Source organism: Nicotiana tomentosiformis, chromosome 5, assembly GCF_000390325.3.
Source record: "Nicotiana tomentosiformis chromosome 5, ASM39032v3, whole genome shotgun sequence".
Taxonomy (NCBI): domain Eukaryota; kingdom Viridiplantae; phylum Streptophyta; class Magnoliopsida; order Solanales; family Solanaceae; genus Nicotiana; species Nicotiana tomentosiformis.
This window is the reverse complement of record NC_090816.1, coordinates 92,531,085-92,603,173: the sequence shown is the minus strand read 5'-3', so window position 1 is coordinate 92,603,173 and position 72,089 is coordinate 92,531,085. Positions and strand designations below refer to the sequence as shown.

Here is a 72,089-nt window from a genome sequence, read left to right as displayed (position 1 = left end):
CCACAAGAGGAAGAACTACAAGGAGTCAGAGGAAGAAGAATGAGGCCAAACTAGAAAAGGCCTTAGCTGAGAGTGTAAAGAAAGCTGCTGCTAAAGGAAAGAAAAAGCTGGGTAAAACAAGTGAAACCATTGAGATAGAGGAGATGGACCTAGTCCTTCATGATGAGGAAGAGGTAGAGGAAGTGGAGGTTGTGACTCCCAGTTCCAAGAAAAGAAAGACTTCTAAGAAGAAGTCTCCAGCTTAGAAGTCTCCAAAAAAGTTTGTTGATACAGAGAGCTCTGCCTTGGCTAAAAGAACCAGGTCTACTAGGAAATCAAGAAAAGTGCAAAATTGTAGAAGAAGAGTGTGAATAAGAGGAGACTGGTGAAGAAAAGGTCAAAGTGGTTAAATTCGAGAAGAGAACAATTCTGAAGGGGAGGCTCCTCAGTGATTTGGAAGAGAAAGGTATGGTGTTGTTGCTGGAGAAATTGGAGATTCAAGGCTGGAAGGACATGGTCCTTCAGTTGGAAGGGAGGTTAGCCCGAGCTGAGCTTGTTGAATTCTTTTGAAATTACGAGATTCCCCTCAAGAAATGGGATGTTTGCACGAGTAAAGATTATTGTGGGGCCAACACTTTGACTGACTGTGACTATAAAGTCCTTACTGCTCCCAAAGAACCTGGTTCATCCAAGAGGGTTCCCAAGAACAGCAAAGTGAGAGTATTGGAATAGGAGAATGGGACTAAGGATGCTGAGATTGAACGATTGAGGACTAGGTTGGCTGAAGTAGAGGCTGAGAGAGATTCTCTCAAATCTAAGATTGCAAAGGGAAAAGAGAAGAATAAGGGCATTCTTCAAGATATGCTGAAACTACTTCAGGCCAAGAACCAAGAACCTAGTCCTTCCCAGTCTTAAACCCTTCTCTAGCCTAGTTTGTAACTGGTGAGCCAAGTGGAATGTTTGTGTTTGCTTTTTTGCTCATGATTCGGTACTTTTATTTCTTGTTATGCTTTTTGTAAGAATTTTATCAATAATATTCATTGTGTTTTGTCTAATTGTTTGTTTATATTTCTTAGATGGCTAATATCATTAGATTGATAAGAAAAAATTAAATCCATGATTGCATTTGAAGTAGCCTCAGTGGCCATGAGTAAGATCTGCTAGAATCTGGTTACTTAACTTAATTATGCAACTTTTCGATGATGCTAAAATGGGGAAGATAGGTTGTGCTTTTGCTTTGGAATGTGATGTTTATAACCTAATAAACCTGGTCCTTGATAATTTGTGACTTTAAATAGAAAGTGTTCTAACATTGTGGTTGATGTTGAGCTGAGTTAAAACATGTCCCATACTTCTAAAAAGCATAGAATTTGTCATCATCAAAAAGGGAGAATTTGTTGACCTAAGTGGTTTTGATTTTGATGATTGACAAAGGAACACATGCATGGACCAGGTTCATAGACATTGTACACAGGACACGAGCAGATTCAAGCACAAGGCATGTACATGCAAGGGATAAGTAATAGTAGTTATTTCTAATATTTCCTGAACGAAAAGGTTGCATAACTGATAAGGTGCAGGACTCCTTTCTTAAAGAGAGCTCTATCCTGGATAAGGAAAAAGTTAGGTATTGAAGTTAACTATAACTCTTCCACCAAGAAAGAGTAAAGAATTAGTCTTCTAGTTACTCTTTATTTACTAACTCTATATATATATCAGTCGTGTTCTCTTTTACAGGGGACGCACATACACTAAAGTTAAGCAAAAATTGAGAGCAAAATAGCAAGTCAATTTGAAAATAATTCATGTGTGTTTTAAGAAGTGCGAACCTGAAGCTACATGAACCAAATAGAAGAACCAGTTTTATGTGTCTGTCTTTTATTCTAATTCAATTATAGTAAGCCTTTTGAGATGTACCTTTCAGCTATCTTAGAAGAAAATTGTAATAGATACTTGAGTTGTATTATTCATATTAGAGTTAACTTGAAGCTGTCGCAACAGGTTATGGCTGGTTGCTACAAGGGTTAGAGGTAATCCTTAGGTTTACAAGAGTTTTTAAACATTGTTGTTTTGGCTCAGAGTTGTAGTAATGTTTTGGGAAAAATTCTACTGGAAATTATGTCGTAATTTTTTTTACCTTTTGAGCCGGGTGTTTTCAACGTAAAAATACGTGTGTTCATTTCTGTATTATTCATTCTGCAACAGTAGGCTAAGAAACACATAGAAGAACCAGATCCTTCTATAAACTAGTGCACGCAAAAATTAGACACCACACAAATCACCCCTTCTCCCCTCCCCTCTGTATTGAAGTTATTAAACATTAAAAATGAATATATGCTCATACACCGCAAGGATATAGCGGAAGAAGTATTGACCACCCAACATATATTAGTGGTCTTAAATGCAATTAAGTGTAAATCGAGAGTGACAAAGGAGGCAACTCACAAACTATGAGAATTTGGAAACGGACATTAACGGGCGCTAACCAATTAATGTTTCAAGAAAAATTATGCAAAGGAAGGAGCATGTGAAATAAAGGTAAAATAGAGACATCCTACGGAAGAAAATGTCAGGCCAAAGTATAAGAGCAGCAAGCGAAGTGTTGGGTGGTTCTAAAGGTGTAGAACCTCAACTATAAGAATCTTGGTAATGGAATGAAGAGATGAAAAAAAGTTATTTGAGCTAAAAGGGAGTGTTATGGGAAGTTACCAAAAGTAGAAGGTGAAAAAGCCTTTGAAGAGTAAAAGAGAGCTAAGAAAATACTTAGAATTCTATTAGTGAAGCTCAAGAGAAAGGAGGAAGACCTAGCTCGAGGGTGTTATGTGATAGAAGAATGCTTACAGAAGTGAAAGTTAATTAAGTTTTATAGAATAGTTATAAGACCCGTAATCCTATATTAGAGTGAATGTTGGGATGCCAAAGTTCAATAGATCCACCAAATGAATGTCGTAGAGATGCCGATGCTAAGATGGATGTATGGTCATACATAATTTGACATGATTGAAAACGCTTTCGTTCACGAAAAGGTTCAAGTAGAACATATTAATTATAAAATGAAAGAAGACCGCTTGAGGCAGTTTCATCTTATGCCGACTCCTAGAGGTATTGGTCCATTAATGTCAAAATCACGGTGAGTAAAGGTGCTAAAAATAAGGCAAAATAGACCTAAAATCACATGAAAAGAAGTCTCGAAAAATCTATAATTTCTGGAATCCATGCAAACTTAACAAAAATTAAGGCACAATGAAAGAAATTAATGTATATAGGTGATACATATTAGTTGAGAATATATTTTTGACATTAATAACTTTACTTATGTCCTATATTGTCTAGGAATGGTTTAGCTTTTCAGAATTTTATACGTTTGGTAGATATACATAATTTCATATACTTTTTATTTATATTTGCATAATAATGACATAAGATGATTTTAAATGAAATAATGTAGCCAGCGAGGATTTATAGGAAATTCAGCACTGCATGAAAACCTAATGTAATATATAGCATAAAAAAGTACAACTTACGGTTATTGACACTTTGTAGCCCATATTCATATTTTAATTTAATAAATTAGTATTTTATAGACAAACTAGGTTATCTCATAGTAAAGAGATAGCAACAATATCTCTCTCTTCGAACGCGGTCTATTCTCTCTCTCTCTCTAATTTTTTTATTTCTCCCAATACTTTTAATCTTTCTCCCTAACCTCTCTCATTATACTCATATAATATAATAAACACTCTTTTAGGTTATCATTTTTATTGCTTTTCTGAGATTGTTTTGGAGTTTTTTATGCTGAAATCGTATAACTTGAGATTGGGTAATGTTGGTTCTTCTTGAAAACGTTTTAACGAGTTTGAATAACGATTTTGGATATATTTAGAGATGATTTGAGACAGAATTGTGATGATTTTCAGATTGAAGTATCGAGTATGAAAAACACTCTATCCGTGTATCCCCGATGTATTTCTATATACATCACTTTATGAATCAGCATATATCATCCTATATATTCGCTTATCTCTTATATATCATGCACATGTATATCAGTAAAAATCTTGTGTGATATACATTAATACACCACATCATATACACGTCTATGTATGTTAGTAAAAATCTTGTGTAATATATGTTGATATACAAATGTGACACTGATATACAACAAGCGAAACTCGTATTGAATATTTGGAATTTTTTTACGATTTATTGGAGAAAATTTTGAATTTTAATTGAAAGGGAACACGCGTGAAATTAGGAATTGAATTATCAAATTCTCCTATTTTTTAATGCCAATTTTTTTAGGCTTTAGTTGCTAAGCCTAATTTTTGACTAAAATCTTACCATAATTATTAGGATGGTATGTAGATGTTAATTTTTTGAATTTATATAGTCTAACCCTTACTTGTTTGGGACTGATGCATAATTATTTTTGTAGTAATAGTAATTTATGATAATAGAAGAGGAGTCTTGGCGTAACTGGTAAAGTTGTCTCCATGTGACCAGGAGGTCACGGGTTCGAGCCATGGTAATACATGGTAAAGTTGCGTATAATTGACCATTGTGATCCGGCCCTTCCCTGGATCCCGTGCATAGCGAGAGCTTAGTGCGCCAGACTGTCCTTTTAGTAATTTAAGATACTAGTATATACTGTTGCAAGTCTAAAATGAATAAATCAAAGGTGTCATTATTTAGTTTGGATGATTTGCATAATTCAATATTTATTCTCAAGGCATCACAAGAAATATTTTCAATAGGGATGTTGAGGGATACATATTTATAGTGGCATCGAAATAGTTTATACCCAAATAAACAAAGAATAACTGGTCCAAAATGCATAAACAACCAAATAATTTGTTATGAAGCCTTACTAAGTTTATCAAAGCTTTATACAAGTTAATTTCCCCTATATAAGAAAATATTACAACATGTGACTGGAATCTTTTTCCATAATGCAAAGAAAGAGCATGCTATTCTAAAATCTATATGGTTATAGATACTATCTACCCTTCGAATAATTTCTTTATATACTTTTCTCAAATTTGACAATGAAAACAATTAGTATTGATGAACTTATCAAAATGTGTGTTTTGTGATCTTAGAGCTTCAGCCTCAACTGCAAAATCTACTCAAATCTTCAAAAATTGCCGCTTACCAAATTTGTGAATTAATGATGGTGTTGAAGACACATTTGTTTAATCTAGAATCAAGAAAGACACTGACCATCAATTCCACAAAGTTCCTTTCATGATTTTGTGCTATTATTAAAAATGGAAAGAGTCAAAAATCATGCCAATGGGCAATGGGTAAACTCTGCTTTTCCTAGTTAAAATGATGATTTATTGAAATCAACCACTCCTCCCTTAAGTCATGTCATTTGGATATAGCAAACAAAACATTATCTTTCTTTATATTAAAAAGAGGATCATCTTGTTTCACTGATTATTGAAAGCCTAACTTCATTGCGGAATCTATTTTGCTTTATCTTCAACTAAATAATAAAAAATTAAGTTATCCCTATCAAAATAATAATAATAAAGTTCTATACACTCCAACCACTCAAATCATGCACTCTACAAACACTAAACTTATGTAAAGGATAAGGAAGTTAGAATGGATGGCCATGAAGGAAAGGTAAGGGAGGAATGTACTAGTATTTGATTGAAGTATCTTAAATTATTTTTATGATAACTAAATATGTTGACGACGACCCGTGGAGCACGAAAACTCCCCTATCGTGTGTCTATTATTATATATTATTATTGTTGTTGTTGTTTTTGTTAGTATTGTATATTGTATAATCAGAAAAGCGAAGCGTGACGAACTTGAAAGAGGATCAATACGTGATAGGCAAATAATGGAGAGAAAACAAATATTGATTAGATCAATACAAGAAACCGATACAGACACTGCTTAATAATATGAGTTTTATTTAATTTGATTTATTCTTTTGATAAGTAAAGAGGAAAAGTGCCGTGCTTGAAAAGCCCTATCTAGCTTGCGACCAAGAAAGCCTGCCAATTGGATAATGAAAAAGAAAAGTCAAAAGAAAATATATAGGATTATATGACTAGATCGATCGTTAAGACATTGATTTATCATTTATTTGTCCTATTCCTCCCTAGAAATTTTTTATCCTTAAGAACAAACTACCACGAATGAAATTACTTATCAATAGACATGAAGTCGTGCTATTTGGCAACCTATTCGACCCTAGAGCTATATGTCGGAGTGGGAGTTTGGCAACTAGTAATAGAACTTCAAATTGTTCAGGGTAGAGTATGAAAAGCAAACATTTTGCTCTTGCAAATATATATTTTTAATTGCTCTAAAAAATAATAATCAATAAAATATATATTTCTTGTATACATGTGTATATTATATATATATTTTTTGGCTAACGAATACAATTAATTTCAGTCTACCGATCAGTTTTATATTTTGTCCCTTTTTTTTTCTTCAATCATCCTGTATTTAAAGCCTTGTTCTGACTCGTGAAGATTCACGGGAAATAAGCTGCTGTAACGTGAAACGCTTCCTACCAAAAAGTTCTATATTCTCGATATTCGAAATCAAAATATATGATTAACAATTAAGAGATCTCACAATAACCTAAAATATAAACATCAATTTTGTAGGTAAACCGGCCCTTCGGCACCATACACCAAAGTAGTAAAAATGGTTTTTCTTCTTCTAATTTTCTTTTTGTTTGACCAATTAAATATAGAAATTTTTTATTCTTTATCTCCATTTTAAATTTTTATCAAACGATCAGAGCCTTACTTATTCAGGGGAGAAGCGAATAATAATAGATCACAAAAAGTACTATTAAAGGATTTTGGTTGACTTAAACTCAAATAATCAAGTACTTCATCCGTTTAAAAAAGATTGTCCTAGTTTGATTTGACACAAACTTTAATAAAAAAAGAAAAGACTTTTAAGATATGTGATCTTAAATAAGTCATATCATTTGTGTGGCTATAAATTCTTCCTATTATAGAACTATTAAAAGGTGTCAATCTTTTTTAAACGAACTAATAAGAAATTAATGTCAATCTTTTTGAAACAGAAGGAGTAATTATTAGAGAAAATCTCACATAAAAACAACTGAGCACCCTACTTGCAATTTAATGGCCCATATTCAAGTTTACAAATGTAAAGCCCAAAATGAATAGGCCCATATCCGAAAAGGGGCATTTGTTTCGTGTTTTTGGATTCTGATAAATCTGAAGCGGAATTTTCTCTCTTTCTTTCCATTCTTCTTCTACCAATTTTTATACCAACAAAAACGCTATTTCACACGTAATGCAAGTCCAAAAGCCTAGAAGTTCTTCTTCATCAAGCTCGAAATAACAACAATCAAACACAAAAATTGAAGTTTTTTTGCTGCAATTAGTGCGATTCGTGATTTTCATCCCTTTTTTTGCTGTAATTTGTGATTTCATCTTTTTTTTCAATGAAGTTTTATTCAGTTTACATTCTTCACATTGGTGAATGAGATGACAATAAATTTGTCAATTCCATTGGTGATTGTGTACTTATCTAGTCTACGTTCAACTTCAACAATTTAGTTTAAGTAATTTCAAACCAGATTAGAGTTGATTCTGAGTTAAATACATTAGAAATTACGTTTCTTTCAAAGGATGGTTTGCCACCTATCCTAATTTACGGTGATACTGGTGTTCGGGTGTATATTGAATTAAAGAAGAAAAATTTGGACTTCACCGAGTACCTATTGTATGTGGCTGTAAAAGAGATTCATGATAATTGTTTGGTTGCTACAAGTTCTTGTTTTATAGATAAAGGCAAATGTGTAAATAATATTGAAGATGCATCCACAATTGACATCATTGAGAATATGCCTGATATTGAAGTTACTGAAAACACCGATTATAATATAATAGATAATATGTTAAACGAAGTGGTTGAGGAGGATTAGTTATATATATATATATATATATATAAGGAGACAATTGTTAGTGTGATAAAAAACTTGGATGTGCGCAAGAAGTTCCAATTGAAGGTGAAGAGATCAAGTGCAACAAGGTATGGCAATAATTATATATTCTATTATATATATGTATTAATATGTATAAAGTAGTATATAGATGAAGGTTGCCGACTTTCGATGGACGCGGAGCCAACGAGTTCAGTCGAAGTTTGTATAGAGGTGTATTTAGCACTAGAATGTTATATTATGTTCTATATATGTATAGATGTGTATAAAGTAGCATAAATTTGTATAGAGGTGTTTAAATTAGTATATATCTAGTTATGTATTTGTATATAAGTACATTTTGCACTTGAATGTTCTTTAGTCCTAGATATCACCTTATATGTGTAGATGAAAATTGTGCTTGGAGTTTCAAATCTTCTGTCGTACACAAGGCAAACATATTCAGGTGAGAAGTTACAATAACAATCACACATACGACTATAGTGAAAGATACTTAACACAACGACAAGCTACATCTGGTGTAATTACTAGTATAGTCAAGGACAAGTATATTAATCCAAAAATAGTTACATCCCAAATAATATAATAGATGATACAAAAGCAACACGGGGTTGAATTTAGCTACATGAAAGCATGGAGAGCTAAAGAGATAGAAATGACAATGAATAAAGGGAATTCGAGTGATTCGTATAAGGAGTTACCGAGGTATTTGTATATGTTGGAGCATACAAATCCAGAAAACAATGTTGCACAAATTAGAAGATGGATACTTTCTTTGCGCATTTGTTTTGCTATATGTATCTATCAAGAGTTGGGAGAATTGCAGGCAAATAATGGTAGTTGACGAAAGTTTCTTTAAAGCAGCATATAAGGGTATCATATTGACTGCTTGCACAAAAGATGAAGCTGGTTACTTGACTGCATCTACCTTGTTATTGCAGTTTGTATAATATTATAGTTTCATGTATAAATGTGTATAGGGTTTTCAGAGTCGCTATTTTTATAAGATTTGCAGCATGTATAAAATTGTATATTCTTGTATAACTGTGCATAAGATATGTATAATTGTATGAAATCTATTATCTAGTTTGTATAAACAAGAAAATCCTTTTACCTATATATGAAATTGAAAATTCAGAGAATAATAAATAATGGGAATGGTTTTTCGTCGAGATAAATGGTACTTTTGGTGTTAGGGAAGGGATGTATATAGTTTCAGATATAAATGAAAGCATCTTCAACGCCACAACAATTATATACCCAGAAAATTCACACTGTATTTGCATGTTTCACTTGTGGAAAAATATCAAGTGTACATTCAAGAAACATCATAAACAACTAAAGGATATCTTCTTTGCTTTGGCTAGAGCTTACATGATAGAGAAGTTTGACTACCATATAACAGAGATGTGCAAAATTGATCTGAGGGTGCAACCTTATTTGTTCGAAATTGGCTAGGCAAGATGGTCTAGGGCACACTCAAAAGTGAAAAAGTCTATGGTAATGACTTCTACTACTACATAGTCAATTAACACAGCAAACAAAGATGATAGAGAGCTACCAATAATGCGATTGCTGGAGTACATGACTATAACGATCCGATCAGTTATTTTACTTTCTAGATTCCCATTTCCCTAATTAAAACTCTCCGTATGTGTTTTTACTATTTTATAACTTGCGGAGATAGTTAGTTCAGGTTTAGAAGGGTTCGGGTTGAAATCAGAACATTTAGTTCCTTAATAGTTGCTTAAAATGGTTAAGTTTGACTTGAGTCAATATTTTGAGTAAATGACCTCGGAACCGGGATTTAATGGTTCCAATAGGGTCGTCTAATAATTTTGGACTTGGGCGTATATACGGATCATGTTTCGGATGACCTGGGAACGTTTCAGTGCTTAATATGGAAAGTTGGCGCATTTAAGGTTTTCAAGTTCTTTAAGTTGGGTTTAGAGTAGGTTTTGGTGTTATCGAGATCCGTTTGGGATTCCAAGACTGGGAATAGTTTTTTATGATGAATTATGACTTGTACGCATAATTTGGTGTCATTCCGAGTAGTTTAAGTATGATTCAGCACGTTCAGAGTAAGTTGGAAAAACTTTAAGTTCATAAGTTGATTCGATTTGGTTTTGGGGTGTGATTCTTAGTTTTGATGTTGTTTTACATGTTCTGAGGGTTCGAGCGAGTTCGTTTTATATTTACGAACTTGTTGGTATGTTTGGTCGAGGCCACGGGGCCCCTGTGTAGGATTCAAAGGGTCGACAGAGCTTGATTGCTCTTTGGAGAAGAGATGAAGGGGTTGGCATCTGGTGCGTTCGCACTTGCGATAGGAATGGCCGTAGGATAGGAACTGCAGGTGCGGCGTATTGTTTGCAGAAGAGAAATGGAGGGGAGTCAGCAAGGTCCGTAGAAACAAAATATTTTCCGCAGAAGCGAACTCGCTTCTGCGATGGAGGATCCGCAGATGCAGAGGTTTGCTTCTGCGATGGAGGGTCCGCAGATGCGGAGAAAGGCAGCCTGGCCATGGGCGCAGGTGTGTGAGGCGAGCTGCAGAAGCGGGCTTGTAGATGTGGGACTTGGACACAAGTGCGAACTGTCGTGCGTCGTGCGTGTTCCGTAGATGCGGACAATCGACCTTAGAAACTGTGATTGCTCACAAAAATGGGATTAGACCACGAAATGATTATGGAAATGAGTAGAAATTATATATTTGGGTTCATGAGGTTATGGGTGACGTTTATCTTCAAAATTTTCAGAATCCGAGCACGTGGGCTTGGGGTAAATTTTTAGGAATCTTCCAATTCGGGTTGGATAATCACTATAATAGCTAAGTTATGAACGTTTGAGTATATATTGATTAATTTATGCAATATTTGGCTAGTTTCGTATTGTTCGGCACAGACTCGAGGATTTAGAGCTTGAGAATGAGGTAAGTCTCTTGCCTAACCTTGTAAGAGGGAATTTACCCCAAAGGTGTTTTACATTACTATTTGGTTCTAATTATGGATGTTACATACACACGAAGTGACGATAGTCCGTGCGTAGCTACAAATCATGCTTATGTCTGGGTAGTTTTGGGATCCTATCATGAAATACATGTATTGTTTGCACTCTACTTGTTAATTTAAGTGCGTAAATTATATTGAAACATTATAAAGGATTCGAAAAGACCGAACTTCACTTACTTTGAGTTTTGGCATGTTACTTGACCGTTGATAAAACTTGTGCCTCCTTGTGTATTTGTCTTGTGATAGCCTTTAAATCAGATGTTTGTAGAGTATTCTCTCTTCTTGTGGAGCGGGCCGAACGCCTCGGCAGTATAATAGATGTATTTATAGTTCGTGATGGTCGACCCTCGGCAGTGTACATATTATTCTAGATCGGGCTGTACGACCACGACATAAATCATGCGTGATAATGCTCGGAGTCCGATTACACTTGATATTACTCCCATGACTTGATAAATTATATTTTACTTGATGGCCTGTATTCGTTGAAGCCAATATGTGCTAATTAGAGATTTTAAATTGACTTCTAGTCAAAGAATCACTTAGTTACTGTTTATTATTGTGTTATTATTATTGATGTATTCCATGCCTATTTAGAATTTCCGTACTTTATTTATTGGCACATAGTTAGTGTCGATGTCGACCCTACTACTTCTTCGATATTAGACTAGATACTTACTGGGTACATGTTACTTATGTACTCACGCTACACTTCTGCACTAATCGTGCAGGATCTGAGGCAGGTGCATCTGGCAGTCATTCGGGCGCGCCCCCCGTTACCCCGAGGCATAGTGGTGACCTGCTCTCTGTGTCCGTTCTGCAACACCCACAGTCACTCTTTTGTATTTACTTTCTATCTATCTTATTCCAGATAGTAGCATATGTCGTTTGTATATTCTACTAGTTGCTCATACACTTGTGACACTAGATTTTGGGAGTATTCTAGTAAACACTTTATGGTTGTGAGTATTAATTTCACCGTATTTACTCTCTCATTAGTTTATGCTTTACCTTACTATAATTTTCCATTACTCATTTACTTAATAAATAAAAATCAACTACTTTAAATTATTAAAAAGAACAAATACACGACTAGTTTACCATTGGCTTGCCTAGCGGCTATATTGGGCGCCATCACGGCCTATAGGGGAAATTGGGCAATGACAACTTGGTATCAGAGCACTATGTCCACGTAGGTATCATAAGTCATGAGCATGCCTAATAGAGTCTTGCGGATCGATGCGGACACATCAGTACTTATCTTTGAGAGGCTACAGGGTGGTGTTAGAAAAACATAGATGGTAAGAACGCACGCGACAGATGTACCCGACCATGGAGGAGCTGTTTACCCTGTTGCTAGAGGCCGAGGCCAAAGGAGGGTTCCAGCTCCTACCATAGGACGAGGGTATCCTAGAGTTTCTCCAGTTGTGCCACCAGTGGATCTAGTGGAGGAACCTGTTATTAAGGAGCAAGGTGAGGTACCTGCAGCTGAGTCGGCCCCATCGGATTTCATGTCCGCACCAGGATTCTAGGAGGTCATGGGCTGTATGCTGCGATTCATGGATTCTATGATGCAGGCTGGTTTATTTCCAGCAGACCCAGCCACATCCCAAGAGGGAGGGGGAGCACAGACCCCTACCGCTCAGGCTCCACGACATGCAGCTACTGTATATCAGACCCCAGGTGCACTACTTGTGGGCGGAGCTCAGCCAGTTGCAGTAGCTATACCAGAGCCCAGACCAGCCGCGAACTGCGAGCCGCGGAAGCTATTGGATAGATGGACCAGGCTAGATTCTGCCCTAGGCTTGTCTAGCTTATGTTCGGGATACTGCTGCAGAGACTCCGACGATTGATTCAGTCCCCATGGTGCAGGAGTTCTCTGATGTGTTTCCTTCTGATTTACCAAGCATGCCACCAAATCGTGATATCGATTTCAGTATTGATTTGGCTCCAAGTACCCAGCCTATCTCTATTTCACCGTACCACGTGGCTCCGAAAGAGTTAAGGGAGTTGATGGAACAACTTGAGGAGTTGCTAGCAAAGAGGTTCGTCAGATCGAGTGTATCGCCTTGGGGTGCACCGATGTTGTTCGTGAAGAAGAAGGATCAGACTATGTAGAAGTGCATTGATTACCGCCAGTTAAATAAAGTTACCATTAAGAGCAAGTACCTGTTGCCACGTATTGATGATTTGTTTGACCAGTTGCAGGGTACCAGGATGTTCTCTAAGATCAACTTGAGATCGAGGTATCATCAGCTGAAGATTCGTGATTCGGATGTTCCGAAGATGGCTTTCCGGACTAGAGATGGCCAGTATGAGTTTTTGGTGAAGTTCTTCGGCTTGACCAATGCCCCGACGACGTTTATGGATTTGATGAACCGGGTGTTCAGGCAATATATTTACTCATTTGTCATTATCTTCATTGATGACATATTGATCTACTCACGTAGAATGGAGGAGCATGAGAAGCATTTGAGAGTTGTGCTTCAGACCTTGCGGGAACAATAGCTAAATGCTAACTTCTCCAAATGCGCGTTCTGGTTAGATTTTGTGGCATTCTTGGGGCATGTTGTATCAGGCGAGGGTATTAAGTTAGATCCCAGAAAGATCGAGGTAGTCCAGAGTTGACTTCGTCCTACCATAGCGACCAAGATCAGGATCTTCTTGGGGTTAGTAGGTTATTATCGTCTGTTTGTGGAAGGCTTCTCATCTATTGCAGCACCTTTGAATAGATTGACTTAGAAGGGCGCTCCGTTCCAATGGTCCGATGATTGTGAGGCGAGCTTTGAATACATCACCGGTGTTAGTGTTGCCTTCCGGTTCAGGGATGTATACTGTGTATTGCAACGCTTCACGCGTTTGCCTGGGTTGTGTATTGATACAAGAGGGGCGAGTTACTGCATATGCTTCACGTCAGCTGAAGCCCCACGAGAAGAATTACCCTGTACATGATTTGGAGTTGGCCATGATAGTTCATGCTCTCAAGATCTGGAGGCATTATCTTTATGGGATGTCCTGTGAGGTTGACACCGGTCATCGTAGCTTGCAGCATTTTTTCAAGAAGAGGGATCCCAATTTGAGGCAGCACAAGTGGCTTGAGTTACTAAAAAACTATGATATTACCATCTTTTATCATTCGGTCAAGGCGAATGTGGTTGCGGATGCCTTGACCCGAAAGGCTGAGAGTATGGGTAGTTTGGCATTTATTTCCATAGAGGAGAGGCCATTGGCTTTGGACATTTAGTCCTTGGCTAATAGACATGTGAGGTTGGATATTTCCTAGCCTTGATGAGTTCTTGCATGCGTCGTCGCTCAGTCTTCATTATTCGGGCGGATCAAGGCTCGTCAGTACGACGATCCGCACTTGTTGGTTCTTAGGGGGACAGTACTACAAGGTGGTTCCAAGGAGTTTACTATCGGTGAGGATGGTGTTCTGCGATTCTAGGGTTATCTATGTGTTCCTAATGTTGATGGATTGAGGGAGAAGATTTTAGAGGAGGCATACAGTTCTCGGTATTCTATTCATCTAGGTGCTACAAAGATATATCGCGACCTGAGGCAGCATTATTGATGGTGGCGGATGAAGAATGACATTGTTAAGTATGTAGCGAGGTGCCTAAATTTCCAGCATGTTAAGTATGAGCACCAGAGGTCAGGTGTCCTACTTCAGCAGATGGTTATACCTGAGTGGAAATGGGAGCACCACTATGGACTTCGTAGTTGGCTTTCCGCAGACTTTGAGGATGTTTGACACAGTTTGGGTCATTATCGACAGGCTGACCAAGTCGGCACACATTATTCCGGTTGTGACTACGTATTCTTCCGAGAGATTGGCCCAGATTTACATTTAGGATATTGTTCAGTTGCATGGTGTACCTTTTTCCATCATTTCAGATAGAGGCCGTCAGTTCAGTTCGCACTTCTGGAGAGTAGTTCAGAGCGAGTTGGGTACCCGAGTAGAACTCAGCATAGCCTTTCATCCGCAGACCGACGGACAGTCGGAGTGGACGCTTCAGATCTTGGAGGATATGCTCAGAGCATGCGTGATTGACTTTGAAGGGCAGTGGGATCTATTCTTGCCTTTGGCCGAGTTTGCTTATAACAACGGTTATCAATCTAGCATTGAGATAGCTCCATTTGAGGCTTTGTATGGCCGGTGATGTCGTTCGCCCATCAGATGGTTTGAGACCGGTGAGGCTAGGTTATATGGCACTGATTTATTGAAGGATACCTTGGAGAAGGTGAAGTTTATTCAGGAGCGACTTCGCACAACACAGTCTAGACAGAAGAGTTATGCAGATCAGAAGGCGTGTGATTTATCCTTCATGATGGGCGAGAAGGTTCTCTTGAAAGTCTCGCCGATGAAGGGAATCATGAGGTTCGGGAAGAAGGGCAAGTTAAGACCAAGGTTTATAGGTCCATTTGAGGTGCTGAGGCGAGTTGGGGAGGTTGCATATGAGCTTGGTTTGCCTCCCAGTCTATCGGGAGTTCATCCGATTTTCCATGCGTCTATGCTTCGAAAGTATCATGCCGACAAGTCGCATGTGTTAGACTACAACACGGTTCAGCTAGATGAGAGCCTGGGTTATGAGGAGGAGTCGGTTACCATTGTTGACAGACAGGTTCGCTAGTTGAGGTCTAAGAAGATTTTTGCGGTAAAGGTTCAGTGGAGGGGTCAACCAGTCAAAGAGGCAATTTGGGAGACCGAGGGGGACATGTAGAGTAGATATCCATACCTATTCAGCACTCCAGGTATGATTCTAGACCCATTCGAGGACGAACGTTTGTTTAAGAGGTGGAGAATGTAACGACCCGACCAATTATTTTTCTTTCTAGATCCCCATTCCCCTAATTAAGACTCTCTGTATGTGCTTTTACTGTTTTATGACTTGCAGGAATGGTTAGTTCGGGTTTGGAAGGGTTCGGGTTGAAATCAGAATACTTAGTTTCTTAATAGTGGCTTATAATGGTTAAGTTTGACTTGAGTCAACGTTTTGAGTAAACGACCTCGGAACCGCGATTTAACAGTCTCAATATGTTCGTATGATGATTTTGGACTTGGGCGTATGTTCAGATCGGGTTTCGGATGACCCGGGAGCATTTTAACACTTAATATTGAAAGTTGGCGCATTGAAGGTTTTCAAGTTCTTTAAGTTTGGTTTGGAGTAGGTTTTGGGCTTATCGAGGTCCATTTGGGATTCCGAGCATGGAAATAGTTCCATATGGTGAATTATGACTTGTGCGCAAAATTTTGTGTCATTCCGAGTAGTTTAAGTATGATTCGGCGCGTTCGAAGTAAGTTGGAAAAACTTGAAGTTCATAAGTTCATTCGGTTTGGTTTTGGGGTGCGATTCTTAGTTTTGATGTTATTTTACGTGTTTCAAGGGTTCGAGCGAGTCCGTTTTATGTTTACGAACTTGTTGGTATGTTTGATCGAGGCCCTGGGGAGCCCGTGTAGGATTCAGAGGGTCAACAGAGCTTGATTGCTCTTTGGAGAAGAGCTGAAGGGGCTGGCATCTGGTGCGTTCGCACCTGCGGTGGGAATGGCCGCAGGAGCGACACCACAGGTGCGGCATATTGTTCGTAGAAGAGAAATGGAGGGGATTCAGTGAGGTCCGCAGAAGCGAAACATTTTCCGCATAAGCGAACGCGTTCTGCGTTGGAGGGTCCGCAGATGCGAAGAGAGGCAGTCTTGCCATGGTCGCATGTGTGCGAGGCGAGCCGCAGAAGTGGGCTCGCAGATGCTGGGCTTGGCCGCAGGTACGAACTGTCGTGGGTTGTGCGTGTTCTGCAGATGTGGACAATCGACCGCAGGAGCGGCCCCGCACAAGAGGCGATTCCTCCGCAGGCGCGAAAAATGTTGGGGCAATAAGGGTGCATATATATTGGACTAAGGTTCTTTTTCTCTCATTTTTTACTTGGGGTGGTCCATTGTGGAGCACTTGGAGAGAGAGTTTTCACATATCATCGTGAGATAAGTAATTACTATTTAATTTGATTTTAATACGCGGATTTTGGGTAGATTTATAACATGTAAATTGTAGAAATTATGGGTTTAGTTGAAAATATTAGGTTTTGACAAAAATGGGATTAGGCCATGAAAATGATTATTGAATTGCGTAAAAATTATATATTTGGGTTCGTGAGGTTATGGGTAATATTTATCTTCAAACATTTCCGGAATCCGGGCAGGTGGGCCTGGGGTAAATATTTAGGAATCTTCCAATTCGGGTTGGGTAATCACTATAATAGCTAAGTTATGAACTTTTGAGTATATATTGATTAATTTATGCAATATTTGTCTAGTTTCGGATTGTTCGGCACCGACTTGAGGATTTAGAGCAAATTTGTGGATCGAAAGTGAGCTTGAGAACGAGGTAAGTCTCTTGCCTAACCTTGTAAGAGAAAATTTGCCCCATAGGTATTTTAAATTACATAATCTTGCCAAGGCGAACGACCCGATCCCATAAGAGTGTGGTACATAATCCTGCCAAGGCGAACGACAGGATCCCATAAAAGTGTGGTACATAATCTTGGCGAGGTGAACGGCCCGATCCCATAAGAGTGTGGTACATAATCCTGCCAAGGCGAACGACAGGATCCCATAAAAGTGTGGTACATAATCTTGGCAAGGTGAACGACCCGATCCCATAAGAGTGTGGTACATAATCCTGGCAAGGCGAACGGCCCGATCCCATAAGAATAAGAATCTTTAACGGGTCCTTAACCCCACTCACGAATATATGTGTGAGTTTTGAAATTTAAAGAAACTTTTCGATGAAAACACACAAGGCGAGAGAAATTCGTAAGGGAAGCACAATTATTTCGCGGCTAATCAAGTAGCTCGTCAAATCTCTAACAATAGCGAGTCTATAACTCTACGCAAGCCTAGTCTCAAGTCGTAATGCAAAATAAAGGAATTAAACAGGCAAGGATAACTCAAATAGTACAATTAAAGCATAGCGTAAACCTAAGTCTATCCGGATAAATCATGAATCCTAGCATACGCACGAACACTGGTCACCTCATACGTGCGTAACTCCCACAACATGTAGCACATAAGAATATAACACCCACGGGGTAAATTCCCCCTCACAGGGTTAGATAGGAGACTTACCTCGCTCCGAAGTTCCATAACCGGCTCCAATGCCTCTCTAACACCTCGACTCAAAGCCAAACGATCAGAAACTAGTCAAACAATGTGCAAATCAATCAAAAATACTCCAATGCTTTATATTAATCAATTTATAACAATACCCAACTCCGCTCGAAAAGTCAATAAAGTCAACCCTCGGGCCCACGTGCCCGGATTCCGAAATTGTTTGAAGATAAACTTTACCCATAACATCACGAACTCAAATATATAATTTATTCCAAATTCCATGTCTAATTTTGTGGTCAAAATCCAAAAATACGATTTCAAGGTTTTTCTTCAAAAATCTCACAATTTCCATGTTAAAATCTGTATATAATCCATGTAAAATAGTTGGAAATTGAAAACAATTACTTACCCAAGATTGTAGATGAAAATCCCTCTTCAAAATCGCCTCTTACCGAGCCTAGAGTTCCAAAAATGGGAGAATATCTCCCAAATCCCGTCTCCCAGCCCTTTTACCAGGTACAGATGTCGCATTTGCGACACAAAGTTCGCATTTGTAGACCCTCGCAATTGCGGACAAGTGTTCGCAATTACGAACCAAGGCAAAAATCTACAGACTTCGCAATTGCGAACCAAGGAAAAAATCTACAGGCTTCGCAATTGTGAACCAAGGCAAAAATCTACTGTTACACCCCATATTTTCGTACGTGAAAGTACGCCATAAATAAATTGATGAAAGCTCGTAAATGAGATGTTACATTCCGAATTTTTGTATGTTAAAGTTTCGTCGTAAGTTAGTCGACGTAAGTTCGGGAATGAGATTATTTTGGAATAATAAGTATTACACTATTTCAAACAAGTGATAAATAAATTTGTGAAGGTGAGAGGGTAAGAAAATCGAAGAAGATGAATTTCGTCAAAGTTTGACATTTTGGGATAAAATACGGTCCGAGCTATAATACCCGATATTTTTGGACTAATGCCATTCAAGGTACCACATGACCATGATAGTGACGTGTATAAAGTGTATTAAAAGTAAGTAGTATTTTAAGTAGTTCAAGATAATTCTTAATTATGTGGATAATTGGGTAATTAATAAATTTTGGTGGGTGATTAGCTAATTAATTACAATTTTTTGGATAAGTTTAGCCCCCCAAAATGTGGCAGTCCTAGGAGACCTTGATGATGAGTCTTAAATCACAAGACTAGGTGGCATGTGTTATGGGAGTTTGGTGGCTAGTCATCACAAGTGAGCCCCACTCTCTTTGGTAAAATAAACTATATTCCTACATCATTGAAGAGAAATAACAATGTCCAACATGAAATATTAGAAGGTCGAACATGAAATTCTCTTAAGGAATGATGTTACAAGGTCCAACGTGAATTCTCTAAAATGCTACAAGGTCTAACGTGAAATGCTAATTCAAAGAAAGCCCAGTACAATCCTTTTCAAGAATATCATACGGACTTTTCCCTACTTCGATCCGCCGTTACATGTTTTCAAAAGAGAGAATTGGTTCAGGTATGTTACGTCTATTCCTTCTTTCATTTGGCATGATCTATACGACACAAACAAAACGAGCAAATGCACAATTTCCATAAATGACTCTATTCATAGAAATACTAGAGATACTTATGTTGTTGATTACCCATATGTCATATTATTCTATCGTCTGTTCATGGGTCTCAGAAAATACGTAAGTTGATAAAGTTTATTTCATGATATTAATGAAAGGCATAATGGTCTTATGACACTCCGAAAGATTTTAATGACGTAATTCTCATGCATTGCATTTATTTATACATGTACATTGACCCATGACCAGATGGCGTTATATACGCGTATATATGTATATTATATGTTTATGGTATATGGGAAAAGGTTACGGTATTATATACGCACCACCACCTGATCAACTGGTATACGTTGATGATTTGCCCACAGTGGCCGAGATGATATGATGGGATGCCCTCAGAGGCTTGATGATATTATGAACGCATATACCCATGCATGGTATGACATTTATATGCTTATAATATTAAATGATTCACAGAGTTATTCAGATATACATGTTGAGTCTTTTACTCCATGTTACTCTCATGTCTGTTGTTTACTGATTTTTATTCCTTACATACTCGGTACATTATTTGTACTGACGTCCTTTTTGCGTGGGGACGCTGTGTTTCATGCTCGCGGGTCCCGATAGATAGGTCGAGAGTCCTCCAAGTAATCTATCATCTCATCGAAAGGTGTTGGTGCGCTCCATTTGCTCTGGAGTTGCCTATTTGGTCACTTATGCATTCGACATGTATTGATTGGTATGTCGGGGTCCTGTCCCGGTTTTATGACGGTTATGTACTCTTAGAGGCTTGTAGACATATGTCATATACGTAAAGTATTGTATGGCCTTGTTGGCCTATGTTTAGTATACGAGTGATCATTTTGGTCTTATAGACCCGTATGTGTAATGTATAAGTTGGTATTACATGTTTTATTCTAGTCATCCTACGACAACCTTTCTGTCTCATTTACTTTTGATAGCATGATACGAAAAGATACGTTATGTTGGTATTCGGTTGAGTAAGGTACCGGGTGCCCATCACGGCCCATCGGTTTGGGTCGTGACATCTACAATCTTCGCAATTGCGAACAAATGTTTGCAATTGCGATACCTAAGACCCAACAATATTTCCTAACACGAAAATGGGCATAACTCTCTCACACGACATCAGAATTCGATGAGTCTTGTTGCTATGACTCCGTAATTACGATACAGATCTAATGGTTCAATTAAATCACAAATCAAAGGTCTTTTTCTCAATATGGTATCCTTTATACCCAAGAAAACAACGCCGAAACATCAAATAAGAGCGTGACACAACCCAAACACATCTGAAACACACCCGAGGCCCCCGAGACCCCTTCCAATTACACAAACCAGTCCCAAAACATAACACGAGCCTGCTCGAGGCCTAAAATCACACCAAACAACACCAAAACCATAAATAGACGATCAAATCCTCCTTTTAACTTTCAAACATTCAAACTTCGACGAACGCGTCCGAATTACACTTAAACATTCCGGAATGACGCCTAACTTTACGGACAAGTCATAAATCACGATACGAACCTGTTTCAAGGCTCATAACCCCAAACAGACATCGATAACACCAAAGTCCACTTCAAACCAAACATAGAAAATTCTAAAACCTTCGAATTGCCAACTTTCTACAATAAGCGCTGAAATACTCACGGACCACTCGATACTCAACCCGAACAAACACCCAAGCCTAAAATCATTATATGAATCTAATGGAACCAAATCCTGATTTTGTTGTCGTTTACTCAAAAGTTAAAATTTGGTCAACTCTTCAAACTTAAAACTTTCGAATTAAGAAGTTTCCATCTGAATCAATTTTGAACCTCCTGAAATTCAATTCCGACCACACGTACAAGTCATAAAATATGAAGTGAAGCTACTCAAGGTCTCAAATCGCCGAACGACCTACTAGAGCTTAAAATGACCAATCGGGTCGTTACATTCTTCCCCACTTAATCGGGTCATTTTCTCTCTATAATACTGGCCAAGCATCTGCATCTCAATACCCAACACTCCTACTACAAAAGAGACCTTCCTCAGGCAGCCCGAAAATAGTGCCAGCATATTCCGAACATCTGAAATCTTCTCATGCTCCTCAGAGCTCGTGACATTCTTATTGAAATCGAACTGTAACCTTGATCCCAACTTCTCATTACTCTACCGCTCACCGCACCTATCTTGCCGCTATGCGAGAGTCCAATAATTTCATCATAACCCCTGAACCACCAGTAGAATACATACTTCATCGGCTAGAACCCCTTTCACTTCACTTATTTCTGAAGAACAATTGCAACACACAATCAAATTCCCATAACCGTAGAAAATTAAACCTCAAGTTGTGGTCTTAACCACCATAATTCTTCCGAGATTCATTTACATATAACAAGACCATAAGAATTAACTACTTCCAAATCAATCCAATTATGGTGGTTGTCAAGCCCACACGTACAACCACGAATCACTTGTATATCCTTAACACACCGAAGGAACTGATCATTTCCACAACCATGCTGATTTAAATCATTACTAACAGACCCAACTTCTTCCAATTTACTCTTGACTTGCCTTCAAAGTAATAATAGCTCCATTCAAACACATAACAAGCCTCAAACAACACTCATCCTGAGTGACCCAAATCACGAGACCACATCGTCTTAATACCCATCAACCATCTCATACCCTCCTTATGCACTCAATAGTATTCCCAACTGATACACCCAGTCTGAAAGACCCCTTACGAATCAAAGCTCTTTCTCCCATTTCTCTAACACTGCACCATTGACCCGATGATAACATAGAAATTCCCCAAGTATTCTCCACGCTTTGCTACAAAAACCAGTCCTCAGCCACATAACAAACCCAAAATCTTTAAACACCACACTTTAATTCTTGTACCCACTAGAACCTTTATTGAGAGTCACCCACTCTGACCTGGTCCCGAATATATAACAAAATTCTAGTGCTCTGCTAGAACATGGACACTTTCAAGGAAGCAACCGTATGAATTCTTTTCCTTGCCCATCACCTCCACAGGAAGCATAAATCTTGAGCCATCCCCAGCACTTACACATGAATCAATAAGGCGAATGCAACTCATATACGTTAAATTTCCTTATCCAAAATAACTCTTGGTCATAACTAATCTGCCAATGCACCGATAACCAAAAACTGCACAGGCACACAACCACGTGGCCCAATCGTAGACGGTGGGCTCCCCCACTTAGCTTTACACTAAAATCACTTAAATATATACCCCTCAACGACTTCTTCTTCTTCCCTATTACCATGGTACCACACCGTTGCTCACCCAAATTTCTCATAAGTTCTTGTTGGACTAAACATAACATATCCTGAATTATCAGCCACAATTGCACACTCGACCTCCTAATAGTTGTACCATCTTCTCCAAGAGATCCAAGCTCACATCGTAGTACATATATCCTGTTTTATTCAGAAAGTAGAATTCTTCGTAGGAACCTCATCAAAACTATGCAACCGCTAACCTGCTCACCATAGATAGACCACATGTGTAGCCTTGTATCGACCTCCTCCAACGTCATTGTTATAGTTACATCTATCATGAAATCAATTAATCTCCCCAGGTCCAAACTGATCCGCCAGCCGTAAGAATCTCTTCATTCATTAACATCACTCGAAGGTCCAACAATATGTTATCAAGTCCTTCTCGCCACATTCAAAATTTCCTAACCATAGAAACCACCTCAGAGATAATCTCCCTCGAACCATTAACACTAGGCTAAAATGACAGAATACTCCCCCACAAGGCGACGATAATGGTCTACCCGCATTCGCAGGGAAATGCATCCTTCGCTGCATCTGTAGCATCTTAACAACTCGTCGGTGCCCAATTGATAACAAGCATTCCACATCGTATAAGAATGAGTAGGAAGGAAATGAAGGCATAAGCTTCAATGGAATCAAATCGTACGACTAGGAATCAAGAAGGGAAGTGCTTCTAATAGCCTTATAGCCTCTTGAAGATAAGTACAGACGTCTCTGTACCGATCCGTAAGACTCTACTAGACTTGCTCATGACTCGTGAGACCTAAGTTAACCTAACGCTCTGATACCAATCTGTCATGACCCAAAATCCACTATAGGCCGTGATGGCACCCAACGTCACCGTCAGGAAAGCCAACGGTGAATTATCAACTTAATTACTCAATTCGTTATTTTTAAAATCATAAATCCCATTAAATAAATAGAGTGAAATCTGGTACTCATAGAAACCTGTGATTTTCTTTACCAAATCCCATATAAAATATAAATTACAAGGTGAAATGATAATAATAACATGAACTACAATAATGAACATCCACTAGGAACCCCCAAAACCCGGGGTCACAAGTGCATGAGCATTTACTAGAAGGTACAATAACAATACAATATCTATGTGGAGTACAAAATATACAGGATAATGTAACTAATTAAGATGGAGACTCCATATACTGCGGGTCGTAACATGGAATGTAGCGCGCTGTGAAGTCCACTCAATTGGCGCGCCTTTGCGCCCCAAAGACCACCAGACATACATATACCTGAACAATAAGTGCAACAAGTGTAGCATGAGTACATAAATTAATTCGTACCCAGTAAGTATCTAGCCTAACCCCAGAGAAGTAGTGACTAGGGGTCGATATCGACACTTACTAGTTGTCCAATAAATCAAATACAATAGGAAGTAAACAAATATGAGGCAAGGTAAAAAAATAGTATAAAACAATATAAGTAAGTGGTACAATCCTCCTCTGAACAGTAAACTCAAGCTCTCAATTATCGGTCACCTCCTCAACCGGAGTATATATGTGAAATGGTTCCCACCAGATAGGTCGTCACAACTCAAATCAGGAAAACTCATGGATACAATGGCTTCTTGTCAAATATTACGCATGACGCTGCCGAGGCGAATGGTCTGATCCCATAAAAGTGTTTCATGAAGCTGTCGAGGCGAACAAACCGATCCCATAAGAGTATTTATATAAATTCCAAGGCGAACGACCTGATCCCATTAGAATATGATGTTGATGAGGCAAACGGACCGATCCCATAAAATATGATACTGCCGAGGCGAACGGCCCGATCCCATAAGAGTGTGGTACATAATCCTACCGATTTGAATGACCCAATCCCATAAGAGTGTGGTACATAATCCTACCGAGGCGAATGACATGATCCCATAAGAATAATAAGCTTTAACGGGTCTTTGACCCCACTTACGAATATACGTGTGAGTTATGAAATTTAAAGAAGCTTTTCGATGAAAACGCATAACGCGAGAGAAATTCATAAGGGAAGCACAATTATTCCACGACTAATCAAGTAGCTCGTCAAATCTCTTACAATAGCAAGTCTATCACTCTACGAAAGCCTAGAAAATATAGGAATTAAACAGGCAAGGATAGCTCAAATAGTATAATTAAAGCGTGGCGTAAACCGAAGTCTATCCGGACAAATCGAGAATCATAGCATACGCACAGAAACTCGTCACCTCATACGTGCGTAGCTCCCACAACATGTAGCACATAAGAATATAACACCTACGGGGTAAATTCCCCCTCAAAGGGTTAGACAGGAGACTTACCTCGCTCCGAAGTTCCATAACCGGCTCCAATGCCTCTCTAACACCTCGACTCAAAGAAAAACGATCCGAAACTAGTCAAACATTGTGCAAATTAATCAAAATATACTCCAATGATTATAATTAATCAATTTATAACAATTCCCAACTCAGCTCGAAAAGTCAATAAAGTCAACCACTGGGCCCACGTGCCCGAATTCTGAAGGTTTTCGAAGATAAACTTTACCCATAATATCACGAACTCAATTATATAATTTATTCCAAATTCCATGTCCAATTTCATGGTTAAAATAAAAAAAAATGATTTTTAGGTTTTTGGTTTTTCAAAAATCCCACAATTTTCACCAATTCCATGTTAAAATCAGTATATAATCCATGTAAATAGTTGGAAATTGAACAAAATTACTTACCCAAAGATTTTAGTTAAAACTCTCTCTTCCAAATTGCCTCCTATTGAGCCTAGGATTCCAAAAATGAGAGACTGTCTCCAAAATCCCGTCTTTGAGCCCTTTTACCAGGTGCAGATATCGCATTTGCGACACAGGGTTCGCAATTACGGACAAGTGTTCGCAATTGCGAACCAAGGCAAAAATCTACATACTTTGCAATTGCAAACAAATGTTCACAATTTTAAACCAAGGAAAAAATCTACAATCTTCGCAATTGCGAACAAATATTCGCAATTGCGATACCTGAACACTAGCAACACCAACAATCTTTCCCGACATGGAAATGGGCATAACTCTCTCATACGACATCAGGATTCGATGATTCTTATTGCTATGACATCGTAATTACGATATGGAATTAATGGTTTAATAAAATCACAAATCAAAGGTCATTTTCTCAATATGTATCCTTTAGACCCAAGAAAACAACGCTGAAACATAAAATAAGAGCGCGACACAACCCATACACATCCGAAACACACCCGAGGCCCCCAGGACCACGTCCAATTACACAAACCAGTCCCAAAATATAACACGAACCTGATCGAGGCGTCAAATCACACCAATCAACACCAAAACCATGAATCTACGATCAAATCCTTCTTTTAACTTTCAAACATTCAAACTTTGACGAACGCATACGAATTACACTTAAACATTCCGGAATGACGTCAAACTTTATGTACAAGTCATAAATCATGATATGAACCTATTTCAAGGCTCAGAACCTGAAACGGACATCGATAACACCAATGTACACTTCAAACCAAACTTAGAAAATTCTAAAACCTTCTAATTGCCAACTTTCGACAATAAGCGCTGAAATGCTGCCGGACCACCCGAACATACGCCCAAGTCCGAAATCATCATACGAACCTATTGAAACCTTCAAATATAGATTCTGAGGCCGTTTACTCAAAAGTCAAACTTTGGTAAACTCTTCCAACTTAAAGCTTCTGAATTTAGAATTTTCTATCCGAATCAACTCCGAACCTCCCGAAATTCAATTCCGACCACACGTACAAGTCATAAAACATGAAGTAAAGCTACGCAAGGTCTCAAACTACCGAACGATATTCTAGAGCTTAAAATGACCAATCGGTGTCGTTACAGCCTTGATATCTCTTCATTAGTTGGGGAAATGTTCTTATACTTTAACTATAATAAGACAAATTGGATCATATTAGTAGAAGTAATGAAATTGTAACATATTCATAATTATACATAGTTATACAAAAACTGAAATTATATATGAAGAAGTATTTTGGTACAAAACGTTTACCTGGTCGTTAGTAGACATGATCATACCGCTAGTCAAATCCGCATATGTAGGAGTTTTAGTGACTTGCCAATTAAGATTGCGTGGAATATTTTTGCCAATGCGAACGACTAGATGTCTGTCCACCATAGAGAAACACTCAAAAAACCATATTTGTAAAGTAAATGGCAAACCTCAGAACCTATACATCGCCAAAACGTCACACTGTTTGTCCCTTATTGTCTTCAGAATATCTTCCAATGACTATTTTCCCCAAGAATATGTCTGATATTGACCACTTTTAATGATATCAAAATCATCTTTATTGATACCATGATTATTGGCAGTCGAGAATATGAAGTAATGGACAAACACCATCAATGCCATCTTGAACGCATGTTCATCCAACTTCTAGTCCTTTTTCTTGAAGCGGTCAAGAAGCTTCCCCCTCGTTATAAACCTTTTTCATCACCTGGAAAATACTATTTTAGAAACCTATTGATATATGGTTTGTCATAGACAGTGGCATCCTCTTCTACATGCTTTAAACTGACGATAATAGCAAAATATCCACTGTCAAAATGCAGTAAGCAACCATTGAATTTAGCCCACAACTCTCTCTTATGCTCTGGGATGACTTCCCTTAATAATATATAATGTATGAGTTAATAGGAAGGTCCAATATAACGACTCAGCCGATCGTTTTGAGTATTTTAACCCAGTTCCCCCTATTTGATGCTGTACATATGTGTATTTGTGGTTACATGACTTGCCACGGTAGTTGGTTTGGTTTCAGGGAGGTTGTGGAGTGAATTGAGATAGTTAGTTTCAAGGTTGGAAGCTTTAGTTGTGAGAGTGAACCGAAGTTTGACTTTTATGTAGACAACTCCGAAATGGAGTTTTGATGGTCCCAATAGTTTCGTATGTTGATTTGGACTTAGGCGTATATTTGGATGTGGATTTGGAGGTCCGTAGGTTGGTTTGGTGCTTTTTGACGAAAGTTAAAAGTTAAAGGTTTGGAAGGTGGATAAGTTTGATCGAGTGTTGACTTTGTCAATATCGGGTTTGGATTTTGGTTCCGGAAGTTGGAATAGGTCCGTAGTGTCATTTGGGACTTGCACGCACAATTTGAGGTCATTCAGAGTTAATTTGATATAGTTCAGCATGTGTTTTGGAAATTGAAAGTTCATTAGTTCATTAGGCTTGAATTATGGTGCGATTCATTGTTTTGACATTGTTCAGTAGGTCTAAATTATGTTTCGGGATTGGTTGGTATGTTTGAACGTGGTCCCGGGGGCCTCGGGTGTGTTTCGGATTGATGACGGATCATTTGTGGTTTTAGAAGTAATTGCTGAAGTTTATGAGTTCTGATGCTTTCGCACATGCGATTGGTTGGCCATAGGTGTGAGGCCACAAAAGCGGCTAGTTGCCCGCAAATGTGGAGTTGGGATAGCTGAGGCTGGGTCTGCAGATGCGAATGGAGGAGCACAGATGCGCCTGCGCAAATGCGGTAAGAGTTCGCAGAAGCGCACTCGCAGGTGAAAAGGGGGACCCACATAAGAAGAAGGTTGGGCACTTGGAGCAGACCACGGATTCGGCCCTTGTTCCGCAAAAGAGGTTAAGTGACCGTAGGAGCGAGATTACTGAGCAGAATACATATGTCGAAGGGTTTGGTTTTTTTTCTCATATTTGGAGTTGTGGAGCTCGGTTGGAGGCGATTTTATAAGGGCTTCTCATCACAATTTGAAGGGGTAAGTGATCCTTATTTGATTTTGGTGTTAGGTATCGATTACCCATGGATTATTACACCTAAGTTTCATGAATTAAAGGTGGGATTTGGGGGGGGGGGGGTTGGACTATGTTATTGGAGAGTGAGATTTTGTGATTTGAAGGTCGATTTGAGATTGGAATTGGATGAAATACATATATTTTGACTTGTATCAGAATGAGTGTTCGAAATTTGTGAGTTAGGTCGGGTTCCGAGGTGAGGGCCCGGGATTGAATTTTTGGGTTGACTTTTTAATTTTGATTAAAGATCTTAGCTTTATCATTTGGAATCGTTTCCTATGGCTTCAATTGACGATATTAAGTTATTTTGGCTAGATTCGAGTCGTTCAGAGGTTGATTCCCAGGGGAAGGGTTTATTTGAGTATTAATTTGGCTTGCTTGAGGTAAGTATCTTAACTAAACTTGGTTGAGGCACTAGTTGCCTGAGTTATTTGTGATAGCTACGTACTATGGATGGCGCACTTGTGTGGGGCTAAGCCCATGTGCGTGCACCAGGGTATTTTCCATGCTTGGGGTAGTGCTTAGGCTATGATATACCTCGAATTGATTGCTAAGCTTTATGATGTGATGTTTCTCTTATTTGTACCCCTATTGTGAGCTATTTGAGCCATGCCTGAGGTTACATTGAGGTTAATCTCATGATTAAACCTGATAATTGCTATTTTGTGATGTATTTACCTGATTTAAGCTATAATATCACACTTGCACATGCATACACCTTAGCATATCACTTATACAAGTCCAAGAATATGAAATTTGATGTACTTTGATCATATACATATATTCTCTCATATATGCTTTATGTGTGATATGGATTGGACTGGTAGCCCGTGACCACGCCAGGCGGATTGTGATATTGTGCTTGTGACCACACTGGGTGGATTGTGATATTTTGCATGTGACCACATCAGGCGGATTGTGATGTTATGCATGTGACCACGTCGGACGAATTGTGATATTGTGCATGTGACCATGCCAGGTGGATTGTGTGCATGTGACCACGCTGGGCGAATCCGTGATATTGAGCATAATACCATGTCGGACGGATTGTGATATTGAGCGTGTGACTATGTCGGTTAGATTATGATTAATGCACGTGACTACACCATGCAGCGTAGTCACGTGACCTTGTACTTATGTTTTAACTTTGTATTTACCAGTTCTGGAGAATTTATTTTGTATTGGCGTTATTATGTTATGTTGAAGGTTTTAGACTTGTATTATTTTCTTAATACGGTTATTATGATTTGTCTTTGTTATGCTCGGCTTGCCTAGCAAGTGTGTTAGGTGCCTTCACGCCGAGTTGGTGGTTTTGGGTCATGACAAGTTGGTATCAGAGCCCTATGTTCATAGGTATTACAAGCCATGATCAAGTTTAGCAGAGTCTTGCAGATCGGTAGAGAGACTTCTGTATTTATCTTCGAGAGACTATTGAACTGTTAGGAAAATTTTACCGATCTATTCTCTCACAGATGGTGAGGACACGTTTAGACGGATCAGGAAAGCAGGCACTAGTACAACCTAGCAGGGCCACGAGAGGCCAGGGCCGAGGTGGGGCTCACACTACAGCTAGAGAAGCACTTGTGGAGCCACCAGTTGCTCCTCTGGAGGAGCAGGTTCCAGATACTGTAGAGCTGGTGGGACCAGCTCAATCACTGATGGTACCTATTATTATACCTGGTCTTTAGGAAGCCTTGGCTCAGATCACGAGTATGTGCACGAGCTTGGCTCAGGCGGTTACTTTACCAGTTGCACCAACTATCTCACATGATGTGGGAGGTGCACAGAATCCAGCCGCCCGTACTCTAGAGCAGCTAGCTCAGGGTTATCAGACACCAAGGGTGTTACTAGTTTAGCGAGTTGTCGTTGATCAGACCGAGGTTGGTCCACCTATGACGGATGATGAGTAGAAGAGGTTTGAGCGCTTTAAGAGGCCTTATCCTCCTAGTTCAGCAGAGGAGAGTCAGAGGATGCTCTGGGTTTCCTAGATCAGTGCCATCAGATTCTTTGCACAACGGGTATTTTAGACACCAGTGGGGTAGCCTTTACTAGTTTTCAGCAGATAAGAGCATCCTACAGATGGTGGCAGACCTATGAGTTAGGCAGGCCAGCTAGCACACTGGCACTTACATGGCATGGATTCTTAGTTCTCTTCTTAGAGAAGTTTGTCCCACAGACTCGTAGAGAGGTGTTGCATAGTGAGTTTGAGCAACTATGCCAGGGGGATATGACTGTTACCCAGTACGAAATAAGATTTGTTGATTTATCCCGTCATGCTATATGGTTGGTTCACACAAAGAGGGAGAAGATTAGGAGGGTCATTGATGGCCTCAACTATGGTTTACGTTACAGTTTGGCTCGAGAGATTGAGACAGATGCTAGGTTTCACTAGATGGTCGTGATTCCTAGACGTTTGGAGCAGGTTCACAGGTTGAGCGTGAGGAGCGGGATGCCAAGAGGCCTCATGGTTCAGGTGGTTTTAGTATTGCCTCAATTGGAGGCCAGTTATATTAAACCAAAGGTCGTCCTTTTAGGCCCACCCATGAAGCTCGTCATAATCCTTGTGGCTCTTCAGCTAGCCATAGTTCATACAGTGCTCGCCCAATCAGTCATGATTCAGTGCGCTACCGGCACAGAGTCCTTATTGTGCTCCATTTGCTTAGGTTTCCACAGTTAGTTCTTTAGGTTATCCGGGTCAGCAGCCTTATAGGAGGGGTTGTTACGAGTGTGGGGACTTGAGTCATCTCAAGAGGATTTGCCCCAGACTTTTGAGAGTGTTGCAGCCAAACGCACACGCAAGTATACGTGGTCGTCAAGTAATAAAGTGGTTAACTATTAACTAAATTAGACTATCCTAATTATCTAAACAAGAATTAACCTAGAAGTGTTTGAATCTAAACTGATTAAAATAAAGGAAAATAAATAGTGAACTCTGAAAAAAAAGAAGATTTATATGTTATCAATGTAATAAAAACGACATAGGGTTATGAGCTATCTAACAATCCTATTGTGTTCTTCAAGTGAATGGACTGACTAATTTATCTAATTTATTGGTTGACAGGGTTAATATTGCTCATAAGAATCTGTCGATCTCCTATTCGCCTATTCAAGTTAACCTAACACCTATATGTCTACAGAGCTAGAATTAACAAGAATGCCTTTACCATTTCCGTATAATAACCAAGCAAGGCAATTACCCTATGTCTATCCTAATCGCGAATTCCTTCCCCGATGCCCGAGTTCAAGAACTTGTTCTACTCAATACTATTTGCAATCTAGAACTCCCACTTTCGAGTTCAACTCTAGATTCGTAGATACTATTCAATTGGTGATCAACAAATCAAATAATTAAGTGCAGGATTGAATAAATAAATCAATACGATAAATCAAGAAATCAAAATCAATATCCGAATAACAATATTCATGAAAGAACCACAATCCTAGAATGTAAAGTTTAGCTCCACATAGACATGGTACCCAAACAACAAATCATACAAAGAAGCATAAAAATTACTAAGTTTTATGGAAGAAAAGATGAAACCCGGCCTCCACGGCGGCTATGTGCTCTCCCTTCGTCAAAAGTTCCTCTTAAAAACGTTCTCCTCCCTCTAAAATAGGTTTAGGACCCCTTTTATATGAGTTGGGGGTGTGTAGGGTCGAAATAACCTTGTCCCCCACGAAATAGGAGACTTCCCGTCACCCAGTGCCCAGGGTAGCGTGGGGCGCTAGCCCTAGCGCTGGAAATATTTTGCATCTATAAACTGTGCCACGGGTATCTCCCCACGCTACCCAGGGTACTACATTGGCCCTTTGTTTTTTGTTTTGTTCCCTTTTGCTTCAAATCGAGCACTTTCGTCCCACATTTCCTCTGGGTGACTCCTACACATAAAACTACCACGAATTAATATAAATTATTACATTTCACATCTGAAATCTACGAAACATGAGTAAAATGCGAGGCAATATGCATATAAATATACATACTTTAAGTTAAATATCAACACCCCACACTTAATCTCTTGCTCTCCCTCGAGCAATAGAACTATCAACTACACCCCAACAACGTACATATCAACTATAGAGGAGCAATTCATTTTAATCATACACTTTATCTTTGACTTGTGGTCGATACCATCAATCAAGCATGGACATATGAAATTCGCATTCTTTCCATTTTAAACATGCCAAAGTATACACATTCAATTCAAACAATTCAAACAACCTATACATGGGCACCCTACTTGAAGAGACGACTCGTTACCACTAAGCACCCTCAACTCGCGCACTCAGTCCAAACATTCAAGTATAACTTTGAACATAAATTAACGACATCACACAATTGAACAAAATTCGCTCAGTCTCACAAAGAAATTCATGCGCATCCCATGGTTGTACCATAAGCTTGCACGTAGTGTACATCTCTAGTAATCTAAGCTAGCCAAGTCTAGGATCAATTAGGTCTTTCCGCGTTCTAATGTAGGCTAAGGGATGGGTATGATACATTTAGGAATAATGACTAACCGTCCTAAGCATTTTAATATACTACATTCAATAATCAAGCACATATTCTTCTAAACCAATTCACTCGCCACAAACCTTACACAACATAGCCCTCTTTTTTCAATTAAGCACTTCTACATCCCCACTGGCACGAATTAGTAAGATTAGGAGGTGTGTTTGTTTTTTTTCTTGTTGTCTATCAACAATATTTGTAATTTTTTCTTCTTCTTTTTCACACACACTCCATACATTAAGGTTCATCGGCTAGTGGTATTTTTCACAAATTTAGTGCACCTTATGGGCCCTTCCATTGTTCCATTCGAATGCTACTTCCCAAATCTCTCACCTTACTTCTTTTAGCGCCTGAGTGCCTTCGGAGGAAAAGGTTCAACAAGCTCAAGTTAAGAACATAATAGGGAAACGGCTTGTAATGTGGGTTCCAAGGACAAGGTCTACAGGCCCCAAGGGGCTCGAAACGGGACAATTTTATTTGTAAGTGACAAGCACATCTATGATCAAGCAAAGAATTGCCTATGTCATCCCCTAGACTAGCACAACTTTATGATTTCACTTCGATTAACAGACATGGCAAGTTCTAGACTACACAGGATATCACAGAATATGACAAATCCTCACACACATTGCACATGACTCAATCAAGATGGTTATGTTCAACTCTCAAGTCAAGCAAGCACATATAGTTGAGAATTTTAAGCAATAATGCACTAGGTCACATACAAGTCGACAACCGAGAATAGGCGTCACAACGTAGGTTATTTATTTCACTTAGGCATCACAATTCAAATCAAATATAACATGAAGACAGAGCGCATGCCATAGCCTAATGTACCAGCACCAAGCATATCAAAGGCACCTAAGAATCTCATCTTTCTTCCTCCATTTATTCCCTAAATCCTAATCTACTCTAAAAATTTAAAAACTACTACCTGGATCAAACTACATCCCATGAAAAAGAACTAAAACCCAAAGAAAAACTACGGAGAATTATTACAACCTAAAGAAAAATAAAAGACATGCTTTTGGATTTTTGATTTTTAATTTTTTATGTTTTTGGTTAGACTTTAAACCCTAAAGAAATATGTCTAGGAGATCCATCGTCAAAAAAAGTCAAGATTTTTCTAATTAATTTTTTTAATATTTTAATATTTAAAAATAATTAAGTTACTAAAGCTACTACTAAAATACTACACTACTACAAAAACAAAAATAAGAAGCTAAACTCAAAATAAGAAGTTAACATTTTTTTACTAATATACTACTAATTATCGAGAGGAATTCTCCCACTCCATATTTAAAAGAGTGCAATGTCCCCAATGCACAAATAAAGTAAAAATACGAGGGTGGGTAAGAAATTCCCTTAAAGGCCAATGGCTGAAGCAATTGCGGCTCATGGGGTACTCAGACTTCTCCCAAGGATGGTCCTTTTCTGCGGTACCTCCCACTAGTTCCAACCGTCTACTCGCTTTTGCACACTTCCTATGCCTTTGATTCTCTTTCTCATGATCCTAAAACATAAAAAACAATAAAAAAGTAATAAAAATAAAAGAAAGTAATTAAGCTGGGTTGACTCCCAACAAGCACCTAATTTAACATCGCGGCACGACGTGACCCACTTTTCCTACACCTTAAACTTATGAATTGTACCCCTAACAGGGCATCTAGTTTGCGGCTATGCTCATTCCTGGGGCTACAAAGACAACCAGGCCAAGTAATAAATTTTTCACTCTGCACTTCTCGGCCTTTAGATGAGGAATGTAATTTTTGCTCTTTGGCACAACAAATTTCAGCGTATAGGCACCTTGTTCCTCGTCCGTCGACTCCTCCAAAAGCTCAGATGACTTGATTTCCATGTCATCATCCAAACACAATGTCAAAAAATATATCGAATGAGGACCAATATGCCATAACTCTAGAATTGTGTTGCTATTTACATCCTCATATGTACACACACTAGAGTATTCAAGTGCAACATTATCTACTTCCTCACATGACTTCAGTATATTTTTCTCAACATGGGCATCATCAACAAAAATATGTTTGAATGATTGACTCTCCACTTTTAACTCCTCAATTTAGCGTAAAAGCTCCTTTTCAGCTTCATACAACTCAGAACTATTTTGTTGGGTGTTAGATGCAACAACCTTTGCAATCAATTGAGCTTCCAAGTCGCGAATAGCAGTGCCAAATCGTTCAATCTCTTGTCCTAGTTCAACTCTTCCTTCTATTAAGTGTCTCATCCCATTTTCAATTTTCTCACGTTGAGCCTCATATATCTCTAATCTTTCAGCTTGTTCCACTAGCCATATATGTCATAAAAGCTCCACTTTTTCAAAATTGTCCTCTTGTTGGAACTCGCTCTCTTCATTCAGTTCTTCCACATTGGCCTTTATTCTTGTGATTGGTGCCCTCATTTTTTCATATCTTTTTTGAGTTCATCATGTTTCTATGCTACTTGCCTCAAAATATCCCTAATATATGCATCATGTTCCATATCCTGCACTTCATTGCTCCTATCAAACTCACAAACATTATTAGAAAGATTATAGTAAGGGCTCGGATAAGGATAAAAAGAATTAGGACAACCATCCCAATGGCCATCTTGACCACCACACATAATACAAAAATCCCACACAAATGATTGAGATTGTGCGCACTACTTGCTCCCGAGAACACTGTGATAATTTTTCCACCAGTAGGGTCCTCCACAATATGGATAATGATCATCAAAATAAGAATAACCATCATTCGAACAATTTTCATTCCAACAGGAAATGTGAAGATAAGTAATAAAATACTACAATAAACAAGTAATAAAGTGATTAAAAGTCAGATGTCGAACCCACGAGGACTTGTGATTAACTATTAACTAAATTAGACTATCCTAATTATCTATACAAGGAATAACCTAGAAGTGTATGAATCTAAACTAATTAAAATAATGAAAAATAAATAGTGAACTCTGAAAAAATAGATTTTTATGTTATCAATATAATGAAAACGACCTAGGGTTAAGGGATATCTAACAATCTGTTGTATTTTTCAAGTGAATTGACTAACTAATTTATCTAATTTATTTGTTGACGAGGTTAATATTGCTCATAAGAATCTGTCGATCTCCTACTCGCCTATTCTAGCTAACCTAACACCTATATGTGTATAGAGCTAGAATTAACAAGAATGCATTTATAGTTCCCATATAATGACAAAACAAGGGAATTAACATATGTGTATCCTAATCGCAAATTCATTCCCGATGCCCAGGTTCAAGAACTTGCTCTACTCAATCCTATTTGCAATCTAGAACTCCCACTTTCGAGTTCAACTCTATATTCGTATACAGTATATAATTGGTGATCAATAAATCAAATAATTAAGTGCAGGATTGAATAAATAAATCAATAAGATAAATCAAGAAATGAAAATCAATATCTGAATAACAATATTCATGATAGAACCACAATCCTAGAACTTAAATTTTAGCTCCACATAGACATGATACCCAAACAACAAATCATACAAAGAAACATAAAAATTACTAATTTTTGTGGAAGAAAAGATGAAACTCGACCTCCAGGATGACTCTATGATCTTCCTTCGTCAAACGTTCCTCTCAAAAACGTTCTCACCCCCTCCAAAATAGGTTTAGGACCCCTTTTATACGAGTTGGGGGTGTGTAGGGCCGAAATAACCTTGTCTAGCGCAAAATAGGAGACTTCCTGTCACCCAACGCCTAGGGTAGCGTGGGGCGCTAGCCCTGGCACTGGAAAATTTTTGCATCTGTAAACTGTGCCACAGGTAGTGCCCCACGCTACCCGGGGGCTACACTGGCCCATTTTTTTTATTTTGTTCCCTTTTGATTCAAATCGTGCACTTTCGTCCCACGTTGCCTCCGGGTGACTCCTACAAATAAAAATACCATGAATTAACACATATTATTATATTACACATTTGAAATCTACGAAAGATGAGTAAAATGCGAGGCAATATACATATAAATATACATAGTTTAAGCCAAATATCAAGAGGGTTCCACAACAGAGTTCACAACCTATCATTTCAGCACCAGCAGCTACACCACACAGACAACTAGCTAGGGGTAGGGCTCAGACAGTTCGAGGTTTCCCTAGAGGGGAAGGTCGATCAAGTGGTGGCGAGGCCCGTTGCTATGTATTTCCAGCCAAGCTAGAGGTAGTTGCTTCCGACGCCGTGATCACATGTATTGTTTCAGTGTGCCACAAGGATGCTTCAGTGTTACTTGACCCTGGTTTCACTTATTCATATGTGTCATCCTATTTTGCTCGTTATTTTCGATATGCCTCGTGATTCATTAGTTATGCTTGTTGATGTATCTACACCAGGGGGAGATTCTATTATGGCGGATCATGTTTATCGGTCGTGTTTGGCTACCATTGGGGGTTGTAAGACTAGATTTGATCTATTGTTTCTTAGCATGGTCGCTTTTGATGTGATTCTAGGCATGGATTGGTTGTCATCATGTCAAGCTATTCTTATTAGTCACGTTAAGACCGTGATGTTGGAGATGCCAAGGTTGCCTAGGGTTGAGTGGAGAGGTTCCCTAAATTCTATTCCTAGTAGGGTGATTTCATATTTGAAGGTTCAATGTATGGTTGAGAAGGGGTGTTTGGCGTATTTGTCCTTCGTGAGAGATAATTATTAGTGTTGATACTCCTACTATTGAGTCAGTTTCGGTAGTGAGGGATTTTCTAGATATGTTTCCTGTAGACCTTCCGGGCATGCCACCCCATAGGGATAATAATTTTGGTATTGACTAAGGGCCGGACACTCAGCCCATCTCTATTCCACCATATCGTATGGCACCAGTAGAGCTGAAGCAGTTGAAAGAACAACTTCTGAAGTTTCTTGATAAGGGTTTCATCAGGCCTAGTGTGTCGCCTTGGGGTGCACCGATTTTATTTGTGAAGAAGAAAGATGGTTATTTGAGGATGTGTATTGACTACAGGCAGCTGAGCTAGGTTATTGTCAAGAACAAGTATCCACTACCATGTATTGATGATTTGTTTGATCAGCTTTAGGGTTCTAGGGTATTCTCGAAGATTTATTTGAGATCGGGGTACAATCAGTTGCGGATCTGGGCTTCAGATATTCCGAAGACGGCATTCAGGACCCGCTATGGTCACAATGCATTTTTGGTGATCGCATTTAGGTTGACTAATGCCCCAGCAACTTTTATGAACTTGATGAACAATATATTTCAGCCCTATCTTGATTCCTTCATCATAGTTTTCATTGATGATATATTGGTGTATTCTTGTAGCCGGGAGGATTATGAGCAGTACTTGAGGATCGTGCTCTAGACTTTGAGGGAGAAGCAGTTATATGCTAAATTCTCTAAGTGTGAGTTTTGGCTTGATTCAGTGGTTTTCTTCGATCATGTAGTATCCAGTGAGGGGATTAAGGTGTATTTGAAAAAGATTGAGGCAGTTCAGAGTAGGCCCAGACCGTGTTCTTCTGTTGAGATCCTGAGTTTTCTTTGGTTGGTATGGTATTACCACCTCTTTGTGGAGAGGTTTTCATCTATTACAGCCTCGTTGACTAGATTGACATAGAAGGGTGCCCTAATTAGGTGGTCTGATGAATATGGGGAGAGCTTTCAGAAGCTTAAGACTTCCTTGACTACAGCTCTAGTTCTGGTTTTGCATTCGAAATTGGGTTTTTATACAGTCTATTATGATGCTTCACGGATTGACATTGGGTATGTGTTGATGCAGGAGGGTAGAGTTATTGCTTATACTTTGCGTCAGTTGAAGCCCCATGAGAAGAACTACCATGTACACAATTTGGAGTTGGAAGCCATTGTTCAAGCGCTGAAGATTTGGAGGCACTATTTTTACGGCGTGTCTTAGGAAGAGTTCACAGATCATAGGAGTCTCCAACACTTGTTCAAACAAAAGAATTTGAAGTTGAGGCACCAAAGGTGGTTAGAGTTACTAAAGGACTATGATATCACCATTCTTTATCATCTGAGAAGGCCAATGTGGCGGACGATTCTTTTAGTATGAAAGATGAGAGCACGAGGAGTCTTTCTTATATTCTAGTTATAGAGAGACCGTAAGCATTAGATGTCCAGACCTTGGCTAATCTATTTGTGAGGTTGGATATTTCGGAGTCTAACAGAGTTCTTGCGTGTGTTGTATCACGGTTGTCCTTGTTTGAGCACATCAAGGCACGTCAGTATGATGATTCCCACTTCTTTGTCCTAAAGGGCACTGTGCAACACGATGATGCCAAGGAGTTTACTATTAGTGATGATGAGGTATTGAGGCTACAGGTTTGGATTTATGCTCCGAATGTGGATGAGGCGCGTGAGTTTATTCTTGAGAAGGCTCATCGTTCGCAGTACTCCATTCATCTGGGTGACACAAAGATGTATCAGGATTTAAGGCAACACTATTAGTGGCGGAAGATTAAGAAAGATATTATGGAGTATGTCGCTTAATGTTTGAACTGTCAACAGTTGAAGTACAAGAATCAGAGACCTGGTGGTGTACTTTAGAGGATTGATATTTTCGAGTGGAAGTGAGAGCGTATCGCTATGGATTTTATAGTTGGGCTTCCACTGACCTAGAGGAGATTTGATGTAGTGTGGGTCATTGTGGACAGACTGACCAAGTCTGTACACTTCATTCCAGTCATGACTACCTATTCTTTAGAGCAGCTGGCTCGGATTTATCGTCGTGATGTTGTTACCCTTCATGGTGTGCTTGTGTCTATTATCTCGAATCGAGGCACTTAGTTCACATTGCATTTTTAGAGAGCAATGCAGTGAGAGTTAGGCACATAGGTTGAGTTGAGTACAACATTTTATCCTAGATAGACAGGCAGTTTGAGGTTACTATTCAGATTTTGGAGGACATGTTACGTGCCTTTGTCATTGAATTTGGAGGATCAGGGGATCAGTTTCTATCGCTTACATAGTTCGCCTATAATAATAGGTACCATTCGAGTATCCAAATGGCTCCTTATGATGCCTTATGTGGGAGGCAATGTCGTTCTACGATTGGTTGGTTTGAGCCCGGGGAGGCTAGGTTGTTGGGAACTGATTTGGTTCGTGATGCTTTGGAGAAAGTGAAATTGATTCAGGAGTGGCTTCGTACAGTGCAGTCCATGCAAAAGAGTTATGCTAATAGGAAGGCTCGTGATGTTGTATATATGTTGGGTGAGAAGGTTCTACTGAGAGTTTCACCCATGAAGGGTGTGATGAGGTACGGGAAGAAGGTCAAGTTGAGCCCTAGATATATTGGTCCTTTTGAGGTGCTTGAGAGAGTTGGAGAGGTGGCCTACAGGATTGCCTTGCCACCTAGTCTATCGGGAGTTCACCAAGTATTTCATGTTTCTATGCTCCAAAAGTATTATGGGGATCCTTCACATGTTTTGGACTTCTGCATGATGCAGTTAGATGGGGATTTGACTAGTGATATGGAGCCGGTGGCCATTTTGGATCGGCAGGTTCGAAAGTTAAGGTCGAAGAATATAGCAATAGTGAAGGTTCACTAGAGATGTCATTCGGTCAAGGAGGCTACTTGGGAGACCGAGCAGCAGATGCAGAGTAGATATCCTCACCTTTTTGAGACTCCAGGTATTATTCTAGACCTATTCGGGGAGAATATAACAATCCATCTGGTCATTTTGAGTATTTTAGCCCCTTTCCTCAATTTACATATGTGTATTTGTGGTTACATGACTTGCCGGGTAATTGGTTTGGTTTCGAGGAGGTTGTGGAGTGAATTGGGATACTTATTTTCAAGGTTGGAAGCTTTAGTTGTGAGAGTTGACGGGCCTTTGACTTTTATGTAGACGACTCTAGAATGGAGTTTCAATAGTCCTAGTAGCTTCGTATGGTAATTTTGGACTTAGGCATATATCCAGATGTGGATTTGGATGTCCATAGGTTGGTTTGGTGCTTTTGGAAAAAGTTGGAACTTTAAGGTTTAGAAGGTGGAGTAACGACCCGATCGGTCCATTTGAGCATTTGTATTTAGTTTGGTGGTTTGAGGTCACGAGTAGCTTTGTATGGTGTATTATGACTTGCGTGTATCGTTGATTTTAGTTTTCGAGTGGTTCGGGATTTGATTTGGAAGAATTATTCTTAATTAAGAAGCTTTAAGTTGAAAGTGTAAATCAAGTTTGACTTTTGTGTATTTAACCTCGAGTCGGAGTTTTTATGGCTCTAATAGGTTCGTATGGTTATTTTGGACTTAGGTATATGCCCGGAATTGAATTTGGAGGTTCCTAGGTTGATTTGGCTTGTTTTGCAGAAAGTTGGAAATTTGAAGGTTTAGAAATATCCTAAGGTTGACCGTAGGTTGACTTTGTAGCTATCGGGTTTAGATTGTTATTTCAAAACTTGGAATAGGTCTGTGTTGTCATTAAGAACTTGTCTGCAAAATTTGGTATCATTCTGAGTTGGTTTCATAGGAATCAGACGCATGGTTGTGTTTCTAGCAATTTTTGAGTTTCATTGTAATTTTTATGTGTTTTGGTGTCCGATTCATGGTTCCGAACGTTATTTTGGTATTTCGATCGCGAGCGAGTTCATATGATATTTTTAGACTTGTGTGGATGTTTGGTGTGGAGCCCCGGGGGCTCGAGTGAGTTTCGGACGCGTTCCGGGGAGTTTGTGTAAGGTTTAGCTTTTGCTGGTACACTGTTCTAAGATTTTTGAGGGGATGGTCGCATTTGCGACCAACGCATTTGCGAGATTATTCTTGCTTTTACGATTTTTGGCATAGGGACCAGTGTTCACATTTGCGACTGATGCAGGGTTCGCATTTGCAGACCCCTGTTCGCATTTGGGATGGGGAGGTGGGGCTAGAGCAGGCCTCTTTTGCGATTGAATTCTCGCATTTTCGAGCTTGCTGGGTTTGCATTTGTGGATAATTTTGCATTTGCGAGAGTCTCAGGGCTGGGGAAGGCTTCCCTTTTGCGACGTCTGTGTTGCATTTGCAGAGGCTACATTTGCGAACCTCCTATCGCAAATGCGACATCTGCAGCTAATTATATGTAGTATATTTCAGGACTTAGTCTCATTTTCTCACATTTTTGAATCCTAGACTCGGTGGAACGCAATTTTGAGGAGAGATTTTCTTACCAACCTATTGGGAAATTTTGACTTTTCAAAATGAAAATTTGATATTTGAGAGCCGAATTGGACTCGGATTTGAAAAAAAATAAATATATGGACTCGTGGGTTTATGCGTAGTCGAGATCTACCCTTGCACTTGGATTTTGACCGAGTGGGTCTCGGGTTGACTTTTGGGGAATTGTATAAAGATCTTAACTTTAATTATTGGAATTGATTTCTCTTGTATTGTTTGATGATATTAAGCCATTTTTATTAGATTTGAGTCGTGCGGAGGCAAATTTTACCTAACTTTGTATGTGAGAAACTTCCTGTAGGATTTGGTCTAATTGCACTATTTGAATTATGTGAAAGATGTGTCATGAGGTGACGAGCGTGTACACATGCTTATATGTGGTATTTGACTTATTTAGACTCTTAGGCCTTTAATTGAAGTTTATGTTATATGGAACACCTTTCATTGTTGATTTATTTCTCATTTTATTTTGTTGTTGTTGAAATTCTTGGACTCATTGTTGTTGAGTCGTGGGCTATGTATTGTTGTGATATTGGTATTATTGTTTGGGCAATGTTGTGGCATATGGGCACATGTGGTGCGAGTTGATTATTGTGTTGTGATGAAATGCGCATGTGGCGGCATAAGGGCGGTGTTATTGATGCGCATGCGGAGAGATAAGGGGTTTTAATGCGCGTATTGTTAGTAAGGGGAATTACTTCATTTGAAGTACATGCGGCGAGATAATTGGTCTAAAGCGCGTGAAGCTATTTCGGGAAAAATATTTTAAAAATAAATGTAAGGCTCATGCGGCATCATAAGGATGTTATGCTATTATGATATGTGGCACATCAAAGTGGATCTTGTTGTATTTTTGTACTGGAACCATTTGTGACCTCTTGAGTGTGTCATGCATATTACATGAGTTGCTGTGTTATTTTAATGTGCTAATTTGTATCTCCATTTTTACTTGATGAATTGGTTGTCAAAATAGATTTACTTACGTGGAGTTATTATCTCATTTGATGCTTTACTTTATTTAAATTTTTATCATGCTTTACTTTATTTAATTCTTAAATAAAATTCATTATCTGTAATGACCCGATTGGTCATTCTGATATCTAGCATGTTGTTCGGAGGTTTCAGACCTTGAGTAGCTTCACTCTATGTATTATGACTTGCATGTATAGTCGGATTAGATTTTTGGAAAGTTCAGAGTTGATTTGGAAGAATAATTCTCAATTCGGAAGCTTTAAGTTGGAAGAGTTGACCAAGGTTTGACTCTTGAGTAAACAGCCTTGAAATCAGAATTTGAAGGTTCCTACAGGTTCATAAAGTTATTTGAGACTTGGGCGTATATTCGGGTTGAGTATCAAATGGTCCGAGAGCGATTCGACACTTATTATCGGAGGTTTACATTTTGAAGGTTTAAAACATACTAAGTATTAATTAGAGTGGACTTTAGTGTTATTGAACACCGGGCAGTGTTTCGGGAACTTGGATAGGTTCATTTTACTGATTGGAACTTGTGCATGAAGTTTGGTCGTGATCCAGTATGTTTAAGTGTGATTCGGACGTGTTCGGTGAAGTTTGAAGGCTCGAAAGTTAAAAGAAGAATTTTGATCATTGATTCATGGTTTTGATGTTATTCGTGGCATTTTTGATCCTTTGGATAAGATTAGATAGGGTATTGGGACTGATTGGTATGATTGGACGGGGTCCCGGGGGCCTTAGGTGAGTTTCGGGATGGTTTCGGACAAAGTCTGGGTGTTTTGCAGTTGCTGGTGCTAGTTTCTATTATTGTCCTTCACGAACGCGATGGGGTTTGCTAAGAAGGATTTGAGCTGGAGGTCTTTGGTCATCGCCTTCGCGATAGGCTAGTCGCGTTCTCCAAGGTTTAGGTAGTGGTGCTCCGCGTTCGCGATAGCCTAGTAAGATGGACCTGGGAGTCCTGGCCTTCGCATTCGCGAATGGGCAGCCTGGTAAAGCCTCGCATTCACGAGTCGTGTCTCGCATTCGCAAAGAAGATTTTTTACGTAAGAGCTGGGTGTGCTTAGTGAACGCGAGGGACATACCGCATTCGCAATGAAGGGTCGCCTGGGCAGTGTATAAGTTGTCAAGTCAGGATTTTTGCTCATTTCAACTCCTCTCTCGCTTGGGCGAGTTTTGGGTGATTTGGAGGAGCCGTTTTCATCATCAATCATGAGGTTAGTTACTCCCACTTATTGTAAGTTAAATACATGGATTATATATGGATTTTAACATGAAAATTGGTTGAAATTGTGGGATTTTTGAAGAAAACCTAGAAATGAAATTTTGGATTTTGACTACGAAATTGGGAATAAATTATATATTTGAGTTCGTGGTGCAATGGGTAATAATTATCTTCGAAAATTTTCGGAATCCAAACACGTGGGCTTGGGGGTTGACTTTTCAAGTGGAGTTGGGAATTGTTATAAATTGTTAAATTACGAGTCTTCGAGTATATATTGATTGGTTTGCACATTGTTAGACTAGTTTCATATTGTTTGGCATTGGTTTGAGGTGTTAGACAAGCATTAGAGCCGGTTATTGAAATTCAGAGCGAGGTAAGTCTCCTGTCTAACCTTGTGAGGGGGCATTTACCCCGTAGGTGTTATATTTGTTATATGCTACAAGTCGTGGGAGCACCGCACATATGAGGTGATGAGTGTTCGTGCGTATGGTAGAATTCCTGATTAGGTCCGGGTAGACTTAGACTTACGCAATGCTTTAATTCTATTATTTGAGTTTTCCTTGTCTGCTTATATGCTTTAGTTATCATATTTAGCATGGGACTGTACTTATATAGAGTATCAAACTTTGCAATCTTAAATACTTGACGAGCTACATTGTCATGAAACTTATCCTTTCTTTTATTGATTTATCCTACATCGTACATATTTGTCCGGAAGTTTTTAAAATTTCATAACTCTCACATATATTCGTGAGTAGGGCCAGTGACCCGTCAAGTTTCACTATTTCTATGGGAGCGGGCTGAACGCCTCAACAATACTATTATGGATCAGGACGAATGACCTCGGTAGTATTCTGAGATGCATCTATGGTTCATGTCGGTCGATCCTTGGTAGTGTACACGATTATTATGGAATCAGACTGAACGACTGCATCTGTATTATTACGGGATCGGGTCGTATGCCACGACAGGAAATCACACCATTACTATTATGGGATCGAGTTATTTGCCTCAGCAGAATCGTGCAAAATATTTGATAAGGAGTAAGCGTACTTGTGAGTCTTCTTGACTTGAGATGTGACCGTTTATTTGGTGATGACCATTTCGTATTTCATTTTTGGAAGTATCCGGTATTTGAGGACTTCATGTTTACTCTTCAGTTGAGGATCGTATTATGTACCCCATATCTGTTTTCGTTGTTGTACTTGCCATGTTTCATACCTGTCTACGTTTATTGTACTTGATTTATTACACCACTAGTAAGTGTCAATGTCGACCCCTCGTCACTACTTTTTCGGGGTTAGGCTAGTATTACTGGATACGCATTGATTTATGTACTCATACTACACTTCTGTACTGATTGTGTAGGTACGAGACATGCACTTTTGGCGGTCATTTGGGTGAGCAGGTGCGGTTGCTGAGGAGACTTTGTGGTGAGATTCTCTCTATGTAATGATCCGTAGAACACAGAGTATCGTATATTCTGGCAGATGCCCATGGACTTATGACACCTTGTTTTGGGGATTTAGATCTTGTTCTTGGTTGTATTCTGCTTTGATTTTCCTGATTTATATTTTGGTCTCATTCGAATATTTAAAATAATAATATCTATAAAAATGAACTTCTACTCTTTATTTCTTAAATGGTTTCGAAATGCATTTTGGATTTACTAGGGAAGTGTTGATTTAATTATTGGCTTGCCTAACGACGGCGTTGGGCGCTATTACGTCCTATAGTGGGATTTGGGTCTTGATTGTTTGGTATCAGAGCCCTAGGTTCACTTAGGTCTCACAAGTCATGAGCAAGTCTAGTAGAGTCTTGCGGATCTGTACGGAGACGTTTGTACTTATCCTTGTAAAGCGATTTGATCTTGTTGAGGCTTATGCCTTCAAATCCTTACTACTTATTCGTATGCGATGTCGAGCATTCGATATCAGTTGGGCACCGACGAGTTCAAAAGATGCTACAGATGTGGTGCAGGATATATTTTTTCCTGCGTATACGGGCGGACTATTATCATCACCTTGTGGATGGGTGTTCTCTTGTTTCAACCCAGTGTTAGTATTGCCTATGGTTTAAAGGCTATGCATGATGTATTATGATGTTCATACGTTGTTATCGCGCAGTGCTGGTGTAAATGTAGGGTTCTTACTTATGTGTCGCGATAGTGAATGATTCGGGAGGAGGATTATTCAGTTCATGGTTTAAATATTAAGCATTTAATTCCAGCGAAGGCGAGGCAATCGAACTGGTGATGTTCAGGCTTTGGTTTACCAAGAAGTGAGACTGGATATATCTGGACTTGGTGGAATTCGTATTTCTATTGTGATTTCGTCATCCTTGTTTGAACGCATTAAGGTTCGTCGGTATAATGGTCTTCCTTGTTTGCCCTTGGGAATACGGTGTTGCGAGGTGGGCCCAAATAAGCGATTATCAGAGATGGATTGTGATTTGGGGCGGTATGATTGGTGACGAATGATGAGAAAGGAAATGGTAGGGTATGTCTCGCGGTGGTTGAATTGTTAGCAGGTAAAGTACGAGCAGCAGAGATCGAGTAGTTTGCTTAGGAAGATGGTTTAACCAGAGTGGGAGCGGTAGTGTATCGTATGGATTTTGTGTCATGGTGGACAGATGACTAAGTCTGTGTATTTCGTTTGAGGTGGTGCTTTCTGTACTTAGGAAGTTTGAATATGACGGAAAGAGTTTGCTTGGAATGTAGAGGAATGTGAATGCTTGACTATCATTTGGGGATGCAATATAGCTTTGAGTTGTAAATGTACTGTTGGACCTTCAGTTGATCTTAATGGAAATGAATGAACTCTTACAGCGGTGGATAAGTGTGGAACCAGGAGAGTTAAGTTAATTCATAGTAGATGTAATTATGGCAATGTCGTCGGGGGGATGTCGATATGAGGTTACACAGGTGGGCTATCTCCTGTGAGAAGGTTAGGGATTGCATGATTTCTGATAAAGTTCTTTTGAAGAGTTCTACTTTCTATCCAACATGAGGCACGCACTGCAATCTAGTTCTGGATCACCTGAGGAAGATGGCACGACTGTTATGAGGTTGAGCGTGCGTTTAGGACTGTTACTTTTGGATGTGTGATAATTAGTGCAACATGAGCCTATGAGAAATTTAGTTGAGTAAAAGTGCGAAATCATACTAGCTAAGGAGGAGAAGTCATTGTGGATTCTTGGTTCATGTCATTGTGGCTTAAAACTAAGTAGGGGAGCCTACCGTCAATGATTAGGTCACGTGGTTATATGTCTTTGCAGTTTATGGTCGTCAGTACGATGGAGGATTAGTTATGACTGGGGAAGAGAACATCAGGGGTAATTCGAGCACGGAATTTGATGGATAGGTGCTATATTTCACCTTATTGACATGCGGAGGTTGTAGAATAATTCATATTGGGTATGTTTGTATGGATGTGATGTGCAAGGAAAATCATTTATTCGGTTGCTTCTTTGGAGTACTGAGTGCTAATAGAGCACTAGTTGTTTGGATATATAATCGAGACTGGTTTAGAGTGGGCGACTCTCAATAATGGTTCTAATGGATTTGAGATATAAGGCATGGTGCTTAAGGATTTTTGGGTTCGTTATGTGGCTGAGGATTGGGTTTCGCAGTAGGGTGTGAATGGTACGAGGAATATTCTATGTTATCATCGGGTATGCGGCACAGTGTTAGAAGGATGGAAGAAACAACTTCGAATTTGCAGAAGATCTTTCAGAGCGGGAGTATTAGTTGGGGATACTATAGAGTGCATGAGGATAGTATAAATTGACTTATGGGTATTGAGGCAATGTGGTCTTGTGGTTTGGGGTCACTTGGGAGGAGTGTTGATTGAGGTCCATTATATGCTGGAAAATAGAGGTACTTATTTTGAAGGTAAGTCAATAGAAAAGTGAGGAGTTAAGTTAGTTTAGCAGTGTTTGGATCGGCATTGTAAAGGAATTGATCTGTTCCTTCAGTGCGATAAGGCTATACGGGTGTTTTGTGGCTATACTTGCGGGCTTGGCAGTCTCCGTAATTTGGTTGGTTTGGAGGGATTCAATCCTGATGGTTTGGGTATGTGCAAACGAGTCCCGAAGAGGTTATGACAGTTTCAACATCGGTTTAAGGTTTATGTATTCTACGGTTATGGGAAGTTGGTTGCGTGCTGTGATTATTTCTCCCAAAATGAGTTATGTGAAAGGTTATATCCAATGGAGCATTTATTCCACTGGTGGTTCAATATTTATGATGGGATTCTTGTACTCTTATATAATAACATGATAGGTGTAGTGAGCGGTGTGGAATTTAAACTGGGGATCAAGGTTGCAGTTCTATTTTTTTAGGGATGTCACGAGCTCGGAGGAGCGGGCTAAGATTTCAGATATTCAGAATATGTTGGCCTTATTTTAGTGTCGCCTGAGAATGGTGTTCGTTGGAATAGGCATTATATATTGATTTGCGGATTCTTGATTGCATTTCAGAAATAGTATGGTCGGTAACAATGGATGTGCAGGCTTCGCTACCTGGTGCGGAAGGTTGTGGGACTATCTCCTACGAGATGATTGTGTAAGTGTGACGTGTCAGTCATTCAAGTGGTAGAGATTGAAACCAAGTATGAAGATTCTGGTACTATTGCTTATTGGAGAGTTTATGTTTGAGAGACGCTCTATTTCTTTGGTTGCGGACTACGGATGTTTGTTCAAGATTTGATGGTTGATCGCATATGTCATGGATAGGGTCATTGTGGATCTTGTGAAGGTTATTGACCTATTTTAGGATGATTAGAATCGGCTATGAGGTCCGTTGGTAGACCTAATGTGAATGTATATTCTACACCAAATCAGATATGCTTATTCAGCATAGCATTGCTTATGGATAAGTCTTCGGGCGTGGTGGATGTATTCCTGTCCTCGTCTATTTTATGTGTTACTTTTCTATGCCATGTGGGTTGTGAGACATCTTGATTATTCACAAGTGTGTTGTGATCCTGTGTAGCTTGTAGTATTATTTGAGTGAGATGGTTCTCAAAATGCTGGTTGTTTATTGCACCTTAGTCGTGCTTGATCTTTTGTAGCGCATGAAATTATCCATCTCCCCACGGTTATGTGAATGAACTTTACGTGCTTTCTGGTTGATATACATGTTTTTAGTGGGTATGAGCATTTGGCTCGATGGGTATTCCATTATTGATTGTCATGTGTGGATCATGCAATAGTGAGATGTTGGGTACTGTTCCTTGTACTCATCTTGTGTATTTTGTTTCTCATCTTTGAGATAGGTTCATAGTATTTGTTTGGCTATTTTACTCGTTACGTGACATAATAGTTTTGTGCTCGGGTTCGCTTTTCCTTATTTGTCATATTTTAGTTGTGGCTTGTTGGCGCATTAATGGCGTTGTATGAGATTTTAGTTGGTTTTGGTTTGGCTTGCTGATCGAGCAGCTTGTACTGGGTGAGACGAGGTTGTTGGACCTAGAGTCAGCACAATCAGATTGGTATAATATATGTTTGGAGGGATAATTTTACTAACCAGTTTAGAAGGCGGTAATGGTCTTGTCGGATGGAGGAACACTATGATTTATTTATTTGACGGGTGGTTATGAGATTTCATATGTCTCTTTCTTCATTGCACTATTTCAAGGGTTGGAACAGTGCGTTCATGTATTAGGCGGTGTATGACCGGTACTGGATTCGGAAAAACTTACAACTATTGTGGTTAGATGATACTACTATGGGCATTCGAGCAATGTGGTACATCATGTGGTTACAACTTGGGTGTATATGTATGTTTTGGTACATCTTGTTGATTTTGATGTAGTGTACATATGCTAGAATTAGACCTTGTAGAGAATCTTGGATGTTGGAATTTGGTTCTAAGGCTTGTGGGCTAAGTTAGCAGGAAGGATCTTCAGTCTGGGCTGAGATAATATGCTCATATGGATTGTGGTGGCACGGGAAAGAGGAGTTGTGCAGTGACTTTTGGAAACTTCGGAACGATTCTTGGCACATTAGAGAATGAACATATGTTTAAGTGAGGGAGAATGCAATGACCCTACTGGTTGTTCTGAGCTCTAGCATGTCGTTCGGCAGTTTGATACCTTGAGTAGCTTCACTTTATGTATTATGAATTGCACATGTAGTCAGATAAAATTTTCGCGAAGTTTGGAGTGGATTTGGAAGAATAATTCTCAATTCGGAAGCTTTAAGTTAGAAGAGTTGATCAAGATTTTACTCTTGAGTAAACGACCTCAGAATCGGGATTTGAAGTTTCGTATATGTTCGTAAGATGATTTCAAACTTGGGCATATGTTCGGGTTATCAGATTGTCCAGGAGAGATTATTTTCGGAAGTTTGCATTTCGAAGGTTTTGAAACTTGCTAAGTTTGAACTAGACTGGACTTTGGTGATATCGGACTCTGGGCAGTGTTACGAGAAATTGGATAGGTTCATTTTATTGATTGGAACTGGTGCATGATGTTTGGCAGTGATCCGTTTTGTCTAAGTGTGATTCGGACGCGTTCGGCGAAGTTTGAAGGCTTGAAAGTTAAAAGAAGGATTTTGATCGTCGATTCATGGTTTTTATGTTATTCGTGTCATTTCGAGCCTTTGGATAAGTTTGGATAAAGTATTGGGATTGGTCGATATGATTGGACGGGGTCCTGTAGGCCTCGGGTGTGTTTCAGGATGGTTGCAGACCAAGTTGAGGTGTTTTGCAACTGCTGGTGCTGGTTTCTAGTGTTATCCTTTGCGAACGCGATGGAGAGCATGCATTCGCGAAGAAGGATTTGAGCCAGAGGTCTTTCGCGTTTATGATAGACCAGTAACGTTCACGAAAGCTTGGGCAGTAGTTCTCTATGTTCGTGATAGCCCGGTCACATTTGCGAAAGGAAAGCTAGGCCTGGGAGTCTTGGCCTTCGCATTCGCAGAGGCATGGTCGCATTCATGAAGGGGCAGCCTGGTAAAGCATCGGGTTCGCGAGGAAGATTTTTGGAGCTGGAGTTCGGTGTGCTTCGCGAACGCGAGGGACATGCCGTGTTCGCGATGAAGTGTCACCTGGGCAGTGTATAAGTTGGCTAGTTGGGGTTTTTGCTCATTTCTCTCTTGCTTGAGCGATTTGGAGAAGACATTTTCATCATCTATCACGAGGTAAGTTGTTCCCACTTGTTGCAAGTTAAATACATGGATTATATATTGATTTAACGTGAAAATTGATTAAAAAAGTGGGATTATGGAAGAAATTCTAGAAATGATATTTTTGGATTTTGACCATGAAATTGAACAGGAAAATGGGAATAAATTAAATATTTGAGTTCGTGATTATATGGGTAATAACTATCTTCGAAAAGTTTTGGAATCCGGGCGCATGGGCCCGGGGGTTGACTTTGTTAACTTTTCAAGTGGAGTTGGGAATTGTTATAAATTGTTAAATTACGAGTCTTTGAGTATATTTTGAATTGTTTGCACGTTGTTTGACTAATTTCGGATCATTTGGCATTAGTTTGAGGAGCTAGAGAGGTGCTGGAGCTGGTTATAGAAATTCGGAGCGAGGTAAGTATCCTGTCTAACTTTGTGAGTGAGAATTTACACCGTAGGTGTTATATTTACTATATGCTATATGTTGTGGGAGCAACACACGCATAAGGTGATGAGTGTCTGTGTGTATGCTAGAATTCCTGATTAGGTTCAGGTAGATTTGGACTCACACCATGCCTTAATTGTATTATTTGAGTTATCCTTGCCAGCTTACATGCTTTAATTATCATATTTAGCCCGAGACTAAACTTGTATAGAGTATCGAACCTTGCTACCTTAAATACTTGACGAGCTACATGTTAGTCGTGAAACTTATCCTTTCTTTTATGGATTTATCCCGTGTCGTACATATTTGCCCGGAAGTTTGTCAAATTTAATAACTCGCACATGTATTCGTCAGTAGGGCCAGTGACCTGTCAAGTTCACTATTCCTATGTGATCGGGCTGAACGCCTCAGCAGTACTATTATGGATCGAGTCGAACGACCTCGACAATATTATGAGATGCATCTATGGTTTGTGTCAGTTGACCCTCGACAATGTACACGATTATTATGGGATCAGGCCGTTCATCTCGGCAGAATCATGCGAAATATTTGATAAGGAGTCAGCGTACTTAAGAGTCTTCCTGACTTGAGATGTGACCGTTTATTTGCTGATGACCATTTCGAATTCTATTTGAGGAAGTATCTGATATTTGAGGACTTCATGTTTACTCTTCAGTTGAGAACCGTATTATGTAACTATATCTGTTTTCACTGTTGTACTTGCCATGCATCATACCTGTCTACTTTTATTATTCTTGATTTATTGGACGACTAAGAAGTGTCAATGTTGACCCCGCGTCACTACTTCTTCGGGGTTAGGCTAGATCCAAAATCCAACTAGTCGTGATGGCACCTAACCCAACCGGCTAGATAAGCCAATTAACAATAATCCAATTCAAATGAGATTTACTGAGAAAATATTTGATGAAATAACTAAACTTATATACAACAACCCAAGGACTGGTAGTATAAATCATGAGCTTCTAATACTTAGAGTTTACAAAGATGGTATGAAATAAATACATTATCTGTTCGAAATGTACATAAAAAGATTTATAAATCTAAAGCTACTAAGAACAATACGCAGCTATAACCGGAACACATGTAAATGTTCAATGCCAGCTCCCGCCACATGCAACAACATCAGCTCCAAAATCTGCACGAAAGGTGAAGAAGTGTAGTATGAGTACAACCGGCCCCTTGTACTCAATAAGTAACAAACCTAACCTTAGGTTGAAAGCAGTGAAGAACTGGGGAGAACGTCAAAGTCCAACACCAAAGGCCAAGAACAACTCATAACGATATAATAAAAACAGTGAGTAATAACTCAAAGTTATTATGTTCATCTTGTTCATAGTTACGAAAAACATGCATGCTTTTCAGGTATAACAGTAAAACCCAAATCTTTCACCGAAATCTCCCAAATATGTGTATACCATAAAATTGTAATTTTTCCCAAAATCTTTCAACAATAGATATGATATTTCATTATCAGATAGCATGAGGAAAGTACATTTCTATTCCTACATGTCAATGTGCATGTGAAGTCATGAATGTCAAAACACCGTATAGCATGAGAAAATGCATCGCTATGCCTATATGCCAAGTTTGCATGTCAAATGTAATGCATCACAGTGATAAACATATGTACTCACACTCTTAGAGTACTCAACATCACTGTCTCACACTCAATCATTCGGCACACTCAATCACTCGGTACACTCAATCACTCGGCACTCGGTACTTGCGCTCACTACTGGTATGTAAGACTCCGGAGGGGCGGATCCTGCCTAAGCACTAATATAAGCCAACATGGAATGATGTGGCATGCAGCCCGATCCCATAATGAGTCAATAAATCCTGCTACGGCGTGCAACCCGATCACGAAGATGGAATCATGGAATAAATTCAATACCGAGTAGAAAACATTTACCCCATTCTATGTGGTGAAAATCTCCTCCAAAATCACCCAAATCTGAGCTCCATAGCTCAAAATATGCTAAAATGTTTGAAACCTCAGAAAATAGAGTACTTATAATCATCACTGGACATATTTATGAACCGCGATCGCGGATATACCATCGCAGTCGCAAAGAAGAAAATTACACTACCCCTGAAATACTCTACGTGTTCGCGAGCCTCCATAGATGTCAACTCTCCACGAACGTGGACTGACCACGTGAACGCGGAAGAGAAATCACCAGTTCCCAGCTCTCAGGTCAGCTCTATGCGAACGCGATGACTCATATGTGAATGCGTACTGTAACCAACACAAAGGTATGTGAACGCGGTCTTCCAATCACAACCGGGATGAAGAAAGTTCCCAGCTCCAGATTTCCTCTACGCGATCGCATCTCCATCTTTGCGATCGCGAAGAACAACTGGGGCATCAGAAACCAGCAATAAAAACGTGAAGAAAAATGGTCCTAAATCAGTCTGAAACACGCCCTAGCCCCTCCGAACCCTGTCCAAGCATACCAAAAAGTCCCAAAACATAGCAAGAACCTACTCGAGACCTCAATCACTTGTAGAAACATCAAAACCATGAATCACACCTCAAATCAAAATTAATGAACTTTTAAACTTTCAACTTCTAAAACTCGTGCGGAACCATATAAAATCAACTCGGAATGAACTCAAATTTTGCACACAGGTCCAAAATGACATAACGAAGCTATTCCAATTTCCAGAACCACAATACAGACCTAATATCATCAAATTCAACTCCTAGTCAAACTTATGAATATTTCAAACCTTCAAATTGCCAACTTTCGCCAAATAGTGCTGAAACCTTCTAGAAGCATCCAAATGTAAATCTGGTCATACTCCCAAGTCCAAAATCACCATCCAGACCTAACGGAACCATAAAATTCCGTTCTGAGGTCAATTACACAAATGTCAAAATTGGCCAACTCTTCCAACTTAAAGCTTCCTAGTTGAAAATCATTCTTCCAAATCAATCCCAAAACACCTGAAAACCAAAACCGATAATACACGCAAGTCATAATACATCATATGAAGCTACTCAAGACTTCAAACAGCTAAACATAATGCAAATGCTCAAAATGACCGGCTGAGTCATTACAATTTTGGATTAACTAATGATGTATTGATTTCACTGTTGGCTTACCTAACGAAGGCTTTGGGCGCCATCACGGCCTATAGTGAGATTTGGGTCATGAAATTATCATATTTGATGCTTTAATTTATTTAATTTTTTATCATGCTTTACTTTATTTAGTTCTTAAATTAAACTCATTAGCTCATTCGATGCTTTATTTTATTTAAATAAACTCTCTGAACATTTTATTGGTAACTGACACAGATATGATGTATGAGGTGTCACAGTATCTTTATCGTGCGAAGGTTATTTATAATGTGGTCATGAGGTTCCAAGTGTATAATATTTCTGATTTGTGGCTTGTGAATTATAATTATGAGGTGTGGTACCTCGGGGTGATTCTTGTTGTAAATTCTATGTTGGAATGGCTTGATGATTGAACTGTCATTACCTTCCTTAATTTTTTTCACTTGTATTTTAACCGTGCTTTGACTATTTTGATGTTTATCACATGTTTACTCTTGTTGTCATTTATTGCTTTTACTTTCCGTTGTTAGCTTTATATTAATATTCTACACATGTTTTCATGTCTAGTGAGTGTCTTGACTTGTACCTCGCCACAACTTCATCGAGGTTAGTCTTGATACTTACTGGTTATCATTATGGTGTATTCATATTATGCTTGTGCATATTTTTGTGCAGATACGGGTATTTCAGATCATGGTGGTTTTTGAGAGTGGTGCCTGTGCGGTGAGAGACTTCAAGGTGTACATGTTGTTCCGCTCGCATACCTCGGAGTCACCCTCTTACTTCATTTGTGATACTGTTAAATTATAGTCCAAAATAGTGTTGTATTTTGGAATATCTTGTGTACTCTCCATAGAGCTTATGACTCTGTATTATCGAGTTTTGGGATTGTGAAAATTTTATTATGATATTGGCTATGTTTTGGGCCATTTTTCTCAGTTTCATTTAATATTAAGTTGTTATATCTTGTCTGATATTGTTGTGTGATAGGCTTACCTAGTCATAGAGACTAGGTGCCATCACGATCCTAAAGGTAGGATTTTGGGGTTATGAAAAGTGGATAGGTTTGACCGAGAGTTGGCTTTGTTGAAAGCAGATTCAATTTTTGGTTCCGGGAATTAGAATAGGTTTGTGGTGTCATTTGGGACTTGCATGCAAAATTCGAGGTCATTTGGAGTTGATTTGATATGGTTCGGCATGCGTTTTGGAAGTTGGAAGTTCATTAGTTTATTAGGCTTGAATTGGGGTGCTATATGTGGTTTCGATGTTTTTTATGTAATTTGAGGCCTCGAGTAGGTTCGCGTTATATTCGGAATTGATTTGTGTGTTTGGACGGGGTCCCGGGGGCCTCGGGTGTGTTTCAGATTGATGACAGATCATTTGTGGACTTAGAGGACATTGCTGAAGTATTTGTGTTCTGATCCGTTCTCACATGCGATGGGTTGGCTGCAGGTGCGAGGCCGCATAAGAGGATAGTTGACCGCATATGCGGAGTTGGGCTAGCTGAGGTTGGGTTCATAGATACAGACAAAGGAGCACAGATGCGATAAGAGTTCGCAGAAGCGCACTCGCAGGTGCAAAGGGGGGCCCACAGAAGAACAAGGTTGGGTGATTGGAGCAGACCACAGATTCGGCCCTTGTTCCGCAAAAGCAGTTAAGTGACCGCAAGAGCGAGATTGTGTCACTTCCCTAAATTTCCTCCGTAGGAGGTCGTGATGGCGCCTAGTCTCTAAGACTAGGTAAGCCTATCAATGCGAAATAATCATAAATATCTAAAAATAAATAAACTACAATTCAAATGATTACAACTCCCAAAACCCGGTAGAAATAAATCACAAGCTTCTAAGAATTTAATCTCACTGTCTCTATATATCAAGGTCTAAATAAAATATAAGGAAGCAACATAAAATGATAGAAGGGGACTCCGGAGTCTGCGGACGCTGGCAGATATACCTCGAAGTCTCCGTGCGCAGGTAACTTACTGACGTCTAGGCTGGTAAAATATACCTGGATCTGCACAAAAATATGTGTAGAAGTGTAGTATGAATACACCACAGCGGTACCCAGTAAGTGCCAAGCCCAACCTCGGTAGAGTAGTGATGAGGTCAGGTGAGGCCCTACTGGAATATAATAATGGCATGGTAAAATGTTTATCAATATAGTAAAATAAAATGACATTGAAAATAAATCAAATAGTATGTCACATTTAATGACACCAAATAATTACAAATAATATCTCATGCAATCAAAACAGAATTTCCTTCAACTTTATGAAAATCACAACAATTAATCGAAAGCAACTATGGCCATAAATCAATATCAACAAGGGCACTACCGAGGTACCACCTCGTAGTCCCAAATTATAAATAATTTCACAATATCTCATTTCCTTATACCATCGCAGGAGCCTTCACAATTTATTTAAAGAAAGCATTTTTTTCCCGCAATAGCATCCCGCGTTTTCGCCAACCTTATCACACCGCATGACTTCTAGTAGTCACCCCTACTTGCCACGTGTATCAAGCCACCCTTATCTCACCGCATGCGTTTCAACACTCAAGCCTTATACCACCGCATGCGTATCAATATCATAATATATCACAATTTGTACCTCAAGTGCCCAATATTTTAATTTTCCACAAAAAAAATCAACAACAATATTTTTCAATAATAAAGAGCTCACGGCTCATGCCAGAATAATCCAAAAAAAATCTTACGAAAATATTCAAGAATAAATAATTCAGGAAAATAATATTTTAAATTTTTAATACGTTGCTTCAATATCAAATTTAAAAATGCCAAATACTTCATATTAATAATATTTAATTTAAAGAAAATCAACTTTCAATAATGCACAGTATAAAAGAAACCAAGTTTCAATTAAACAGGTAAAATAATTAGCAGGGAAAAGGTAAACAAATTTAAAATATATATCACAGATCAATGATGAAGAACATAACAAGATAAAATAATTTAATAACTGCGCAACAATGATCTACACAATTTAAAGATATGATCTTTCACATTTAGCCCGTGTACGCACTCGTCACCTCGGGTACACGACTTTCAACACATTTCAATAATCACATTAATATCAATTCTAGGGGAAATTTCCCCCACACAAGGTTAGACAAGTCACTTACCTCGACTTGCTCCAATTTAATGAAGTATTATGCTTTTTCCTCGATTTTCCGACTCCAATCGACTCGTATCCAGTATTAATTAATTCGATACAGTCAACAAAAATTATAGAATTAATTCTATACGAAAATACTACATTTTTTTCAATAAAAATCCGGCGAAACCCGTGGGGCCCATGTCTCGAAAAATACGACACCCGTGGGGCCCATGTCTCGAAATTCGACGAAAGTTACGAAATATGAACGCCCATTCAACCGCGAGTCTAACCATACCAAAATGACTAAATTCCAATAACGATTCGAACCCTTAAATCCACAAATCTATCCAAGAGGGTTTTCAAATTCTTCCAACTTAAATCACCAATTAAATGTTAAAAACAGTGATGGATTCGGGTAATCCAACCAAGATTGAGTTAAGAACACTTACCCCATTGTTTTTCCTTGAAGATATATCAAAAATCGCCTCCGCTCAAGCTCCAAGTAGTTAAAATTGGCGAATGGGACGAAACCCCCCTGTTTTTATAACTTACGGATCTGTCCAGGCTGACCTCGATCGTGGAGTCCGATCCTGGACCTCGATCATGAGAGTCCAATCCTGGACCTCGATATTGGGGAGTCCGATCATAGGCTTCGACCCTGGGGCTCGATCACAGCCGTCGATCCTGGCTATCGATCAAAGCTTCGATCCTTATGGCCTTCGATCACTGGCCTTGGTCATAACCCTCAATCCTCGGCTAGATTTCTGAGGTTCGATTGCACAGCAGAAGAGAATTTGTAGCAGCTTTTGCAGCAATTGTTTAAGTCCCATTTTTGATCCGTTAACCATCCGAAACACACCCGAGGCCCCTCAACCCAATACACCAACAAATCCTAAAACATCATACGAACTTATTTGAAACCTCAAATAACATCAAACAACGCTAAAATCACAAATCACACATAGATTCAAGCCTAATGAACTTTGAAACTTTTAATTTCTACAAACAACACCGGAACCTATCAAATCAAGTCCGATTGACCTCAAATTTTTCACGCAAGTCATAAATGACATAACAGAGCTATGAAAATTTTCAGAATCAGATTTCGACCCCGATATCAAAAAGTCAATCCCTCGGTCAAACTTCCCCAAAATTCAACTTTCGGCATTTCAAGCAAAATTCCACTACGGACTTCCAAATAAAATTCCGATCACGCTTCTAAGTCCAAAATCACCATACAGAGCTATTGAATCTTCAAAATTCTATTCCAGGGTCATTTGCACATAATTCGACATCCGGTCACTATTTGAACTTAAACTTTAAAATTTTAGTCAAAATTCCATATCTCGGGCTAGGGACCTCGGAATTTCATTCCGGGCATATGCCCAAGTCCCAATTCATGATACGGACCTATCGGAACTGTCAAAACACTTATCCGAGTCTATTTTTTCAAAATGTTGACCAAAATCAACTCAGTTGTGTTTTAAACATCTAATTCACATTTTAATCTATTTTTCACCTGAAAACTTTTCGGAAAACTTTTTACTGACTACACACGCAAGTTAAGTAATGGTAAATAGTTCTTAGATCACATAATTAATCATTAAATTTAAAGATGACATTTTGGGTCATCACATTCTCCACCTCTAAAACAAACGTTCGTCCTCGAACGGAGTTAGAAAAAGTACCTGAGCTGGTGAATAAGTGTGGATAACAGCTGCGTATATCATGCTCGGCCTCCCAAGTCGCCTCCTCGACCGGATGACCCCTCCTCTGAACCTTCACGGAAGCAATGTTCTTTGACCTCAGCTTTCGAACCTGCCTATCTAAAATAGCCACTGGTTCCTCAACATAAGATAGATCCTTGTCCAACTGAACCGAACTGAAGTCTAACACATAAGACGGATCGCCGTGATATTTCCGAAACATAGAAACACGGAATACCGGATGAACCACAGAAAGACTAGGTGGTAGTGCAAGTCTGTAAGCCACCTCTCCAACTCTCTCAAGAATCTCAAAAGGCCCAATATACCTAGGGCTCAACTTGCCCTTCTTCCGGAATCTCATCACACCCTTCATAGGTGAAACCCGGAGCAATACCCGCTCACCAACCATGAATGCAACATCACGAACCTTCCGATCCGCATAACTCTTCTGTCTAGATTGGGCTGTACGAAGTCGATCCTGAATCAACTTAACCTTTTCCAAGGCATCCTGAACCAAGTCTATACCCAAAAGTCTAGCCTTGCCCGGTTCGAACCAACCCACTGGAGACCGGCGCCGCCTACCATACAAAGCCTCATACGAAGCCATCTGAATGCTTGACTGGTAATTGTTGTTGTAAGCAAACTCCGCAAGTGGTAAGAACTGATCCCAAGCACCCTCAAAATCTATCACACACGCACGAAACATATCCTTCAGTATCTGAATAGTGCGTTCGGGTACCTACCCGAGTAAAATGATGTACTCAACTCTACTCGAGTACCTAACTCACGTTGTACTGCCCTCCAAAATCGTAAGGTAAACTGTGTACCCCGGTCAGAGATGATAGATACCGGTACACCGTGAAGTCTAACAATCTCGCGAATATATACCTAAGCCAGCTGTTCTGAAGAGTAAATAGTAATCACAGGAATTAAATGAGCTGATTTGGTGAGCCTATCCACAATCACCCAAACTGCATCAAACTTCCGCTGAGTCCGTGGGAGCCCAACAACGAAATCCATAGTGATCCGCTCCCATTTCCATTCTGGAATCTCTAACTTTAGAAGTAATCCACCCGGTCGCTGATGCTCATATTTCACCTGTTGACAATTTAGACACCGAGATACATACCCCACTATGTCTTTCTTCATCTGCCTCCACCAATAGTGTTGTCTCAAGTCCTGATACATCTTTGCAGCACCCGGATGAATGGAGTACCGCGAACTATGAGCCTCCTGGAGAATCAACTCACTCAAGCCATCCACATTAGGCACACATAGCTTGCCCCGCATCCGTAATACATCTTCATCTCCAATAGTGACTTCCTTGGCATCACCGTGCTGAACGATATCCTTAAGGACAAGCAGATGGGGGTCATCATACTAGCGTTCCCTGATACGATCATAAAGAGAATACTGAGAAACTACACAAGCCAACACTCGACTGGGCTCAGAAACATCCAATCTAACAAACTGGTTGGTCAAGGCCTGAACATCCAAGGCCAAAGGCCTCTCTGCTACCGGTAAATATGCTAATCTGCCCAAACTCTCCGCCTTACGACTCAAGGCATCGGCCACCACATTGGCCTTCCCAGGATAATAGAGAATGGTGATATCATAATCCTTAAGCAACTCCAACCACCTCCGCTGCCGCAAGTTAAGATCCTTCTGTTTAAACTGATGCTGTAGACTCCCATGATCGGTGTAGATCTCACAATGGACACCGTACAAATAATGCCGCCAAATATTTAAGGCATGAACAATAGCTGCTAACTCCAAGTCATGTATATGATAATGCTTCTCATGCACCTTTAACTGTCTAGACACGTAGGCAATCACCCTACCGTCTTGCATTAACACTGCGCCGAGACCAATACGCGACGCGTCATAATACACAGTATAAGATCATGTACCTGTAGGTAATACCAATATTGGGGCTGTAGTCAAAGCTGTCTTGAGCTTTTGGAAGCTCTCCTCACATTCCTTGGTCCACCTGAACGGAGCACCCTTCTGGGTCAATTTGGTCATAGATGCAGTAATAGAAGAGAAACCATTTATAAATCGGCGATAATACCCCAGCCAAACCAAGGAAACTCTGGATTTCCGTAACTGAGGACGGTCTAGACCAACTCTGTACTACTTTAATCTTCTTTGGGTCTACCTTGATCCCCTCGCACGAAACTATATGACCCAAAAATCCCACTGAATCAAGCCAGAATTCACACTTTGAAAATTTTGCATATAACTTCCTTTCTCTCAAAATCTGAAGCACAGTCCTCAGGTGTTGTTCATGATCTTCTCGACTCCAGGAATACACCAGAATGTCGTCAATAAACACAATGATGAAGGAATCAAGATAGGGTTGAAATACACTATTCATTAAGTGCATAAATGCTGCTGGGGCATTGGTCAGCCCAAAAGACATCACAAGGAAATCATAATGACCGTACCGGGTCCTGAAAGCAGTCTTCGGAATATCTGGCTCCCGAATCTTCAACTGATGATAGCTTGAACGCAAGTCAATTTTATAGAATACCCTGGCACCCTGAAGCTGATCAAATAAGTCATCAATACGTGGCAACGGATACCTGTTCTTCACTGTAACCTTGTTCAACTGGCGATAATCAATACACATTTAGCCCGTGTAAGCACTCGTCACCTCGTGTACACGACTTTCAACACATTTTAATAATCACATTAATATCAATTCTATGGGAAATTTCCCCCACACAAGGTTAGACAAGTCACTTACCTCGACTTACTCCAATTTAATCAAGTATTATGCTTTTTCCTCGATTTTTCGACTCCGATCGACTCGTATCTAGTCATAATTAATTCGATACAGTCAACAAAAATTATAGAATTAATTCTATACGAAAATACTATATTTTTTTCAATAAAAATCCAAAATTAACTCAAAAATGGCCCGTGGGGCCCATGTCTCGCAATCCGGCGAAAGTTACGAAATATGAACGCCCATTCAACCACGAGTCTAACCATACCAAAATGACTAAATTCCAATAACGATTCGACCCTCAAATCCACAAATCTATCCAAGAGGGTTTTCAAATTTTTCCAACATAAATTACCAATTAAATGTTAAAAACAGTGATGGATTCGGGTAATCTAACCAAACTTGAGTTAAGAACACTTACCCCAATGTTTTTCCTTGAAGATATATCAAATATCGCCTCTGCTCAAGCACCAAGTTGTTAAAAATGGCGAATGGGACGAAACCCCCCTGTTTTTATAACTTACAGATCTGTCCAGGCTGACCTCGATCGTGGAGTCCGATCCTGGACCTCGATCATGAGAGTCCGATCCTGGACCTCGATCATGGGAGTCCGATCATGGGAGTCCGATCATGGGGAGTCCGATCATGGGCCTCGACCCTGGGGCTCGATCACAGCCGTCGATCCTGGCTATCGATCATGGCTTCGATCCTTATGGCCTTTTATCACTGGCCTTGGTCATAACCCTCGATCCTAAGACTTCGATAAGTGGCCTTCGATCATGGATCTCGAGCCTGCCTTTGATCCTTGGCTCGATTTCTGGGGGCTCGATTGTACAGTAGAAGAGAATTTGCAACAGCTGTTTAAGTCCCATTTTTGATCCGTTAACCATTCGAAACTCACCCGAGGCCCTCGGGACCTCAACCCAATACACCAACAAGTCCTAAAACATCATATGAATTATTTAAAACCTCAAATCACATCAAACAACGCTAAAATCACAAATCACACATAGATTCAAGCCTAATAAACTTTAAAATTTTCAATTTCTACAAACAATACCGGAACCTATCAAATCAAGTCCGACTGACCTCAAATTTTGCGCGCAAGTCATAAATGACATAACGGAGCTATAAAAATTTTCAGAATCAGATTTCGACCCCGATATCAAAAAGGCAACCCCTCGGTCAAACTTCCCCAAAATTTAACTTTCGGCATTTCAAGCCTAATTCCACTACGGACTTCCAAATAAAATTCTAATCATGCTTCTAAGTCCAAAATCACCATACGGAGCTATTGAAATCATCAAAGTTCTATTCCGGGGTCATTTGCACATAATTCGACATCCGGTCACTATTTAAACTTAAACTTTAAATTTTTTGTCAAAATTCCATATCTCGGGCTAGGGACATCGGAATTTGATTCTGGGCATACACCCAAGTCCCAATTCACGATATGAATCTACCGGAACTGTCAAAATACTGATCTGAGTCCGTTTGCTCAAAATGTTGACCAAAGTCAACTCAGATGTGTTTTAAACATCTAATTCACATTTTAATCCCATTTTCACCTGAAAACTTTTCGAAAAAAAATTTACGGACTGCACACGCAAGTCGAGTAATGGTAAATAGTGCTTAGACTACATAATTAATCATTAAATTTAAAGATGATATTTTGGGTCATCATTGATTGCTGAGCAGAATACATATGTCGAAGGGTTTGGTCTTTTTTCTCATATTTGGAGTTACGGAGCTCGGTTGAAGGCGATTTATGAAGGGCTTCTCATCACAATTGAAGGGGTAAGTAATCCTTACTTGATTTTGGTTCTAGGTATTGATTACCCATAGATTATTACACCTAATTTTCATGAATTAAAGGCGGGATTTGGGGGTTTTTGGACAATGTTATTGAAGAGTGAGATTTGGTGATTTGAAGGTCGATTTGAGGTTGGAAATGGATTAAATACATATATTTGGACTCGTATCGGAATGAGTAATCGAAATTTGTGAGTTTGGTAGGGTTACAGTATGCGAGCCCGGGGTTTCCTTTTTGAGTTGACTTTTTGATTTTGATTAAAGATCTTATCTTTATCATTTGGAATCATTTCCTATGACTTTAATTGATGATATTAAGTTATTTTAACTAGATTCGAGTCGTTCGAAGGTTGATTCACACAAAAAGGGTTTATTAGAGGATTGATTCTGCTTGCTTGAGGTAAGTATCTTACTTATACTTGGTTGAGGCACTAGTTGCTTGAGTTATTTGTGACAGCTATGTGCTATGGGTGGCACACTTGTGTGGAGTTAAGCCCATGTGTGTCCACCGGGGTATTTTCTATGTTCGGGGTAGTGCTTAGGCTATGATATGCCTTGAATTAATTGCTAAGCTTCATGTTATGATGTTTCTCTTATTTGTACCCCTGTTGTGAGCTATTTGAGCCATGTTTGAGGTTGCATAGAGGTTAATATCTTGATTAAACCTGATAATTGCTATTTTGTGATGTATTTACCTGATTTGAGCTATCATATCACACTTGCACATGCATACACTGTAGCATGTCACTTATACCAGTCCAGGAATATAAAATTTGATGTTCTTTGATCATGTACATGTATTCTTGCATATCTTCTGTATGTGATATGGATTGGACAGGTTGCCCGTGACCACGTCAGACGGATTGTGATATTGTGTATGTGACCATGTCGGGCAGAATATGATATTGTGTATGTGACCACGCTGGGCGAATTTCGTGCATGTGACCACGCTGGACGGATCCGTGATATTGAGCCTATGACCATGCGGGGCGGATTTGTGATATTAATCATGTAACCACGCTAGGCGAATTGTGATATTGAGTATGTGATCACGCTGGGCGGATTATGATTAATGCGCGTGACTATGGCGTGCAGCGTGTGGATCTGGATTTATCCCCTAGGATCACTCTTTCATTTGTTTTCTTGATGGTTTACATGCGGATTGAGGAAAGCTGATCAGTGGTCTGATACTGTTATGGACATTCTAAGTAAAAGCTAGCATGTGTTTGATTTGGTTATTGCATTTTATATTTACTTGCAACATCATTGACTGCTATTTATTTTATTTGCATATCTTCTTTATATGCTAGATTTTTGATTGAGCAGAGTAAGTGAAGTAATTGTGCGCACGATGGTGGTTCTTTCTGCGTTTCATGACTTGATCATATTATTACTTTGTACTTGTTGCATTTATGAACTGTACAAGTGATTAGCGAGATCATTTATAATTATTGCTTTTATTACCTCGCCGAGGTTAGTTATGATATTTGCTAAGTACAGGGGGTCGGTTGAACTCATACTACACTTTGTACTTAATTGTGCAAATGCAGGTACGGACTGAGCCGCCAGTAGCTGAGTTTTGCTTGCTGAGTTATCCGAGAGATGAGGTAGAGTTGCATCTCTACCGCAGTCTTGGCGTCTCTTTTCATTTTGTATTGTTGTCTTTATTTCAGATAGTATTGTTATTTAGCTTTCAGACTTGTACTTCCGTTTTAGAGCTCATGACTCTGTAATCACCAGTTCTGGGGGGATTTATCATATATTGGTGTTATTATATTATGTTGAAGGCTTTAGACTTGTATTATTTTATTAATAATATTATTAGTATTCGTCATTGTTATGTTCGGCTTGCCTAGCAAGTGCGTCAGGTTCCACCACGCCTAGTTGGTGGTTTTGGGTCGTGAAATTCAAGAAGTATCCAAAAGAGCTATCACGGAACATTTGAAGTTGTGTCTCTGTCAAATATTGCTTCAAAATGCTATGAATATTAGTTTCGGTATGGGAACTAATCCTGTTATAGAATTGTTCAGCTGATTATATATAGAAGTCGCCAACCTTGCATATAGAAAAATAACAAAAAAAAAATGAGAAACAAAAAATATCATTAATGAATAAACATCAAGAAGCACATATATTCAGTATTTGTACAAACTTATACTAAAAATTGTATAAAGATATATAAAACAGTGTTGCAGTACATGTATAACGATATATAAATCGGTGTATAACTTTGTATAAATTTGTATAAGTGTGTATAAAATTAATAGCACTAAATACCTTCAACTTAGCTTTTCTTTCCTTGAATTTGCGGTGAGTAGCAATCCGTTGTTTCTTGGATATACCATCAAGACCATTTTTACCATTGTCGTTGATCTTTCTCTTTTTCTGTTTAACACTGGGGCCAACATCATCTTCATCGACCACATTAAATTTTAGCTTTTCTTTAGATTTTTTAGGTCGATCGCATTTCTTACTCCTTATTCTAACATTCATATAAAGATTAGAAGTGTTGTTTGTCTGTAAACGGGTCATTTGACTGCTTTTTTGTAGTAGCAGGAGACTCAAAATCATCATCATCTGGAGCCTGGACATGCCCATCCGCTTCAGAATTAGGGGTTGAAGGCAAGTCTCTCAATTTAGCAGCATAATCAATCTTAAAACCTTTACCATCAACCTTCAAACAACATTTAGAAGCAGACATTTGCGAACGTATTTGCAGGAATAAAACAAATAAAGCTTTAACAAGAGTGAAGAAAAGTGAAGAAAAATACAAAAGTCAAACCAAAATAGAGGCTATGAACACAAAATACAAGCAAATAACAGCACAAAGCTTTAAAAAGTGAAGAAAAGATATTAAAGAACAAGAGTTATGCTGTTTCAGAAAGAACATTATACACTAATAGAAAAAAAAGATATTTAAACAAAAAATATAGGCTATTAATTAGAAGCTAAACCACGTTATAATTGAAAAAATAAAAACAAAAATAACACTTATAAACGGATAATACTCAACCAAAACAATACTGCAAAATCAAATAAAAATAGAAGAAATAATCGTATAACAATAAAGATTTTCCAAAATTAAAACCCACATTGTAACAAAAATTAGAAATAAAATTATACCCTAAAAATCATAATCAAAATGCATGTAAACTGAAACACAAACTTTAAACTGAGAATGAAGATAGAAGGAACAAAAATCGAAAGAAAAACACAACCATATTGTACAAAAAAAAACCATCTACTTGTGTTCGTAACTCGATCGGAGGTCAAGACTATGATCCGGTGAAAAAACAGAAGTCGTCCTAGAAAAGCAAAAAAAACAAATTAACAAAAATCCAAAGCAAAACAGTGGTAAATAATAAAATGAAAGGAAACATTACATGAAAAGAAGAAAGAAAGCTCAAAAAAAGGGGGAGAAGCAGCAATGGCGGACGGTTCCTTCTTTGGAGAAGAGAAGCGTATATGATGTGAGAAGAAGAGGGAGAGAGAGAGATCCAAATAAATTAAGAAAAATTGAATTAGCGTTATTAATTTAATGTGGGCTAATGGGTGAAAAGAAAATTTTAAAAAATATACAACCTGTATCAAACAAGGTTAGGGCTTCAAATGTGGATTATTTTTGGATGGGTTGTAGGCCCAAGTGATAATTGATATAATTTTGTCTAATTATTACTCGCCCGTCTCAATTTATGTAAGGTTTTTGGATTTCGAGAATCGACCACATTATTCTTTGACCGTAATTTTTTCATATGACTTGAATATTTAAATTATTAAATATTGTCACTTATAGTACTTTTATGTAGTATACAAATATGCAAATTTTATTTTAAAAAATTAAAAATTATATGTCCAAATACATGGTGATAATTAAGAAATTTGAATTTCAGAAAGAATATGTTATATCTACTCGTGTTTAATGAGGCATTGTAACAGCAAAATATCATAATGAGTTGAATGCATACACTAATAAAACAAAAAAATATATAGGGTGGAAGTTGAAGCTACTTCCTCCCTAGTTTGCTTTCTTTGTCAAAGTATAGATATATTGCCGTACTTTTAGAAAATCTTGAATTATGGTGGATGTCCGTAAACACCAAAGGAGTAATAATCACTACTCTTCTCCATTATTTTCATGATCTTCATTCATGATTTTTCTCTCAAATTCTTAATGAGATATTCATGTAAAATGTTTATGTAGTGACTATTCTACTAAATAATGGCCATTCCACTAAATAGTAGCCATTCCACTCACTATTTTACAATAGTGATTTTTCACTTTTCATGCCTATATAAAGGCCTTGTAATAGATATGAAAGATAAGACAATTGAAGAAGAAATAAGAATCTCTCATCTCTTTCTCTCTATATCTCTTAGCTTATTTTTCATATTATTACTTTATGCTATATTTTATAACACGTTATCCGCACGAAGGCTTTAATCTTACTAACTCACCAATTCCTAGTTTACTTTGCATAAGTAATAGAACTTTAGTCGCAACTATGAGCACGTTTCATATCCAAGGAAAAGAAAACGTAAGTAGATACTTTCTTTTGCTAATTGATGCCTATGGTCGTTGTCATTGCATGAATAGCCAATCTATTCAAGAACCTCTCTGTAAGTTATTGTTCATCTCTCTTGTTGGCAAGTAAATTAATTTTGAATTTTGTTCATAAGTTCTTGCCAAGACACCTTAGAAAATGATATCGCATGTTTTTCTATTTTAGTTTGAAATACATACATCTATTTTTAATAGTAGGTATTGTGGTTAAAATTTTCAGAATTGTGTAGTGCGACATCATCATATTTGGAAGCTATATTTTAGCTTTCTAAACATAAAATTCACTAGAAATAATTAACGAAAACACATGAAGAATTTTTCTCTTTAGTTATAATTTCAAGCTTAAGATATGTTGCAAGTATCTTTAAGTAAGCCTCCTACTAACAGGGCTTTAAAATTGGTAATTAATGCCTAAGAAGGAGAGATCTGATAAAATAAAAATGAAAGTATTGGTTAGGATTGAGTTATGCTCATTTATACTCAAATCAATCTTAGAAATAAGAGTTTACATGCACATTTTCAATTCTGCTTGTTGTATACAATTGACTATGATCAAAGTTTATTCTTTATAAGCAACCAAGGAACCTTTTTTTTCATTCGTGAAATTCTTATGTTATATAGCTGTTGTATATTCTTATTAATGTTAATCTAGTGCATGTAGATTACTACATACTTACATCATTGTAAATAAAATCAAGAGTATTATGACACAAGATTGGGTAGAGATCTACATCTACATCATTATGGACCAATCAAAGTGGTAATACTTTTTAAAGGCTCAAGGGTGAGTCATAGTTCATTTTGGTCTATTATGACATTGGTTAAGGGTAAGACGGTGGGTTCAAGTCCCAGCGCACCATGAGAATAAGATATCAGGTTTAAGTCCTGGTGCACCATAATAATAAGAGTTGGGTTTGAGTCCCAACTCATTATAGCATAACATGCCTTTATATGAATAAGAGTTGGGTTTGCGTCCTAATTTATTATGGCCTAACATGCCTTTATATTGGTAAGGCATTGGGTTTGAAACCCAAATGTACCATATTGATGATATAATGATGACTAAAGAAAAATAATATATTTTTCATGAAAAGGCATGAAGCGTGTCCCACTTGATTTGCTCCATTCTTGAAGTGAATGTGGTGGCGATGCATAATAAGTCTAAATGAAGACAAGTGATTGACGAATGAATGTGGGCGTGCCAAAGACCAAAATAATAATAGTCATCATTACGGTAATTGTAATAAGGAGAACAATAAGGGTTCTCAAGATAATCCTTCAAAAGTGAAGGAAATGTGTATCAGTATGGTCTGTAAATATGAAGCATATTAAGATGATTATGGTCCATTCTTTGAAAATGTGACTTGTGATAAGCATTATAAATGCAGACCCACTCCTGAAAGTGAATGTGAAAATATATATGTGATACAAATTATTCACAATAATGTATTTATGCATGATTGAATCAATACTACAACTCATATATACGGGAGGTTTAAGAGAAGGAAAGATAATGAATATTACTGTGCAGTTACATGGATATGTCATTGGTCGCGTACATGTGATACGCCAAAAATATTTCGGCATGCCTTATAAAAGTTATTAAAGGCAAAATTAAAGCAAGAAATGATTTTGCTTATGATGATTTGACCATGACAATTATTATTATATGATTTTCGTCGTAAAGAAAATATTCACCATATGGATGGTGTGACAAAAGATCTTATAGTACAAAATCAATAAGTGGTTGGCATATTGAGACTATAAATGAAAGGAAGATTGAATATCTTCAAATTATTATAATCATACCGGGTAAATATAAAAAGTTACCCGACTTTTCTTCTATTTGTACTACACAAGTATAAGTATGATGATGGAATCACATGCCACAACTAAACTAGAGGTTTACTGAAAGAAATATTAGTTGGCATGACCGGTTGGCCATCCCGGTTCAATTATGATGCGAAAATTAATTGAGAATTCACGTATATTGAAGAAATAGAAGATTTTTCAAGAATTCTCTTGTGCTGTTTATTCTCATGATATACTAGTTAAGTTTGGGATTGAATCCCTTGATTTCTGGAACAAATAAAAGACAATAAATATATGGGTCCAGTCACCTCCCATGTTGACCGTTTACTATTATATAATTTTAATAGATGTATCTATTGTATGGTCACATGTGCATTTGTTATCAACTTACGGTTTGACTTTTGCAAGGTTGCTTACTCAAATTATTATAGCACAATTCCATAATATAAATATGGTGATTTATCTTGATAATGCTGGTTTAAATCCAAGTTGGTTTAGCAGAAATTGTATGGCTCCAATTATAGCTAAGCCTTTGGTTATGAGAACAAAACTCCCAAAACGAAATTTGGTATGAGATGTATTATTTAATATACAGCAGCACTTGTACGCATCTAGCCAAGTTATAAAAATTTCTCCCTATCACAATCGGTTCAGGGTCAGGAATCAAATAATTTCCATCTAGAAATATGGATGTGCTCTATGATTTAATTATGTTACCACAATGCACAAAGATGGGTTCCCAAATAAGTTTGAAAAATATGTTGGTGAGCCCAACACTAGGGGGAGAAAATGGGCAGCTGAGAAAGTGATACATAGAATAAATTATTATGAATACATATAAATCCTCGTACAAGAAAATATGAACTTGAAGTTCAAGTGATAATTTATTTGCAAATTATTGCTAGACGTATTTGCTGACCCAAAGCTAAATGTCATATTTCAACTGCTAATGCTCCAAATAGAATAAAGTCCATGAGGGACAGAGTCTATGGCACGTAAGAAGCGTAACAGACCAATCAGTTCCAAAGACCAAACTCCTTGAAGAAGGAGATGAGCAAATATTCTAGATGGTCATAGTAAGGAGGCAGTGCTCTAGAAGAG

General features: G+C 38.7%; 1 protein-coding gene across 1 annotated transcript; it reads right to left on the bottom strand.

Annotated features, from left to right (window-relative positions):
* Positions 1 to 35,325: 35,325 nt before the first annotated feature.
* Positions 35,326 to 67,316, bottom strand: LOC138892793 (uncharacterized). The gene is made up of 3 exons (XM_070176532.1): positions 67,141 to 67,316; positions 66,958 to 67,097; positions 35,326 to 35,549 (listed from the first exon to the last, which is right to left on the bottom strand). The coding sequence occupies exons 1-3, from the start codon at positions 67,314 to 67,316 to the stop codon at positions 35,326 to 35,328; spliced, it is 540 nt and encodes a 179-aa protein (XP_070032633.1).
* Positions 67,317 to 72,089: the final 4,773 nt, after the last annotated feature.

Excerpts from the sequence above, each read along its gene's own strand:
- LOC138892793 (XM_070176532.1), bottom strand. The coding sequence starts at position 67,316 with ATGTCTGCTTCTAAATGTTGTTTGAAGGTTGATGGTAAAGGTTTTAAG. Across the intron at positions 67,098-67,140 it reads AAAAAGCAGTCAAATGACCC|AATAAGGAGTAAGAAATGCG; the intron begins GTTTACAGACAA and ends TATGAATGTTAG. Across the intron at positions 35,550-66,957 it reads TGGTAAAAATGGTCTTGATG|TGGAACAAGCTGAAAGATTA; the intron begins GTATATCCAAGA and ends ATATATGGCTAG.